Here is a 71,328-nt window from a genome sequence, read left to right as displayed (position 1 = left end):
CCAGTATTTCTTGTACACTATGAAGGGCTTTCGGACCAACATATCTGCCAGTGTATTTCACTTATAAGCACGCTCACATCCCAAATGCCTGTTTATGCGGGCGCGGAAGGAGCGTAGACGCACAGCTGGGCTTCTTGCCCTTTCCGGCAACATGCCGGTTGTGCTGGTAGGAATCTTAAATGCGGATAACTCACGGCTGAATGCGACATCGCTGCTGTCCTCCGAGGTAAAACGGTTTGAGATGGTGTGTTACACAGACCGTAAAATTCCTGCGACGCGGGAGGGAATCGGACAGCCCCATGTTTGCTCGCTAGAACAATGATGGGGTATTTTCAAGTTTCATTTAGCTAATTGATGCGACGTAAGCTCAATTGCAAATACGAAACAAGGTGCTTGTTTTGTGCATTTTTTTTTTTGGAGTGCGCCATGGGGCTTTGCTTGTCATCCTTCTTCACATTGTGGAATAGCACCGAATTTTTTTCTTCGCTTTCAGTTGGCACGGGTTGCAATAATACTGTTGAATCGAGCTGGCTACCATAGTGGTCTAATAATCCCGTGATGTCTTTTCTTCTTGGAAATTGATTGATTGCAGGGTTTGACGCGCCGACGCAACGCGGGCGATGAGGCGCGCCGTAGTGGAGGGGTCCGGATATTTTTTGACCACCTGGGGACCTTTAACATGCGCCGATATTCTCGTACACACGGGCGTTTTTGCTTTACGCCTCCATCAGAAAAGCGGCCGCCGCGGCCGCGAATCGTACCCGCGACCTCGTGCTCAGCAGCGCAATCTTCTTGAAAATTGTGTTTTTTGCTTGAAAAGGAGCTATCTTTGGTCACACGGCACCTACACGTTCCTTTCTTCGTTCTTCGTTCTTACTCCAATATTGGTTTCGCTTTGCGCAGTTCTACAGGAACCCGCCAGCCTGCTTTAGAGCGCGTAAGATTCGCAGGACTTCTGCTCCATGAGAAGAATCCCGATTGGAAATAAGAAAATCACTATTCATGTCTCGTGCTTTCTGAAAATAAGTAAGTTTCCCATAAAACTCCTCCTTCTTTTGGATTATTCCTTAGAGAAAAAGAAGATGAATTTCATAACTTTACAAAAATACACAGCTGTAGGTGGCAGAAAAGTCCCGAGCTGTCTTCCCTTATAGGCTCTGTGCCGACACACAGAGTGCACATGGTTGCATGAACTGCGTCGTGAGTTACAGCGCCATTTTGAAAACACGTCCATTGAAGAAGCAACAGCAAATGCTACAGCTGTGAAACACACCTGGGTCTACGTGATCGCTCGTGAGAGCCCCACAGGGAAATGTCTTTTTACGAAGCCTACCAAAACGAAAAAACAAGGAAAGTTCCATCAAAGTTGCTTTTGTAAACCAGGAAAAAAAAAGCATCGAGTCTGCGCACAAAATCATCACCTGGACCTGGAGCCAGGGTATTTTTCCCCTTCAAAGTGCAACGCAGCGAAAGCAAACGCAAGGTGGGCTTCTCTTTCCGTCTCTCGGTTTTCTCCCGGTAATCTACATTCTCTGATTGAGCGGTATATTGGTCTATAAGCAGGCAGTCTTTGGCAGGCGCATTCCACAGCACTGGCTTGGCCGCTAACCACTTCTGTATCTGTATCTTCTGAGCATGTTTCTAATTTACGTGATGGTCATATTCGGTTGGCATATTAGCGGCCCCATAATCTAATTGCTGAGCTACTCGTTGACTGCGTTTTGAAAGCCTGGCATCTGCTAGTTTTTTAAAGGTATGCAGGGTACCTTCACGAGACGCAAGGAACTTAGCCAGTCGAAGTGTGGTCTTTACTTTACCTTACCTCTCTCCCCAGCTCACATGCCTGCTCGATGAACGGGAAGAGAATGACTGCTGCCCGTCCGAAGCCGTACTACCAAGTCGTCGACGGGGTGCCTCGAAGCCCACTTATTGCACCGGAATTGCTAAGGGAGGGTTTTGAATTCGTTCCTGAAAAAGGTGACCTTTTACAGGTGAGCTACCCAAAGAGTGGAACTCACTGGGTTCAGTACATCACCCAGCTCATCCTCAGAAACGGCGAACCTCTGGAGAGTTACGAAGACTTCAGGAAAAACGCCGTATTTCTCGAGTATCGGCCCGGGCCCAGAAGCTACAGACCCAGCAACGTGTTACGCACATTTCTCACGCATATACCACTGCATACGGAAAATATGAACCCTGAAGCTAAGTACGTTTACGTGGCACGGAACCCTTGGGACTGCTGCGTGTCTGCCTACCACTATGTAAGATATAGGGCTGTGCACCCCTCCCCTTTACAATTTTTGCGTGTATATTGTCTACCGGGTGTGTTGAGGGAACAAAAGAAGTTCGAGGATTCTCGAAGTGGTCAGGCTTCTGGCGGCACGGCTTACTGTGTCACTATATTAAACGAAGCTGTTGGTCAAGCTGGTGCCTTATGATTGAAAAATAGAGCGCGGCTTGGACGACGGGACAAGCGCTCCCGTCGTGCTTCTTTAATGTCGTTGTCCAATCGCGCTTAATAATTTCTTAATAATTGTGTACTGCTCGTTTTAGAATGTTTTCCTTCCAGCTAGCGTACGCTAAAATGGCTGGCTGTGAATGCACGATTTCATGACTACAAAGGGCTGTGATGCAAAATAGATCTGCGTGGGTGTGGAAGTTCTGTTTCTTCTTGGCCGTTGCATGTTTCGACGTGCGATGAAAAAGCTGCAGCGCTCAACGTTAATTGGCAAGTCACGGGGTCAGAATACACCTCTTCCGCGTAATCAGTTGCTGCCTGTTCTATGTGCGCTAACTAGTGGCTGTGGAAACAGAGATATCGCAACTACCATATGCCGCGTGCAATGAACGAAAAAAACTGCATGTGCGTGGCAGTTACGGGAATAGCGCTAATGCGCGAATCCTGAGTACCACTTACCACGTGCAGATAAGTTTGTAAACGCTGAAATCAATTGAGCGGGTCTTTTCCAGTGCATGGAAACTTTTCCCCGCGTGAAAATGATATTGAAGACGTGGAAATCTATTTTTCTTTTTTGTATTATGCAATACAAAATTGATTTGGTAACATGTGGAACGTAACAATTATCGGTCGGCTTTCAGGTAATATTTTTAATTATCTTTTCGCGTAGTAATTTTTGTTAGATTTTCCACGGCAAGTTTCATTTATTCCTAGCCTAACGGCTTCACTGCGATAACCTGGCATGCATACGGCACGTTTTATTTATTCCCGGCCCAGTAGTTTAAATGCAATAATCTTGCATGCATGCCGCCGATTGTAATGCTACGTAGGATTTAATTGCTCAGAGCTAAGAGGGCGGACTTACCAAGTTAAACTGCTGAAGGGAGTAGGCAACCTTTTTGACAATCACCGGTTTTGGACGCCATATTTACCCTAGGGGTGTTGACTTTAATTAACCATGGGTCAATTGAAGCAACGAAGAAGTATCATAGAACGGCCGAGCGATATTCTCTTAACAGCAGAGCTGTTTCAACGATCAATTGGACGCACTTTGCGCGAAGGATGGATGCACTTTTGTCGGCCTGGGCGTATCCCCTTGGCTTGCTCCTCCGAGACCTCTCTAGAAATATCCTGCTGTCGCACTGCTTCTTTCCTGTGTCTCCTTGAGCTTAACTTTAGCACGTTTCTCCTGAGCTTGAATTCTACTTTCCGGCTGTCAAAGAAATCTCTAATTGGCTCACTTACCTTGCCCCCACGAATCATTGCCCTATTCTCCGCTGCCTCACGTTTGTCATTTGGGGCGCTCCGTGACATGTCCGCTTCATTGCGGCAAATTATCCTTCGTGGCTAAATTTAAATTATCCTGATTGCTTCGTCTTCCCCTGACTTATGAGCATATCCACGATTTCATCATGTTACATTCCTGATAAATCGTCGTCTTTCTTGCATTTGCCATTTGTGTCGGTTTTTATTGTGTCGTAAATAAATTGCGCAAGGCCGACACAAAGTAGCATCCTAGTATCAGTTACCCGGCTCTTGAGAATTGTTTTAATTCCTGCTTCACTATATGTGATGCTCCAGAAAGCGCCAGTGGGTATTGAACATGGTAGTGATCGGTGCATTTGTACAATGAGGCCAATGAATCGTCACTAGGCGAGTTGTTTATGGTACGATTCAATGCCTCTGCTAAACTGTTATCGCCCTGGTTTCATCATAAACAATAACATTTTTGGTTTTCCGGTGGTACATACCGGTCGCATGCGTCTTGGCTTGGCATTATTTGCACTGTTAAAAATAACCATTTTGAGAACATTTTAAAATAAACATTTCAATATTTTTAATATATTTTAAACTTTCAAAAAATACTTAGGACGCTGGAGAGCAGAACGTTGTTATGCCTGCCTATTTTTGGCGCCTAAAACATGCTTTTTTATGCCTAGAAATCCAGCCTCTACTTTTCACGCACAATACTTTGCGTACACAAAATGAAGCAACCTGAAAATAGCTTTGACGCAATCAATGCAACCTCACCTGAACCTTCAGTGAATACAAAATCCACAGGAACGTCAGAGCTTTTTCTCGCGTGAAAATGCCTGACCGTCAATTCTTATTTCATTACATTCCGGAGTAGGTATGATATGTGCTGATGTTTTCCAGACGTTAGATGTGAAACACAACAGACGAGGAACCAGCCATGCGTTCGGCTGCCAAAAACCCCACGTGGATACCAGCCAAGAAAACTGTGCTTCTTCGATCTATTGCGATAGATACGTTTTTAATGTTCAGCGACACTCTATGTGCCTTAGTTGAGCATGCACTATGTAGAAAGTCGCTATGGAATGAATCGCCCATGACGAACCTGCCCGTCAAGTGCACAGGGGTTGCGAAAGAATCGTCCATCAGCCACCCCGACAGATTCCGTCCACGTGCCGGGCTTCGGTAAAAGCAAACGGGCCTATCTTCCCTGTGTTTGTGCAGTTCTTTTATGTAGTGCACTATCGCTATGTTATAGTAGTAAATTCTACCTTCTGAACTTTTCACTTTCCATTAACGCAGGCTAAAGACGTGAGCGTCTACCTCTTTGAAGACGGCACATTCGACGACTTCTTCGAGTGCTTCCTTGAGGGAGACTTTGGCTGGGGAGACTACTTCGAGCACGTAGTGGGTGGCTATTCCCTAAAGAACGAGCCTAACGTGTTCTTCGTAACGTACGAGGAACTTAAAACAAACACACGGAACACGATAGTAAATCTGGCTCGATTTATAGGGGACCGCTACGGAAACATGCTCGAAAATGATGGAAAAGACGGTCAGAAGCTAATCGACATAATCATCGAGAGGAGTGCACCTGGAAGCATGCGCAACATTTTAGCTTCAAACCTCGGAGGGCAGGGGAACGCCGAGGCCGACGAAAGTCTAAAAAAACTGGACATCTCGTCTAAGGTTGCTCACGGCGGAAGCAAGAGCCACAGCTTCGTCAGGAGAGGCGAGGTTGGAGGCTGGAAGGAGTACTTCTCGCCCGACCAGCTAAGACGCATGGAGTCTAAAATCGCCAAAAAGACCCATGGTTCAAACGTCATGAGCTTGTGGAGTGACATACGTGAAGAAGCACTACGTATTTGTGGAGAAAGCGAGTAGCCTTCATTGGCTGCGGGGTTCTCCCGGCCGGCGGTGTGCGCAAGATTATCAGCTGGCTCGTCACGTGTCCATGGCATAAATTTGAATAAACAGTCTTCATTTGTTTAAATGGGCTTCTCCTAAAAGTGCAGGAGTGGGGCGTGTTGCCTTGTTTTCTTTATTTTTTATTCCTGAGGCGAGTACGCTTCGACGTTGAGCGGTGCAAGCAGCGCCTCCATACGTTTCACCCACTACGCCCCAATGCTTTTTCCTTTCACCTTACCAGTGCTCTTAAATCCGAGTATCTACAAGCATCCCTTTCATCTCCATGCCCTGATCTCCACCGGCACTTGCCTTCGTCTGAAAGCTAGACGACTTCCGGCACAGCGTCGCCGACTTCCCATACGGGGCATCGCGCTCGCCAGCAAGGTTCCCGACCACACGAAGCCAGTTTCTTGATAAGTAGTGTACCCTCACGGTTCATTTCGTTTATTTATAGAATAATGGGACCTTGGGTGGGACAGGGAAGTCGTAAAATGACTCGTGACCGCTTGAGGTATGCCTCTTGAAACCATGACATGTGTATCAGATTCGATTACGTTTGAGCCCTTGTTTTTGAATATGTTGCATCCTCCCACAAGGGGTTCACATCTTCTGAAGCTTATAGTGTATCCTACGCAATGACGTCGAAAGAACCGCAAGATTTGATGTCAGGACCATATAAAAAACCAGACAGCATACACCGCTCTGTTGTGTACACAGCGTACTTGTTCGTAACATGCTCAGCAACCCCTTACGTTCTACTATAAATTGTAATACAATGATTTATTTACGCGCCAGTAATTTCGCTTGAGACCTTCACACGCCGAAGGGCGCCCTCCGACTGGAACTGTGAATGACAGGGCCACAAGAAAGGAGCGGAAGTTGTAAATGAATATTTCTTAGCGGTAGTCATGAACAGATGCTAATCGAAACACTGAAAAATGAAAGACAGATTTAGTAGCATTACGTCCCATGCCGTATGGTTTTGAGCGTGCTTTTCCATGCCACATAAAACATCTTACAGATGTTCAAAACACAATTCTTCTTCGGTACTCATTGCATCACTCATTGCACCTTCGGTACTAGGAGCAAATGGTCACTGTGACAGACCGGCTCACAACAACTGGGCATGCGTCACAGCAGCACGCGACCAGAGGGAAGTAAAACTGAAAGAAAACCACAGCGCGAGGTGAATTCGCATCACTGAGAAAAAGAGGGAATGAGAGAAAAAGACATGCCGATAAAGCTACCACTTCGCCCACCCTTGAACCCGCGGCAAAGCACAGATATAAAAGAGTGGGGGTTGGTTTTGTGGCCGCTCTGCTCTGGAGGAGAGAGGCGCAAAACAAGGAGCTTAAAAAAAGTTTAAAAAGCGGCGACGGAGTCTTCCTGTTCGCGAACGTAGCAGCTCTCCTGACCAATGCCGTTCCTTAGCGGGAGCATGTGAGTTCGCGTCGCTTCGCGTCGCGAGTCCCAACGCGTCACCGCTGAGAAAGCGACGAGTTCCCCCCTCTGTTTCTGCTGCAGTGTTGCTTGAGGTAGCGGGGGTGCGCTTTCTATCGCCGCTTGGACTGGATAAAACCAGGCAGGAGCACTTGAAGATAGTCTTCTACAAGTTGCTCACTCAAATAATTGCTGTTTTTTTTTGTCTTTTTCATTCATGTAAGTCTATTTCATCCATCGTCTTGAAGCTAGTCAATTCGGTGCACCTGGGCGTGTTGAGGATTTTTTTTTTATGGGGGGGTGGGGGCGGGGGGGGGTTACTGATAAGACGAACGTCTAATAAGACGAGCAAACGATCACAATCCCCTCGAGTTTGTCTTTGCGGGAGTTCACTGCATTTTACTTTAGTTCAGTTGCGCTCTATTTATTGTACGGAAGCCTGCGGATCACCAATGAAAACATTTTACACCGTTATATCGATTACAACGATAACCACAAATAGTGATAAAATTTTGTTCATTCAATCGTCCGGTCAATACAATTTTTCAGGAGTAGCGTGTACTTTGTTTTTCAACTCTTCTGGGGTAAAATATGTCTCCTAATTAACAGCATTATACACTATAACTTCTCTCTACCCTTAGCTGGATTTTCCAATCCGGTTCGGAACACTAAGCAGGCACCTAATGGCAACTTCAACTTACCAATCAATCATAACGTGTATGGCGAAAGGCTAACCAAATTATACGGTGACAAAGTATGGCTTGATGTACTAATTCACGTAAAAACTGCGAGTAATGCCGTACTCTCTTGCAAGGTCTTTCACTTTGCTAAACTTTGATATTGTGCTTGTACGTCTTGTGGATGTTTATATTGCTGTTTAAGTTTTCAATTTTGCTTTTCTCGCTTTTTCTGTTCTTTTTTTTTCATTTTTGACCTTTGGTTGGCACCTGTGACTCACTTGTATGTGCAATGTTGTATTATACGGGAAACTAGACTTCTGCTATCGTTCCAAATAATCTGTACACATTTTTTCTGTGCTCAATAAGAAGTGTTGATTGATTGATTGATTGATTGATTGATTGATTGATTGATTGATTGATTGATTGATTGATTGATTGATTGATTGATTGATTGATTGATTGATTGATTGATTGATTGATTGATATTGATATTGACACCTTATATTTTTTCTGAATACGTGTTAATTGCTTTCGAAAGGTCTTAATTTCATCCTTTAAAAATACATTGAATACCCCAAGAATATATAATAAAACCCAGCTTAACATCCCACCCAAGAATATTGTAATGCAGCTAACAGCCAGATTTGCTCAACTCGGAATCGGAGGGAAGCCTAACATTATTTTAAGCAGCTATATTCAGCAAATTTCTGGTGCTGTAATGGAAGCAACAGATGGACTATAAAACGGCATAGTGGAACACTACGGAATAATTTCGAGCTGCCTCTCCGTAATTAATAGCCTCCGCTCAACCCACGGCATAGGACTCAGCTCTTACGATGTGACGCCTATTAGCACAATGGCGTACTACTGCATATCTGCTGCGGATCTTTTGTATTGTTCAAAGCACTGTACATTAGAAGGCTGCTAACGAAATGCTTATCAGATCTTCTTTAAGCTATTTCCGGAACGGGTAGAAAATCATGTGTCATCCTGTACCAGGGCAAAAGCTTCTGGCATGTATACATTAACTCAGCTTCGCTTACTGCGGATTTCCGCTGCAGTACTTTTAGAAAAACTGCGTGCCCGTGCGTAAGAACAGAGGGTGTACGCTCTGGTGATCGGCATTCGAGACCTCCGTAGATAACCAACTATTTCAAGTATAAATCAAGCTAAAAGTGGCTAAAACGCGAAGCTTTGTCCCATGAAACCTGGTTCAAAATCAAAGTTCAAAATCCAAGCTGCTTCGACCTAGTTGAAATGGCGCAATCCGACAGTCGTCGACTCCATGCTGCGCGGGACTGAGGTCGGATTCGTATCAGGGGACGCGTTTTTCAAGCGCTCGATGCGCCTTCGCTTATCATCATCGTCGTTTCCTGAAATCCAATGTCTGATGTAGCTTTCATGCAGTGCGTTCTGGCGCGACATCGAAAGCATTCGTTAGGCAAAGAAGGCTTCGCTTCAATAATAGCACGCAAGAATTCTTTTATTCACACTGAGCCCACATTAGCATATTCAAGATTAAACAAGGTTTGAACATTTAGGCGCATTTGCTCATTACCCGGTGTGCAGTCTAGAGCACTGCACGGGCCCGGGCCCGCCCAAAAGCCCGGGCCAACGTTGCCATCGGCCCAGGCCGGGCCTTAAAATCAGGCTCGCGCAGTGCTCTAGTACGTACTTCAGTCTAATGTCCACAAATTACAAGGCGAGAATCATAGACTGGGCCACAAAGTCCACATGCAATTTATGGTTCTTGACGGGACACTGAAGTGACTTGCAAACATTGCGGGATTACTTGCGCATATTTAAGTCTGGAATCCCTAGACCACGTTTTAATCATTCTGGGTGCCTTTACGCGACTTTGTTTAGTAAAACAGAACCATTCAAATGGTCTGTCCTCCTCTCTGCATCCTTCTTGCCGATTTCTTATGACGTTTCCTGTGACGCTTACATTTGCAGGCTTGGCTTGTCTTGGCTGCGCCCACTTCGAGGCTCACCGACCCTCCGACAGCGCTAGTCAGGCGGCCGCCGATGGGTCGTCGAAATTCGTTCGCTCAGTTAAAACAATAAGCCACGACAACATTTGTGCCTGAAAGAATGTGTCTATAGTTTGTTAGTTTGTTGACGGTGTCAAGCTTAGCAAAGTCTACGAAGTAAAATTATCTCCACACAAACGCGCAGGCGACGCTTCGCTGACTTCGCTTCCCTGGAGCTGCAAGCTGCGCATGCCTGTGTGCTAGGTACGCTTGTAGAAACTCTAGGCCCAAATGAAGGCGACAGAAGAGTCAGTGAAGTTAGTATAGGTAAGAAAAATGTAAATGAACTGAAACTTTTATTGGACAGCGTAAAACAAAGGTACGGGAAGCACTTTCTCCACAAGGTGTGCTAGCACAGCAATCAGCGCACGACCCCACATTTGCGATCAGTTTTACAGCCTAAAAAACGCATAGCCTAGTCATAAGGTATTTGAGCATTGATCAAGAAACACTCATCGTAGCTGCTGTGAATGCTGAAACAAAAACTATAAACAACTTACACAAAATACAGTAATGCCTCGTTAACTCTAAGTAATAAAAACCGGGAAATATTTCGAAATAAGCAAAGTTGCGCGAATTGCAATAAAACATTGAGTTCTTTGCAAAAAAAAGTCGCTACTGCTTACCAGCTCTTCAGCAGCTTCAAATCTTGCTTTTTGTGAAGGTTTGAAAGAGAAAAAAAAACATACAAGTGACATTCGCCGGCTGTGTTTTGGGGCACTGCACTTTTATTTAGCAGAAAAAAAGTGCGTAATGCTGGGCTGCCTTGCTGTCGCACTCGGGCCTAGTAAGGAGTCCTTATTTATTGCCGAAAATTGTCTTATTTTTTATTTTATGGCATAAACGTTTATATAACACTTCAGTTCAACTGTTGAGTTTGGTTTAGAGACCCACAGGTGGCGCTGGCTGCAACATGAGTTCTCCGGCGAATGGCTTCGCTCCACACAATTTCTTTCATAGCAAAAGGGACCCGCGCTATCCATTGGGTTTTTCTCCGCACGACACACCTCTATGCTTCTAGTACACTGTACCTCTGGGCATGTCTCTGCCGTCACATGACGTGTCACAGGGTTGCTTGAGAAAATTGATATGCCTCTATGCTCATACATTTACGTCCGGGGAAAACATCGACTTTGTGGCAGCGCGGCTAAACGAGAAAAAAAGCGAGGCACCTAGGCGCGTCAGCATCGCGCGAATCTTGTGAAACGGTCTGCGGCGGTGAAATTTTCGTCCCACTTACAGCCAAAATTTCTAGATATCCGCAGTTTGGCACAAAAATACATCGAAATAAAGGGCTACAAATACATGAGACGTATAGGAAATTGTTCCGTACCGCGGAAAGTTTCGACTTAGCCGATGTTTCGAGATATGCCATTTCGAGCTAACGAGGTATCACTGTATATTTCATATTTCGTCCCCCCGCCAACCCTGCGGTTCTGGCCGAGTGCTCTGAAACATTGGAACTAATGCGTCACAGCACATATTCAAATTTCCGATTGCGCGTGTTATTTTAAATTTCTTGCTGTTTACGTAATGTTCTCTATACTGCATTTACCGCATTGCTCTGCAGCCTTCCTTGCGCCACGAGCGAGTTCACAGAACGCGTGCAAACTTACACTGCCGAGCTGGTGACGTCTCGTTTGCGTGGGGTTGACATAAACACCGGCAGCTTGCGGGCGCTGTGGAGAAGGAGCCGACTGTCAGCCTGGCGCGAAGACGCCTCTTACGACACAGGTACGAGCCGGGCAAGATCCAACGTGGGGGCGAAATGCCTCGCAGTTCAGCGTCCCTGATAACGCGGTGGGTGTTCAGACACTGCGAACGCCTTCGCTAGTGCAGGTTACGATTCCAATCGGTTCTGGATCCTTGTGACCCATTCAACGGCCGACAACGTGGCAGAAGCGCGTTAGGCCGATTCCTGAGATGTCGAGAATGCTCAACTAACTATTACTCGGAATGCCAAGCATCTTGTTGCACGAAAGCGAAATTCAAGCTGGTTTGAACGGCAGTTTGGGACGTCGTCAAATCAATCGCAAGACGAATACGCTTACCTCCGGTTAGAATACGTTTCAGGCATGAAACTTAATAAATAATGCTCTACCGAACGGATAAACGATGAAAAGTGTGTTTATTTAAGCGAGTCTTCGCAACACCATCCCCGTCAACAAACAGTCTAGTCAGGTCCACTGCAGAACGAAGGCACCTCCAACCGCTCCTGTCCTGCGGTGTTCGAGACCATTTTTTTTCTCCCTAATTTCGCTATTTCGTCCCCCCAACAGGTTCAAGGTCTTCCCCTTCTTCTCGACCCGCCTCTGGGCGTCCACGTTGTCAACCCCGGCAGTCAAGCGATTGTAATTTTGTGTAACTACATGGCCAGCGCAAGTTCATTTCTGTGTTTTTACTTGAACTCTTACATTCTCTACGCGAGTGACTTCTCTGATCGAGGAAGCTCGTTTTCTACCCCTTAACACTACTCCTATTGTTATTCGCTTAATGGCCCATTGAGGTGACTTAAGCTTGCATTTCAGTTGTTTATTAAGTCGCCAAATTTCCGCTCCATATGCAATCACCGGCAGAATGAATTGATTGTATATTCTTCATTTAAGTGATACATGTAGCTATTTGTTTAATATTCGGGAGAGCTTGCCAAGTGCAGCCCAGCCGTTCCTATTTTTCACCGGATTTCTTTCTCGTGATTGGGTCTCCACAGAGAGAGAGAGAGAGATGAAACGTTTATTATTAGGAAAAAAGGAGGTGGCGCGACTGTCTTAGGGGTGGTGCCCTCCTTCCAGGGCCCCAGACTCTTCTGCTCCTCTCCGGGCTTGAAGAATTAAGTCCTTCTGAATCCCGAAGTCGGAGCTGGCCAGAGCTGCCTCCCATAGCGCCACCGTATTTGTGGGGTTGCTTCCTGAAGGCCAGATGATAGGGCAGGCGCATGTTGCGTGAAGTAAGTTGGAAGGGTTTCCGCATTTATTGCATGCGTCTGTGTGTGTTTGAGGGAACATTTTGGATAGCCGGGATGTGTTAGGATAAGTGTTCGTCTGGATTTGCCTCTGCGTTTGAGCTTCTGCGCCAGAGAGGTTTTTGTCCGGGTTGGGGAAAAGGGCTCGTTCACCTCTTTGGACAGTGAGGCGTTCACCAAAGCCACTTGGGAGGGGCTGCAGAAGGCTAGGACTGTTAGCCGCGCGGTTTGTAAGATCGCGCGCAGCCTGGTCGGCCCTCTCGTTTCCCTCCAGCTCCTCGTGTCCTGGAGTCCAGACAATGCGGTGGAATTGATTCGACATTTTTGGCTCTAATTTTTTAAGTCGCTTGTGAATTCTTCTGTCGCGACGGCGACAGAGAGATGAGAAGACACACGTCTGCACGCTACAGCGCCGTGGGCCCAAACTGGAGGACCCGCTTTATTCCACGCTCGTGCCCAGCGCGCACCGCAAGCCCGTGGTCAGCACTCGCCACTCGTGGCTCAGCCCCAGCGTCATCGTTCCTGGAGCGTGCCCGTTTGCGGCAGCAGACGACGCAAGCTGCTGGGGCGCCGCCACATAGCCCCCCCCCCCCCCCCTCTTCAGACGGAGTGTCGGCAAAACGGACAGTCTTTGCGCTGGGATATTCGCGGGTGGGGCTGCGAACGGAAGGGAGAGTGGTGGTGTTCAGGGTGGAGTGGTGGATGATGGTGTCGAAGGCAGGCGGTTCAGCCTCGGTGAAAGCGGGCTTGAGGCGATCGATGGAAACGACAGTGTCGCGGCCGTTAACGCGAACTGTAAACGTCTTTTCGCCGCGTAAAACGACGAGATGAGGGCCGGTGTAGGGCGGTTGAAGTGGCCGGCGGGCACTGTCGACACGGATGAAAACGTATTGGCTGACAGAAAGACTTGGGTGAATAAAAGTGGGTTTTGTGGAACACGGCCGTGGCGGTTGGGGACGGATATAGCTGAAAAACCGGGTTAAATCCTTTACGTAGGATGGGCCAGGAGAGGAAGGGTTATCTTGAGGCTGTGGAGGGACCATGAAGTCTGCCCGTAATCGCAAAGACGTGCCGTAGACCTTTTGGGATGCGGCACAACCAAGATCATCTTTGATGACAGTGCGCAATCCTAGCAGCACAAGAGGAAGGTGAACTGCCCACTGTTCAGGTGATTCGTGAGCCATCAGCGAGGCCTTGAGCTGATGATGAAACCTCTCGACCATGCCGTTGGCTTGGAGATGATAGGCCGTTGTTTTTAGGTGAGTAACACCGAGTAGGCATGTCAAGCGGCGAAAGAGTGTGGACTCAAATTGGCGGCCACGGTCTGTGATAATCTCCGACGGCACGCCAAAACGGGCGATCCACGTCGACATAAGCGTGGAAACAACAGTCTCAGCCGTAATATCGTCGATTGGAGAAGCCTCCGGCCAGCGGGTAAAACGGTAGATCACTGTCAAGATGTAGCGGCAGCCCTTAGATGGTGGTAGTGGGCCAACAAGGTCCACGTGAATTGTGGAGAACCTTGAGTCCGGTAGTGGGAAAGTAGCCACAGGCGATGTGGTATGCCGAGAGACCTTGCATTGTTGGCAGGCGAGGCAGGAACGGGCCCAGGCGCGTACGTCAGTATTCATGCCCGGCCAGACGTATCTCTCGGCAATCAAACGCCGTGAGGCACGAACTCCAGGATGAGAGAGACGGTGAATAGAGTTGAAGGCAATGCGCCTGAGAGACGCAGGAAGGTACGGCCGTCTGCGGCCTGAGACCGGGTCAATGTCGCAAACGATGCTGATTCCCGAATCAGGGCATAGAATGTCCTCGAGTTGCAGAGAGGAGCTGTTTGAAGAACGTAGAGTTCGGAGCTCCTCGTCATGGCTTTGGGCTTGGGCCAACTCCTGAGAACTGAAACCGGAGCGCTGTATGGCGGAAATACGGCTAAGGGCGTCGGCTGGAATGTTGTTAACTCCCTTGACATGCCGAATGTCCGTCGTAAACTCTGCAAGATAAGCCAAATGTCGCGTCTCTCGGGGAGAATATGTAGTCTTCGATGACTTGAAGGCGTTCGTAAGAGGCTTGTGATCGGTGAAGATCACGAAGCTGCGGCCCTCGAGGAAAAAGCGGAAATGCTTCACAGCGAGGTATGCCGCCAGGAGTTCCCGTCCGAAAGTGCTGTACCGTTGCTCAGTGGGAGAAAGCTTCTTCGAAAAGAAACCGAGCGGGTGCCAGCTGCCGCGGATGTGCTGCTGAAGTACACCTCCAATCGCACAGGGGGAAGCATCTACCATCAGGCTTGTGGGAGTGTTGTGGCGCGGGTGCACGAGGAGGGTAGAAAAGGCCAGGCGCTCCTTGATGGTAGTGAAAGCGCGATCAGCGGCTTCAGACCATTCAAGACTGCACTCGGGAGACTTGGAAGTTTGAAGGAAAGTTTCGAGAGGTTTAACAATGTCCGCACATTCCGGGATGAACCGTCGGTAATAATTCACCAGCCCTAGGAAACGGCGCAGTTGGCGCAAGGACTCAGGTCGGGGAAAGTCGATTATGGCCTTCACTTTGTTTGGCAGAGGGCGAATTCCATTGCAGTCAACGAAATGACCGAGAAACTCCAACGACGGCAACCCGAACGCACACTTGTCGCTATTAAGGATGAGGCCATGCTCTGCTAGGCGTTCGAAAACTATCCGCAGATGGTGCAGGTGCTCAGATAGCGATGAACTGGCGACAAGAACGCCATCTATGTAGGCGAAAACAAAAGGTAGACCACGGAGGACGACGTCTATGAAGCGCTGAAAAGTCTGAGCTGCGTTGCGTAACCCGAAAGGCATCCGAGTGAATTCGAAGAGGCCAAACGGTGTAATGATGGCAGTTTTCTTGACGTCATCCGGGGCTACGGGGATTTGGTGGTAGGCTTTTTGGAGGTCAAGCTTTGAAAAGATGGTACATCCACTGAGGTTATTGGTGAAGTCCTGTATATTAGGTAGGGGGTACCTGTCGGGTACAGTGGCCACGTTCAAGGAGCGGTAATCACCACAGGGTCGCCAGTCCCCTAATTTCTTCGGGACCATGTGTAACGACGAGGACCAGTTGCTTGATGACGGGCGAGCAATGCCGATTTCAACCATGGGATGAAATTCCTGTTCCGCGATTTTATGTTTCTCTGGAGCCAGTCGACGCGCCACGGCGTGCGTAGGTGGACCGGTGGTGATGATCTGATGAACGACGTCATGCTTCACTGGCTTTGTCCAGTCTGGAGGGGCAGTCAGGGAAGGAAACTCGTTCAGCAATTCCCGGTACGGAGAAGGTAGGTCGCAAAGAAGCGTGAATGCGAACGGATGGACTGGAGACGATTTGCCGATGACAGAAAGGCCGGTTGTGGCGTCCAGGATTCTTTTTCGGGCCATGTCAACCAGGAGGCCGAAGTGCGAAAGGAAATCGGCTCCTAGAATGGCGTGACTCACATTGGCCACGACGAAAATCCAGCGGAACGCACGGCGTAGGCCGATGTTTACCATCAGGGATTTTTTTCGGTACACGGGAATGCTGGACTTGTTAATAGCTTGGAGATGGCACAGTGGTGCTTGAGTGCGGTCACAGGAATTAGCGGGGAGCACACTCACTTCAGCACCAGTGTCAACTAGGAAACGTTGACCACTGGTTGCATCTGTGATGTAGAAGAGGCGACTGTCGCTGGCTTGGGAATCGGTCGCCGCCGCTAACGATCCCTCGTCCCGTTTCCCGGCCAGCCGCAAGGACGGGTGCAACGTTGCGCCGCTGCACCGAAGCGGCGATGGTACCAGCAGAATGAATCAGGGTGTTGAGGTGGCTGGCGCGTTGTGCCTTCCTGGCGAAATACTTGCGGAGACGGGGTACGGCGAGAAGGGCAAAACCGGCGAGCTCGAGGGTTGCGAGGCGGCGGCGAGCTGTAACCAGCCGAGGCGACAAGCTCCTCCAAGTTTTGCATGCGCTCTCGGATAGCGGCGAGGTCGTCGGATAGCGGTGAGGGCAAAGGAGTAGCAGGCACCGCCACGGTGGTATGGTCGGAAGATTGAGCGGATGCCACCGTGGACAAAAGCGGATGCAACGTGGCGACTTCCATTATCTTGTCAGCATGCGCGGCCAACGCGGATAAGGGAAGGTCAGAAGCAGTCGCGAGGATCATCTGCACAGAAGAGGGGAGACGTCGCAGGAAAAGTTCCTTCAACAAACGGGAGTCCGTGGCAGAAGGTGCGTCGCCGAGCAGGGTTTGCAGTTCGTGAAGGAGCTGCGAAGGTCGACGGTCACCCAACTCCTCTGCAGAAAGCAGCCCCTGGAAACGCTGCCGTTCCGAAGGGCTCGTGCGGCTCAAGATGGCAGCCTTCAACGTGTCGTAAGGGTTCGTAGTAGACGGGTTGGCAAGGATGTCACGAACCTCAACCGCGATCTCAATAGGCAGTGACTGCTGTAGATGGTTGAAGCGGGTCTCTTGCGACGTGATGTGACTCACTCGGAAGCTTGCCTCGGCCTGAAGGAACCACACGTCGGGGTGCTTAGCGCTGAAGGGGGGCAAACGGCAAGCGACGGCGGAGATGCCAGGTGAAGAGGCAGCGGAGGACACAGAAGGACCGCTGGCGTCGCGGGGAGGGTCCATTCTGAGTACGTGGCTCCGCTGCAACGTCCGGGTCACCAATGTCGCGACGGCGACAAAGAGATGAGAAGACACACGTCGGCACGCTACAGCGCCGTGGGCCCAAACTGGAGGCCCCGCTTTATTCCTCGCTCGTGCCCAGCGCGCACCGCAAGCCCGTGGTCAGCACTCGCCACTCGTGGCTCAGCCCCAGCGTCATCGTTCCTGGAGCGTGCCCGTTGGCAGCAGCAGACGACGCAAGCTGCTGGGGCGCCGCCACACTTCCATTCATAAGGTTTTGCATATCCTTTTTGGAATCTGTGACTATTTGGAGGCTTTGGTTCTTATGCTGCCCATACCTTATTGCCAAGAGGAGAGCACCAGTTTCGGCTTCGTCAGCAGTGGTATCTTTTAGCGTGAGGCAATCCTTGATGGCTCCTTCGTGATCGATTATAACTATAGAGGCATTTTTCCCGCTGTAGAAAGCAGCGTCGGTGTAGATGACATTTTTTTTGTTTGTTTGTTTTCAAGTTGTTTCCGTAGGAAGGTCTCCACAGGCAACCAGGCCAACGTGGTTATATTCTTCTAGTTCTAGGTTTCGTTACATATTCTGAACAGTGCACTTTCGGCATGTCTATTGATCATGCGTTTAGATTTGTTGATATTTATTCTTACCCCCACGGCCACGCTTTCTGATTCTAGGTCCTCGAGTATTTTTGCAGGTGTTTTGCACACTCGTTTAATTAAGAAGACAATGTCGACTGCAACACTCAAATAGCTCAAGTATTCCCCGTTTATCTGCCATCGTGTGTTTTCACGGTCAAGCTTACAGAATGCTCCCTCCAGACAACCTCTGAATAGTTTTTGGCGAGATGCTACCTCCCTGTCGTACGCTTTTTTTTTTTTTTGGAGTGGGAACTTGTCGCTTTGTCTGTGAAGAGTTATCCAGCCTATCCATTTTTTATATATGTCGTCTGGAAATTTTATGTCGGTGTCCTCTATTCCCTGTTCTTTTAATGATTCCTGAACTGCGGCAGTGTGTACTGAATCAAATTATTTTCGTAGTCTATAAATGCAATGCAAAGAGGTTTAGTTTACTCCGCGGATATTTCTATTACTTGATTACGACATGGATGCGGTACATTGTGAGTATCCTTTCCTAAACTCAGCCTGCTTTCTGAGTTGTTAAGAAACTAGGCGTTCACTTATGCGGTTAACAATTGCTTTGGTAAACTGCTTGTATAAAACTGACAGTAGGCTAAAGGGTCTGAAATTCCAAAGGTCCTTGTTATCTTCCTTCTTGTAAATGGGAATTATGTGGGTGTTTTTCTAGGCTGTGGGCACTTTTAGAGTCACAAAGAATTCTGCAGCAAGCTGTTCAAGTACAATACCTTCTCCCTCTTTTTGCAGATTCACGTTTATGCCGTCGTAACCTGCAGCTTTTCATAATTTCACACCCTAACGAACCTTTTCTACTTCCTCTTTAGTTACTGGTTGGATATCGCAAGCTAAACTTTTACACTCAGTAGTTTCCCATGGTCTCATGTCACCGACGTATAGCCTCGGGTAGAATCGTTTTGCTATTTTAGATGCAAAGCATCTCTTGATCGACCCTCCGTCGTCCGGCGTCTGGCTCCGCACCTCTCCTCCTCTCCACACCACCTGTGATAACACCACTCTCTCCCCTCCTCCTCTCCACACCACCTGTGCGCTAGCACGCTCTGCTCCTCCTCTCCACACCACCTGTGCGCTACGCGCGCTGCTCCTCCTCTCCACTCCCTCTGCTCTGCAAATAAACCCGGTCCGCGCTCCGCTCACTTGCTTCTTCGGTACTACGCTGTCCGATGACTGGAAATGGACGCCAACGATTCCGTCAGCGAACTGACTGGCACACCATCAACTAGCGCCAGCCAGCCCACTGTCAGAACCGCGAGCACCTCCGAAGGCAAGGCTGCACGGAGGAAAGCTCGCGACGCCGAACGTAAACGGCGGCGTCGAGCAGCGGATTCCTCGCTTCGAGAACGAGAAGCCTCTTTGAAACGCCAGCGGCGAGTAGCTGATCCAGATTGCACGGCTTTGCATCCCCTCAGGGTTCCCACGTGGGACGATGGTGTAATTTTTATTATCACTTCCATTTTGTTCGTAATGTCACCCTGCTCGTCTCTGAGGGCATACAATCTGTTTTTGTTGATGGTGAGCTTCCTCTTAGGTTTCTCCTATTTCCAGCGTTCCCTCGATCACTGCCTTGTTGTAAGCACGACTTTCGTTGGTTTTACATCTCTTAATTGATATCGACAGCTCTGCTAATTCAGTTTGATCTGCCGTACTCGACACAATCGTGATCCTCCATTTCCCAATTAGTTCCTTCGTTTTCCGAGTTAGTTTTCCACTTTGTTTCCTACATGTTTCTAATCCCACAGCTGCTGCTCTTTCTGTGATTGCCGTTGTGAGGTTATCATTTAGCGCGTCAACGCTACCCTCGTTCTCCTCGTTAGAAGCTCAAATTTGTCTTCAAACGTTATTTTATATTCCATGGTCCTGTCTCTCGCTTACCTGATGCTGAGTTTCATACTTTTCACGAGTTTCCTCCTTTCTCTTTCGAGGTGCAGCCCTACTTTGCATGTACCCTCCTACGATCGCTGCTACGAATCTTGCCTAGCGCCTCTACGTCCGGCGCAGTCCCTGGGTTTCACTTGAAATGAAGTAAATTTTGTTTTTTGTTGAACCATCGGGTATTTTGCGTGTCCATTTCCCTTTTTTTAATTTTGCAGAAGAATGCGTTTATTATCATCAGGTTATTCCTCTCCGCATATGCCACCAGTGCATCTTCTCGACTGTTCCGACGGCCTATACTAAAGTTTCCCACTGACGTTTCTCCTATTCACTTCTTACCTACTTTTGCGTTAAAGTCTCCAGTCACAATCGTGAACTGTGTTCCTCCCTTCTTCATGGCGAATTCGACGATTCCGTAGAAATTGTCTACGGTTCATCATTGTAGCTAGCTGCTGGCGCATAGACTTGTACTATCTCCAACCTGTATCTCTTTTGTAGCGCGATCACAATGACTGCTATTCTTCCGTTAACGCTCAAGAAATCCTTCATCGTTCCCAGCCATTCCTATGTGGATTAAAAATCTCACCTCGTGCTTTTTTTTTCTTGTCGTGAATTCGCCGGTAGCACATAATATGCCTGCAACTCAACTCTATGAAGCCTTCCCCTGTTCGTTTGACCTCACGTAACCGTATACTATCCCGGTTTACGTACGAGCTCCTAATAGTACGGATAAATTTTGTTTCTAAGGCGGGGTTCCCTCGTTGTACGTTGCCGGGTTCTAGTTCCAAAGGCGGCCTGTGCGGACCCAGAGATGCGTAGCAGCCTCTACTGTATCCGTAGCCTGACCGCCACCGTAATCGGGTGATGTACTCCTGCTGAGGACAGAGGGCCGATAATTGCATTCGTAAGTCATAGGAGGTGGGCGCCAACTACTACACCAGGGTGACCACATCCTTCTCTGTCGAGGGAGGACTGCTTGTGTACCAAAGAGCCTTCCTGGAGTGGTTGCACATATCTAATTTAACCTTCCAGGTATCTGGGGTGATGGTTATTCCGGTTTTGCGCGGCTGGGAAACACCTGTTCTGCTGCCGTGATATCGTGGTCGGGTGCACGCGCTACGTATTAGTCTACGAATTTTACATTTCAGATTCCTATTTTGGGGAATTTTAGGTATTGGGAACATTTTTCCTCAACGTTCCAGATTCTTGGCCGATCCTCCGAGTGTGTGTACGTGCCACGGAGAAGGGAACAACAAGAAAAGCGAGACCAACTCTCCTTCTTCGCTGGAAACAGGCGGAATAGGGCAGTCAGTAGAACATTGAGCTGCTTCCTGTGCTAAAACGGGCTGAAAGCCCATCGGATTACATGCGTGTTTTGTTATTTATTCACTCTTTACTACGTTCGCCATTCTCTTGAGAGGACAATAACCACAGTAACAGCAAACACAACAGCGGTGGTTTTTCGCAACATGGATCACTTAAGGCCTTCATCTTAAAATTTAACTGCCCAAGCTGTCTCCCTATAGCAACACACCGTTAGGGCTCAGCCAATCTTTTTTATCCGCCGAAAAAGGACTTACGTAAGCAAGCTTTGAAGCCTAGTTACCTCACTTGCTTACCGGCTTGTCTACAGACAAAGGACTGTTTTGAACCATGTAAACGGCTTCCTCACTAGAGAAGCGTCACTATCAACTTTTAAAAATAGATTCGCTTAGGCTACCTGAGCGAAAGCGTTTGGTCTGTGCATGGCTCTCCCGCTCGATTCCACCGCCCGGCAAAAAAAAAACAGCTGTAGAAGTGCTTCACCAAAAAGTATGTATATTCAAGATAGTTCCCAATTGCAGTCGCCGACCGATTTTTCGCACCCCCTATTTTCCGGTTTTGCCTGAATATTCGGTCTCTGCCGTCCCGCGTTCCATAGAGGGAATGTATTACACCGACCAAAGCTTCCGACGTCTGATACCGTTATCGTTCACTTTTGCGGATTTTCATAGCGACGCTGTAAGCGTCTCGTTGGTCGGAAAATTTCGTGTCGTAAACAAAAAGCCGAGGCAGGACCCAGTAATTTTCGCCCAAGACGCCGAGCGCAGGCGTCAGGCTGATCAGGCGTGCAGCATAGAGCTCAGTATTCGTGTAAAGAAAAAACCACACAACAAGCACTGAAGCCATATGACGGATTATAAGACCCCAGTGAACAGTGGGACCCCCTTCCTCCGTGTGTTCCAGAAAAGATTACGTTTGCAGCTGCTCTTAAAAGGGGAGGGTGGTTGACGACATCCGAGGGCTTGCGCATGCGTCAGGCTAGGCAGAACCCAGAAGTTCCCGCCCAAGACGCCCAGCGCATGCGTCAGCACCCAGCATATGCCGTCAGGGAAGCCGAGTGCGAGCGACAAAGCCCGCTGGGATAACGACGAGCACTTCATACCCTCCCCCATCATGATGTGTAGTGGTTTACAACAGCTGCGCTAGACATCCACTTTCGCAGGGCGGGGTGGAGTCCGTTTTTTTAAGTGCGAATGCACTTTATAAGCGACCCTAAACCTTCCACCGCTGGCGGCGGCGGCGGCGGCGGCGTCCGCAGTCCTCCTCTCCCTAGCAACGGCGTGGAGCGGAGAGGAGCGTCGGTAGCAACGGCGCGGTGACGTCACTTCACCACGTGACCGTGCTCGCTCCGCCTCCTCGCCGTGGCTGCGCGGGTGCGCGCCGCTCCCCGCACCGCTCCTCGCGCCGTGACGTCATGGTATGACGTCACAGCGCGCCTCCTCTCCTTAGCATCTGCCGCGCGCCTCTCTCTCCCCCTTGACGTCACACTCTCTCCTCTCCCCCTCGCTCGGCTGCAGCTGCCGTGCGCCGCTGTCCCTCTCCCCTTGCGCTCGCCTCCTCTCTCAGCCACCTGGCTCGGCGCGCTCGGCGCGGCGTACCCCCCTATATATGCAGCGATAAACTGCCAGACCTCCGTGGGTCGGCTCGCGCGCGCTCACGGGCGAATGCCAACGGATTTTAACTTTACTCCCCCTCATAGCATCACCCCGTGCATTCGCACTTAACCATGTTCACCCTCGGGGAAATGCTTGGGAGTTTTTTTTTTTCTTCTGGTCGCGAGTCAAATGCTATCGAAAACACAGACAACATCGCTGCCATTTTGTTTTTCTGCAGACTCGAACTCGCATTGTCTGCGTGTCGCCAGGTGATCTCACATACACTGCAGCCTTGCTACCAGGCGCTGCTTGCTGCACCGTCTCGTGATCCGCATGGAGGAAGAACGTCGGTTGTCAGTCGCAACGGTGGCCGCTCAGTCTCGTATGGTCGCATGAGCTGTTTGCACCGCCGCTTCAGCATCCAATCGTGATTTCATCGCCGGTTGTTACCGATGGTGCCGACACCTCTTGATATGGCAACGTAGCTCCCCAAGGAAACAGATTTACAAATTTTTCTAGCTGCTGCTAAAATAAAAATTCGTTTTTTCTTTTTTTAAGACTGCCCGATGTCCCGGTCAATATCACGGCCCCTTGAAGGCGTAAAAAATTCATGGAAGCTTACACTCACGCGCAAGACTTCAATGCCGAAACGGTTGTAGGTGAGAATTGCCGGACATATAGCTAAGTTTTAGTATCATTGTTTATTTTCATAGTTACGGAGCTAGTCATCGTCTTCATGCGCATCGAACAATTCTTTGTTCTCCGCAGCGCGTGGTGGACACAAAGTCATCCTCAGCATTTTAGACTTCCACCAGCTCTTCGTCATCGACTCGAGGCAGCGCTGGTGGACTCTGTAAGACATCTAGGGATGGATTGGCAGGCTCGTAGCAAGGTCTCCAATTATCCATAATGGCTTCTAGAGAATTCGGTGACCGCGGTGACCTCTCCCAAGTGGGGTGTATTTTCAACTTTAGCATTAGCGCTGTAGTTTTGTAGCGAGAGCTACAATGGCCGTGTTCTCGCCGTTTCGTTGAGGCCTGTGGCCGCACCGTGAGCTGAGCGGTTGCCTAGCAACCACCGCAGCTGGCAGCGTCGCTCGCCGCGCCCTCTGGCATGACGTCAGAGGAGGAGCCGGTGAAACCGCGTTGCAACAACCGTGGAGGAGCCGGCGGTGCATCGTACATGTAGAAGGGGCGGCTCGGTGGGATGCGTCGTCAGATATGGAAAGTGAGTGGGAAAGACTGAAAGAAGCCAGGCTTCGTCGTCAGAACGAAATCAAGAGAAGGCAGCGAGCCTAGGAAACAGAGGAAAAACGATCCGCACGCCTCGAGAAGCGTCGTAACCGTACAGAAAATCAAGCTACACAATAACATTAGCCGTACCTCTTGCTACGCACACCCAGGCATAACTGAGTTAAGCCACAGCCATTTTTTTTTTACATGCGCGTTAGCCCTTGATGACAGTGCTGGAGTTTTTTTAGTTGCTAAAGCCACTGCGTGAGCCAGGAACTCGGCGTTCGCCGTGAGGCACGCGCTCACGAGCACTCGGCATTTTCTTGGTATTTTTTTCCTGCAACAGCGAACTACGGAGAAAACCGGTATAAAAATTCGATTAAAAAATACCGCCGCCATGGCTCACAAATGTCCGCATCACACCACCCAAAAGTGCCCTCGGACATATTCGAGGCAAGATATGAGTGCATAACTGAAAATGCCAGCCTTCTTTTAGGATACCCGTTGGATTGGTTTTACGATAGTGAAAGGAACAAATCAGCCTTCTAAAAACGCTGTTGAAGAGAGGTTCGATAAAGCACGCACCAAATTCACGCATCTTCACGAAGTGAATCATCACGAGTGTCGTTCTTACCATAAATCACCCGTGAGAGTGCTTACTGCTGCTAAAACGATTTCCAATCCAATACAATACAATTCAATTTAATTCATTCCAATCCAATCCAATTCATTTCAATCCAATCCAGTCGAAATTCAATTCCATACAATTCAATCCAATGCTCCTCGCGCATGCGCAAGACGGCTCTCTCTCTCTCTCTTTCTCTCTTTCTCTCTCTCTCTCTTCTCTCTCTCTCTCTCTCTCTCTCTCTCTCTCTCTCTCTCTCTCTCTCTCTCTAACTTTTTGTGAACCTTCTATTTAGTTCTTGTTAACCTTTTGTGAACCTTCTGTTCACAGATATTTCGATTTACACGGTGCTGTGCGTCTCTCTCTCCCTCCCTCTCTCTCTCTCTCTCTTTCTAACCTTTTGTGAACCTTTTATTTTGTTCTTGTTAACCTTTTGTGAACCTTTTGTTCACAGATGTTTCGATTTACACAGTGCTGTGCCGTGAGAACGGACGCCGGACGCCGCACAAGCCTCAGCCTTAAGGGGCTTCGCCCCTAAAAAACAGAAGATATCGGCTCGAGCTCCTTGAGCAATGAGCTTATCTCAGCTGCAGCCATCAAGGGAAAAGCGAGTAGGAAGAAAAGAGAGTACGTTGTCAAGGCAGGCGGAGACTATGGGGTGTTTTCACGAGAGACGCTACAGGCGTGTCCCGTCGGCATCTTTTATTTTGACAATTTTATATATCACTCCTTGTGCACAACAGAAAACATCTGAAGTTATTTCGTGCAATTTTTTTTTCTTTACTCAAAAAGAGTACCAAAATCGGCTCGGGTCACTGCCGTGCTGAGCGAGGCGCGGAAAATTTGAAACCTCTGCGAATATCAAACAAATACTACTGCAGCTATCGCCTAGTTCTTTTTATGTGAAGAGTGTGCATACTCTCGAATGAAGTAACGTATTAGTGTTCGGCGTGCAGAGCGAACTTTTTATAGGAACTCCCGAATTGGAATTTCTTTTAATTGGCCGAATGTGGGGCGTTTTTTCTTCTGCATCTTATCAAGCTAGGTAGTTCAAATTTCTTAGTGCTATTCTTCTGTTCCTGTTCAACCTTCGTGCCGATTTTAGTTCATGTGGTCAAGACAGTTCAATTTCAAAAAGCACTCTACTAAAGCTAGGACACGCCTTTCGGTGTATTTTGAAAGCCGATCAAAAAAAAGATCATCTTTAATTCTTTTGTCAAACTTTCAGGAAATAAAGCCAAGTTTCCTCTGTATCTCCCACAACCAAAACGTGTTGGACTATTTTTGTTGTTTTGCAGTTAAAAGCGCCAAATATGGCCTTGTTAGCAGTATTGCGATTACACACTTAAGTTGTTTGTAAGAAGCTTATGACCGCAATGAGGGAGAGATATGGTAGTTACAAAAAGAAACTCATTATAGAAACATTGCGCTGAGCATGCTTCGCAGAAATGGGGTGTGTATCGAGTCCATTGCACGTAAAGCTCATGTTGAAGCTCCGGCTTCCGAGCCTATGTTTGCTCGTGTATATAATCATCGACTGGTCGCGTATGAACCGCACTATTTGAGACCTCGCCTTTTTAAGACCACTCGGCTTGAAATGATTGCGGTAATATTTTGAATGAAACACAACGGGACCATGGAGTTATACAAAAATGTCTCGATGAACCAAGACTGCACATTTTCCTTATGACCGAACTACATGCATTTCAGTTGTTTGATCTAGTACTCGCACTTCAAGCTTCGTGAACAGCACCTGTGTGCAATTTTCGGTTTACTGAAAATTTGAGTTTGTATGAACTGGTTTCCGGAGACCTCTGTGGCGTCATATGCTACTGCAGAGCACTAAGCACCGAAAACGCCGTACGTCTTCCCTGTCGTTCGTTTGAGCATGAAGCACGAGTTCAGTGAGGGCGATCCAAGTGGCCAATAGCGGCTCAGTGAACGGTAACTAAACAGTTTTAGATGCCAACAGTCCGAGGGTTGCAGCCGTCTAGTGATCGTAAATACAGGACACGATGCACATGTGTTCCCTACGGAATCAAACAGCTGCATAATCGTCACTTTGAACGCAGCTGCTGAATTGTTAAGAGCTGCCGGGTGCTTCATTCGGAACGCGGTCTATGCTCTTACCTCTTGCCGCAGCTGGCAAGTCTGCTCTCATTTGCAGAGGAACGAGAAGGCCGTGCCGGGACCGGTCACCGGTGGGCAGAGAATCCTCCACAGCTTCGGGCAGCAGCATCAACAGCCGGCGGGTGTTGAGGTCGAGATCGAAGTCCCGGAACCCAACACCAGTGAGGAGCAGCCCCAAACAGGTGGGCTGAGCAGATCGATCTCCCATCGCATACCCGAGCGAGTTTCCCCCGTTAGGGCAGGAAATGCCGAAGTAGCGTTTTCTACAAAGTTCCTCTGTCGTATAGCGGACACTATATCGGACAGACCGGCAGATGCTTAAACGTTCGCTTACAAGAGCACAAGAACAAGGTCAGGAGCGTTGCCACCGACGGCCAGCTGGCTCCTCATTGTAAAAAATGTGTCTCGCGAAACCCGCGTCATCCTCTGTACGACCAATTCACCGCTCGGGCCTGACAAGAGAAATTGTGGAAGCGGCAGAGATTGCAAGCACTGGTGATCAATGCGTCAGAAGGCCGTTTGTAGCTTTTTGAAAAATTGAGCTGGATTTTTTTTTCTTAGGCGGTACGCCACTGTTTTTCTTGTTTCGCCCATCGTTTTGATGTTTCCCTTCCCTTACTCCTCTCTTCATGCTAGCCAGACGTGTTTATATGCGCTGGTTCTTCAATAAACTAGAAGTTTATTGAAGAACGTGTTTATATGCGCTGGTTCTTCAATAAACTAGAAGTTTATTGAAGAACCAGCGCATATAAACACGTCTGGCTAGCATGAAGAGAGGAGTAAGGGAAGGGAAACATCAAAACGATGGGCGAAACAATAAAAACACTGGCGTACCGCCTACGAAATCTGGACGGCAAGCGCAAACTGGAAATGCCCGAGCTTCCAAGAAACGAAAAAATGCAGGTAATAGACCCCAATGCAGAAGACGCTGACTTCAGCTCCACTGACGATGAATAATAGAGCACCCACTGCCAACACAAAACTAGAAATCTGGCAATGGAATTGCCGAAGCCTACAGCGCAAGCAACACAGTTTAGAAAAATACATTGAAGCAGCCCCCATCCAACCAGACATAATCTGTCTCCAGGAAGTTGGCAATAACCCTAGGTTACCGGGATACTACACAATAAAGGAAAATGAAGCGACGCGTATAGCCACCTTGGTCAAGAAAGACGTGACAACTATAGAACACAAGCTCGATACGACCGCGTCACATGCCCTTCTTGTAGAGCTAATCCCGACAAAAAGAGGGAGAAAAAGCACCTTCGTCCTTAACATCTACAGTCCGCCATCCAGTCGGGACGACAATTTCGAGAAGCTCTTCCGAGAAACCATTACAAAATCCAAGGGCAATCAAGTCATCATTGCAGGCGATTTCAATGCCCCCCATAGAGAATGGGGCTATAAGCGCAACACGAAAAAGGGAGAGAGCATTATCTCTGCAGCCGAAGCCTGCAATTTAACCTTCATCACTGATCCCAATCAGCCTACCAGAGCAGGCGGTGAACGAGCCAGTGACACATGCCCAGACTTAACTTTAGTAAAGACGGACGAGGACGTCACATGGACGAACTTAGGAGAAAATTTGGGCAGTGACCACGCCATTATCAGCATTTCAGTCTCAACAGCCAAACTCAGGAGAAATTTGGGGGTAGTCAAGATCACCGATTGGAAGAAATTCAGAGAACAACTAACCAACGATACCGACAGCTCACAGAAAATCACATCTATTAAGGATATCAAGGGTTGGTGCGTTCAGCTCAAGAATAAATACCTCAGCGTTACCCAAACACTACAAAGAACGACACAAACTCCAAACATCGACTCCCATCTAGCCCATCTGTGGGAGGCAAGAAACGGCCTAACAAGGCGGTGGAAAAGGCAGAAGAAAAACAGAAAACTTAAAAAACGAATAGCAGAAATCACCAAAAAGGCGACAGAATACGCAGACGTTTTAGCGAGACAAAATTGGAATAATTCCTGCGAGTATCTGCAAGGCACCTTGAGCACCTCCAAAACCTGGGCACTGCTTCGAAGTATGCTCGACCCTCTCGCAACAAAAAACGCAAGCAATCACCTACTGAAACGAATTGCTTATACCTTTCAGGGCAGCAATGATGCCCTTCTCGAAGAACTTAAAAACAAACTAACTGGAACACAGCTCCCAATGCCTTTCATCTGAGCGTACAAAGGTAGACCAAATGAGCTCCTAGATAAGGAAATCTCAAAGGAAGAGGTCTTCAGTGCAATGTTAGCAGCGAAGAAGAACACGACACTAGGTTTTGATGGCATAACAAACTCAGTGATCCGAAATCTCGGCGATCGCCAGGTGGAGGAGCTGACTGAGTACCTCAACGAGCAATTATGGACAAAGGGCGAAGTCCCGCCGGAATGGAAACATTCGGACGTAGTCACAATTCCTAAACAAGGAAAACCACCAGGAATTGATGCTCTCAGGCCCATATCCCTTACGTCCTGCTTGGGGAAGGTGTTTGAAAGGATCGTCGCGAACAGACTAGTCAACTATCTAGAGGATAACGACATGATACCACCTAGCATGCTGGGCTTTAGGACTGGACTTTCCACACAAGACGCCTTCCTAATACTCCGAGAGGAAGTGCTGCAAAACATCCCCAAGGGTGGCGAACACCTCGTTCTAGCCTTAGATCTGAAAGGTGCCTTCGATCATGTCTCACACCAGGCCATCTTGGAGGCACTGAATGAACTGCACTGTGGGGATCGAGCATACAATTATGTAAAAGCCTTCCTATCGGATCGCACCGCGTCCATAGGAATAGGAGACATTCGATCCAATCCCTTTCCTATGCCCAACAAAGGGACGCCGCAGGGCTCCGTAATCTGCCGCCTGCTTTTTAACATTACCATGATCAAAATCGCAAAAAAACTGCAAACCATTCCCGACATAGGCTTTACCCTTTACGCCGACGATATAAAAATCTGGGCTACTAAAGGATCACTGGCTGCAAAACAAGAGGTACTTCAAGAGGCTACAAATTTGGTGGAAAACCTGGCTGCACAAAATGGGTTACAATGCGCACCAGAAAAATCCGAAGTTATCCGAATCCACGGCACCCGCTATGTAAGCCCAGGGCCAATAAACATTAAGCTTGGAGATTACACAATACCCGAAAAAGATCAAATACGAGTCCTAGGGATGTTTATACAAAGTAATGGCAAGGCAAACTTCACCATAGAAAGGATAAAGAAGTCAACTGTGCAAATTGCAAGAATAGTGAGAAGAATAACTAAAAACAGAGCCGGCCTCAAGGAAGAAGAAACTCTGCGCATTATGCAGGCCTTGGTAGTCAGCCGCCTGGCATATAGCTTGCCTTTCCACTGCCTTAACAGACAAGAGACTGATGAATCCAATGTCATACTCCGCACGGCTTACAAAGCAGCCCTCAGTCTCCCAAACTATACATCAAATGAAAAGCTGATGAGCTTGGGTGTATCCAACACCTTTGAAGAAATCAGAGAGGCACTCCTCATCTCGCAAAAACAACGCCTGGAAACAACAAAAGCTGGCAGGGCTATCCTGCAAAGAGTGGGGTCCCCCGCGGACGTACACTCGATTATTGACAAAGTGGACATGAGCAGAGAAGTACCAACACGACTGAAAGTGCTCCCCCTACCTCGAAACATGGACCCCTGCCTGCACAAAGAGAGAAGAATAGCACGAGTAGCCTTCCTACGGAAACAACTTGAAAACAAAAAAAATGTCATCTACACCGACGCTGCTTTCTACAGCGGGAAAAATGCCTCCATAGTTATAATTGATCACGAAGGAGCCATCAAGGATTGCCTCACGCTAAAAGATACCACTGTTGACGAAGCCGAAACTGGTGCTCTCCTCCTGGCAATAAGGTATGGGCAGCATAAGAACCAAAGCCTCCAAATAGTCACAGATTCCAAAAAGGCTACGCAAAACCTTATGAATGGAAGAATTCATAAGCAACTTAAAAAATTAGAGCCGAAAATGTGGAATCAATTCCACCGCATTGTCTGGACTCCGGCACACGAGGAGCTGGAGGGAAACGAGAGGGCCGACCAGGCTGCGTGCGATCTTACAAACCGCGCGGCTACCAGTCCTAGCATTCTGCAGCCCCTCCCAAGTGGCTTTGGCGAACGCCTCACTGTCCAAAGAGGTGAACGAGCCCTTCTCCCCAACCCGGACAAGAACCTCTCTGGCGCAGAAGCTCAAACGCTGAGGCAAATCCAGACGAACACTTATCCTAACAAATCCCGGCTGTCCAAAATGTTCCCTCAAACACACACAGACGCATGCAATAAATGCGGAAACCCTTCCAACTTATTTCACGCAACATGGGCCTGCCCTATCATCTGGCCTTCAAGAAACAACCCCACAAATACGGTCGCGCTATGGGAGGCAGCTCTGGCCAGCTCCGACTTCGGGAATCAGAAGGACTCAATTCTTCGTCCCGGAGAGGAGCAGAAGAGTCTGGGGCCCTGGAAGGAGGGTACCACCCCTAAGACAATCGCGCCACCTGCTTTTTTTCCTAATAATAAACGTTTCATCTCTCTCTCTCTCTCTCTCTCTCAATAAACTTTTTGTTGAAAGTTAGCGCTTGTCCTGTCCACGCCTCGTCGTGTATGCGTTTTTTTACAGCGCTTGTTTTCTGTGTGACTATGAACCAGCACGCCCAAACCTTTTCCCTTCTAGAGAGAATGACATCACGTAGACTAACACACAAGAAACACTCGGAAGTGATCACAACATCATAAGTATTGCGGTCACCGCGACCAAATTTCGGAAACCATTTGGTGTGGCAAAACTAACCGAATGGAAAAAATACAGAGACTCCATGCAAATGGAAGAAAACAAAATGAAAATTAAGTAAATTAGCAGCTAGTGTGACAACCTTAAAAATAAACACAAGAACTCCACAAAGATTATAGAGAGAACTGAACAGACCCCAAAAATAAACAACCATTTAGCTGACCTGTGGGATGCAAGGAGAAGCCTCAAGAAAAGCTGATAGAATCAAAAGAGAAACAAGAAACTCAAACAAAGAATCAAAGAAATCACGAGGCAAGCAGAGGAATACCCAGACCAACTAGCCAGACAAAACTGGAATAATTTCTGCGAGTCGCTCAAAGGAACCAGGAGCACATCTAGAACATGGGCTATACTCAAAAGCATGCTAGACCCCGCTTCCACAAGAGAAGAAAACAACCACAACTTGAGAAGAGTGGTGCACACCTTCCCAGGGAGTGACGAAGGCCTGATCGAGGCCCTTAAAAATAAGCACTGTACAGCACAAAAGAGGGAGACCGACCCAAACACATACAAGGGAAGTAAGAACGAGTATATGGAGAGAGAAATATCAAGAGAGAAAGTCCTCAATGGAATGATGTCGGCAAAGAAAAACAGTGCCCCAGGAAAAGATGGAGTCACAAACGCCATGCTAAGAAACATGGGAGATCAGCAGGTGGAAGAAATCACAGAATACATAAATGAAAAACTTTGGATACCGGGCATTGTACCAGCAGAATGGCGATATTCGGATGTTGTATCTATTCCCAAACCAGGCAAGCCGCCTACAATTAAAAAACCTTAGACCTATTTATCTTACGTCACGCGTAGGGAAACTCAATGAGAGAATTATCAGCGATCGGCTAACCAACTACATAGAAGGTTGTGGCATCTTCCCAAAGAGCATGATAGGCTTTCGTGAAGGACTGTCAATACAGGACGCCTTCCTACTCATAAAGAAAGAAGTTATAAAAAAGGTTGCTCAGGGAGAAAACTTTATCTTAGCCCTGGACTTGAAGGGAGCATTTTATAACGTCTCCCACAAAGCAATTTTAGAAACCCTCGGCGAAATGAACTGCTTCGAAAGAACTTTCAAGTTCGTCACAGCGTTTCTATCCAACAGAACAGCAATGGTAGGAATCGGCGACCTCAGATCGGAACCCTTTCAGATGTCCAATGCAGGCACGCCACAGGGATCCATCATATCCCCTCTCCTCTTTAACATTTCGGTGATAAGGATCGCGAACAAGCTGAGATAACTCCCAAACATTGGACCCGTCATCTATACAGACGATATAATGATATGGGCGACGCAAGTGTGGGCGACGCATATGGGCGACGCAACTGGGCCTACGATTGTACACGTCCTCGGAAACATTCTTTCAATTGGGAGTGTACAACAACTTCGAAGAGATCAAGGAGGCATTACTAATTGCCCAAGAGGAAAGACTTGCCACCACTAAAACTGGGAGATCCATCCTTTGGAAGATAGGTGGCCCCCCATAAAGAACGCAACTGGATGCCATAACGGACTTAAAACCTGAACAGCGTAGTCACATCCAAACCCTTCCTCTACCGGAAAACGTGTACCCCACAGTACACAAAGACAGAAGGCAAGCGAAAGTCAAAAACCTCAGTAAAAAATTCAAGGATCATGAAAACAGTCCATATGGATGCTGGATCATGTTAGAAAACCGACGCCACACTAGCGGTCAGAAAATTTAAGGAAGCTTAGCAAGATTGTTGGACAAGTAGACCGTCAAACACAGCAGAAGCGGAGACTGGCGCCATCCTCATGGCAATTCGACTCGGCGAAAACAAGCAGAAGTCTGAACATAATAACAGACTCCAGGAGATCAGTATTGAATCTTGCCACAGGAAGAATACCAAAAGCCCCAAAAACCTTGTTCCACCCGAACTGAAGAAAAAATACAATATCACATGGTGTCCCGGACACGAAGGACTGGAGGGTAACGAAGCAGCGGACATGGCAGTGCGTGAACTCACACACCGCACACCTGACGATCACGCTTATCACACCCCCCTTCCCGAAAAATATGGAGAAAGACTCTGGCTTACTAGGCAGAAAAGAAGTATTTTTCCTACACCACACAAGGAACTAAATACTATAGGAGCCCAAATCCTGAGGCAAATGCAAACAAACACGTACCCACACAAATCGCGACTGGCAAAAATGTTACCCGATTCCTTCCAAGAAACGTGCACACAATGCGTAGAGATAGCCACGCTATTTCACGCAACCTGGGCGTGCCCTCGCATCTGGCCCCAGGAAAGCAATAGTACCCAGATTAATCCTATCCGGACATGGGAGGCAGCCCTCACCAGCTCATCTCTCGAAGATCAGCTACGTCTGATCCAGAGAGCCAAGATGAGAGCCGTTGCATCTGGAGCCCTGGACGTCGGGCCCTATCCATGAACTCCCTCTGAACTTTTCACCCCTATCCCCTTCCCCCTTCTTCTCACAATAAAAGTTCTACTACTACTACTACAAGCGCAAGTGATCTACGAACGCCCCTTATATCTTTCCCACTACTTTTTTCATTCAGATGCCGTCTAGGAGATGCTGCCGTCTAGGAGAAGTGAAGCGAAGTAGTTCATCGTGACACTAATGACCGCCGACAGTTGGCGTCTCGATGCCAGCGTCTTCGTGTGCGCGGGACACTGGTGGATTGAGGCACCTTCCGCCACCTACTGCTTTCGGTTTCGGTTTCAATTCCGTTTCGGTCTCACTGTTTTCAAGGGGCTGTGGTTTCAGTCGGATTTACGCAACGTACCGGCGCGTGCAATCTAGTGTCTGACGTTGATGCGTCTAACGGTGCCATACCGACGTAATATAAATAGCGATGTGCAAGTTCATATCGATGCACAACAAATGCTTCTGGGAAGGCACATTGCACTTTCGTGTTTTGACGATTCCTATGAAAGAGGCATCAACCAGATTTTTTTTGTTGATATCATTGTTTCGTGTAGAAATAGAAATGTATAAAATTTTCGAAACAAGAAAAAAGGGGAATCACAACATATGACTAGAATGGTGACCGAACCCATCGCGTTCACCCCCTCCCCACTTGTCTGAGCGGCCCTAACTACTAACCCCAAGCGTAAAGTACAATTTCAATTACATAAGTACATCTACAAAGCGTTGGAGAAGACCGCCGCTCAGGTAGGCCAATCGGTAAGGCATTGGACGCGCACTCGGAAGGTCGTAGGTTCGGCCACACTGTGGGCGCATGCTTTTTTCTGCCTCCTTTCTCTTTTTTCAAGCATATCAAAAATTTCTTCCTCTACATGAAAAATTAAACCACTAATTACTTCCCCTGTCTTACAGTTGGTCTTGAGGAGTGCGTGTGCGTGCGTGTTCATAATTCGCGCTTGAAGGTACAGGTTCCGTCAACAGTAATTGGAACGCAGTCTCACGATGTTGCAGGAATTTCTTCTTCCGTAAATTGCCTGGCTGCCTTGGTGTGCGTTTAAAGGAGTCCTGCCTAATAGAAAAGGCTTCCTGTGAACCGGTAATAGCTGTCATAAAGCCACTAAGACAAATGTTTTATGATATTCACGAATCCTTGTTACAATTACTTATGACAGCACCTGTACGTTCCCTGAACAGCTTCGAGTTGAGTAAAAAAAAACTAACCAACCCCTACCCGAAATGGAACAGGGGTGCGCGCGAAGCTTTTCACCACTGAGTGTACGCCAAAATAAAACTCAGAACTCCAAACCAACGCTATAGTTATTGGCCACTTTCAAATCAGCCGCTCATCTTCCGGCATGCGGCGCGGCCAATCAACGGGTCCGTTCCAACGGCGCTTTCAATAAACAGGTACATCAGTCTGCAGCGCGCCCATTTCAAATTAGCCGCTCATCTCCCGGTGCGCAGTGCCGCCTAGCAATGGCGGTGCGCGTGGTAACGACGCGTCGTAAGGATAAACTCCAACGTTTTGCATAGGGATATCATGTCCTAATGGCGCATAACGAGAGGAACTGAGGTTGCGTACCGACCACGGGAAGCGTTTTTTTTTTAGTTGCTTGGCTTTTCTTTCTTTCTTCCTTTTCTTTTTTTTTTTTTTTTTTTTTGAACACCATCCTGAGCTTTCATCACACAAGTGAGTCAATGCAAGCTTCGCTTGAAAGCACGTCCAGACATATGTTTTCTGGACAAAGAAAACGCTGCACCCAGCTTTGCGGCTTTGCGGTCCCAAGCCAGCGATAACGGGCCAGTTATCGACAGAGCCTGGGATCGCTGCCAAAGCACACATGTATGCCCACGCCAACGCCAAACAACACGAACGGACGTACAATTCCGCTCTTTTATCGATCACAAAAGCTGTTAAGAGGAGGTTTATCGTGCGGGCATGCATGCCACTCTGGGAGCGCTCGGCCAAACGCGACCGTTTCCTATGCCAGATCAGAAGTGCAGTCGCCTCTCTTGAGAACTCTTCTCGTTCCGTTGTGGCTTTATATAGGTGAGTGCATGACCTGCAAAATATGGTTCGCTCTGCGTCATGGCTGTAAAACTCATACGTCAGCTTGGATTACTTTAGCGGTTCCTCCCCTCCCCAATCGGGTATAGAGTGCATTTTCTAATGGCACATGCTATTTTTCAGAAAAGAGCGGTATCTTGAATTTCGAAGCAGCACACCGTGAAACCTCCAAAAGGACATGTACCCCTATTCTGGGGGCACTATCATCGTAATATTGTTGTTGCTGTAAAATTATCTGTTGTAAACATTTTACGATTGACGACAGAAGCAGCAGGCATTGAGATAGCCGTAAAAATAGGCGTTTATTGTTCATGGCCCCCGTAAAGGTGTGCTAATATTTTCACGGCTGGTTTGTTAGCCGTTCTTTATGCACATACGTTTGGTTGCAGCATCTGAAACTATGGAGTGGAGCAGGATCCAGGTCAAGCGGCAAATGTCTTAACTGGCATTTTCGTTTTTTTTTTATTCTTGGTAAAGCCTCATAGTGAGGTGTTCCCAAACAAGGAACTCTTGAATATTTATAGTAGGGCGAATCGCAGCTATGGTGTATCTGCTATGTTCATTGTGCGACTGGCAGCAAGGCTACGCCCTACTGTTTCTCAGAGGGTACCGTCGATTTCGTCCCGGTTTTTGCTTTAAGTGTTTTTTTTTCGTTCCGATTGTTGCTCGATAGTTACGTTGTACGTTCTCACAGAAGTAGCCCGGCAAAGTAAACTGCGAGACCGGCTACGTGCATCCTAGAGCTCAAGCGTTCGCCGAGTGGCAGAACGAAGAGCACCTGAAGCTCGGCTCCTGAAAAGCGCGTGTGACTACCTCTTGTTTTTTTTCTGTTTTGCGCAGTTACTAGACTTAATTGTAGCTGTGCGCTTTTCTAAACCATGGTCTGGTGTGGAACGTGTTCTTTATTACATGTGCTAATAGTATCTCGATGAACCCTGCGCATCTCGCGTGTTTTTTTAAGCGACAGGTTTACTAGGTTGGTGAGGCGCGCACACAGCTGGAGTCAGCTAAAGCCATCGTCAGGAAAAACGCAAACAAATTACATCATCTAACAAAAAAAACCATGGCAGAAAAAGAATCTAACTCACGGGTGGTGAGCACGAGGTCGCGGATTCGATTCCCGGCCGCGGCGGCCGCTTTTCTGATGGAGGCGAAAAGCAAAAACGCCCGTGTGTACGAGATTTCGGCGCACGTTAAAGAACCCCAGGTGGTCGAAATTAATCCGGAGCTCTCCACTACGGTGCGCCTCATCGCCTGCGTTGCGTCGGCACGTTAAACCCTACAATCAATCAACTCACGGGTGGTGACAGGCAAAGAGCCTTACTGCTACTCTACACTGACACAACGCAGACGACGGCACTCGAAATACATTAAGGGACTCTAAAACACTTCCGATAAACGCTTTCGCTTTTTCCCTCGCGTCTGGAAGCACTGCGAAAGCTATACCGTCTTTGCACGATTCTAAAGCGCCTCCGATTGTAACACGCTGGTACAGTTACTAAGGGAAATTCGAAAAAAAAACATTTTACGTCGATTTCAAACTCAAAGATTTTGTTACTCAAAGATTCTGTGCACATGTAAAAGACATGACACCACGTGCCGGGCAGAGGGCATTTTATTGACGCGCGCAAATGTGGCAGCGAAAATCCCTTGCACTTCATAAGCTTGCTTGTGCAGCTCCTGCTGGAATTAAATCTGGATCAAGGAACATTGTAGATGTTTGAGATATTGAGTGGCTTGAACTTAATGAGTTTAGACGGAAAGGGACGTTGGTTTTTCTATGCTAATTTATAAATTTTACCTAGGAGTCTTCAAGTTCTCAAAGACGTTTGGGCTCAGGGACAGCGTAAGCCTTGCATAAAAAACTTAAAGCCGTTCCACTCAATGGGAAAGGTGTCGGAAGTGCAGAGCAGTGATTGGCCATAATGGGCTGTAGCGCCGTTATCCGCTCACTGGTACCATCCAATGCAATTGAAATATCCGGCCTTTGCAGTGCTCGCGCGCCCCCTGCCTGAAACTGCGCCCGCGGGAGTTCTGTTATTTTGGTGCTTGCACTGCCACTTTTTTTCGCTTACTATCGTATATTACGTATATTCTGCCTCAAATGTGCCTGCAGTTTTCTTTTCGCTAAACAACGGGGAGATTTATGACAAGCGCCAGGGGTTCACGAGTTTCGAAAGCTTATGACTACATAAATCGCTTGGATTTCGAAGCCTCTGGTGGACGCCGCGACGACGGAACACCGTGTGGCTCTACTTGGGTCCAGCCAGCGAGCTACGACGGCAAGGCGAGCCCCTGAAGTGCTCTGCACTTAAAATATGGCGCTGCTTTGTTTTTCGTCAGTCGCCCACTCTGTCTTCGAGACGTTGAGTTTGCATGATGCGGCTCGCTTCTCCTCGCTGTCGTAAAGTAAAATCCCCTTGCGCTTAATACACGCTGCATACTGGTACCTCTTCAGTGCCATAATAGCTGAAACGACGTGCTCATTGCAACAGCAGAAACCTCTGCAACAGCTGGCTGAGGTAAGCCCATTGACAATGGGTGTACCAAAGTTCACTCACGCAATGTTGACGAATTGTTGGATTAGGTTAAGTGGTAGCTTGGCAGAGTTCGTGTCCATCGCAATGCGTTTGCCCGCTTTAAAGCCGATTTCTGTTCTCAGCGAGTTTGTAATGCGCCCACAAATTTGGAGGTCACTTTTAGCAACAAAAAAAAAGATAAAAGGTGCGCGTTACAATCCTGCAAATACGGCAGTTATTGCCATCACGGAGTGTAACTGCGTGATTTGCTCGTCTCAGAAGATACCCCTTCCATTTCTGCTTTGATTTCGTGGCTTCTGTTTCTAAAATGGCTATCGAATGCTTTCACTGCTGCAACTGAAGGAAAGCCGGGTAATAGCCGCTACGTTGCTGTAATAGCGCAATTCAAGCATTCGAAGAGCGCGAATAAGGAGAAAAAGAGAAAAATATATAGAGCAAGTTTCAAAGTTATCTGACGGGCATAGAAGTGCACTTTTTGGCTGAGGCACGTTGCGACCCCCTAATCTAAGTAGTGAATGTGTTGGTTGACTACGTTCTGCAAGCATATACAATTTTGCAAAAGGTTGAAGGAACTGTTGCATGGTCCCTTCAATGTGAACGAAAAGGAGCTGAAGGAAGAATACGGCAAAAAGGAGATGCGTGCGCCCGCCCCTACTTTCGACCGGAGGAATGGAAACAAGATGCGTTGTTTGACCCAGCTTCGCCTTCGATTCACTAGAAGGAGCCAGCTCGCTTAAGGCGCGTAGATTCAATTCCAAGTATTGAGATCTATCGTATGGTAGCAGTGGCGCCGCTGTTGACGCATTAAAAGTCTTCATCATCTGAAATTCAATTGTTCGTATGCTTCCGCGTTCTCATTCGATGATAATATGCTAGGGGATTACCTGCAACTTTTCTGCGTCACTTCGTAGCATTCATTTTTGGAGCTGTTTTCATCGCGCAGTGGTCCTACCTTCGCCGAAATCATGCCATTCTGTTCGGGGGAAACCTAAGTGTGCAAATGCAAACAGCTTTCCCAACGACCAGCGCTGGCGTACAGTTTGTTCGTGTGAATATGAATTAGCTCAAAGAATACTTGGGGCGCGCTTTACGCACAACCCAAGTGCATAACCTATTCATAATATCAGTTTCGAACATTTTGAAAAGAAAAGGTCTGCTTAAACTGAGACTGGCTTCTAGAAAACTATCCAGGTCTACAGAGCACAAGAAGAGGGTCTTCGACTCTCTTCTCTACTATATTTGAGAAGGCGGTACAGAGGACCACAATTATTCCAATACCCCCCCCCCCTCTATCCTCCCCTTCCCTTATATCTCCTTCCCGCCATAGTCAGAGTCAAGGGACGAATTTTCACTAAGTAAACAAATATACATTACCACGACAACAAAAGTGACGTCAAAAGATGAAACCGTGAAATTCCCCGTGGTCCAATCATATATGCACTCGCATGAAAACTGCGTCCTTATATACAGCAACGCTCAAGCACGAGCAGAGATAATGAAAATTGCGTCAAGCACTAGAGCGCGGTAATTAGGCACACAGAGACAAAGAGAGAAAAAACTTCTTTATTTGGCAGAGCCTTGTGGGAGTGGAGCCATCTTACAGGTAGCCATGGGCCGCCCTTGATGCTACTGCACTCTCAACCAGAAGGAGCTGATCGCCAACGAGAGAGCTGGACAGCAGCGCCTCGCACTGCTCGGAGGTATGGGAAGGGGGTGGAGATGGCAAATCATGGTTCTGGGTGCATTCAAGGAAAATGTGCCTAAGTGTTTCCGGTTGCGTACAGAATTTTTAATTGGGCTTCGGGTTGATTTGGGAACATCAGGTGCATCCGTGTTGGGTGAGGATACGCGCTTGTTTGCACAAGTCTGAGCGTAATTTCTTGTGCCTTTGTTAGTTGTAGGGGGGGGGGGACGGAAGTGTTCTTCGGCCGAGTCTGTAGTGCTCTGTAATTTCCTGGTACGTCGTGAGTGGCATAGGTTCATGTGAGTTATCCGCGGCCTGGTCGACGAAACCTCCGTCCCTGAGGTGGGCCTTGATCACTGCCCTCCATGGAGGAGTCGGCCGGCGCCCACACCACTTCGACTACCCTGTCTGTTGGCTTGCTTGACAGTATGCGGTATGTCATTGGGTCCACCCAGCCAGACGTGAGACTCCTGAGACCAGACGTGGTACTTGCCTTCACCTGTGAGAGAGCTAAGACTACGGATACTTCTTCCGCTTTTTGTGTTGAGGCTCGTGGAAGGGTTGCACCGACAACGAGGTCTTTCTTGTCACCATCTCTACTTTGGCTTGTCTTTTCGGGTATGCGGTTGCATCTGTATAGACCACTTAGACCACTGTGGGCAGAGATCCATATTTCTTGTCCGGAGCTTTGGCTCTTTCTTCTCCCCTACCCTGATGGTGAACACGATGCATATTCTTTGGCAGGGGACGGATTGTGGTGTGCTTCCGCCATTTCTTCGGCATTTACTATGTTCAGACAACTACCCCCACTGGCGTCAATTTTAGTTGGGCAAGGACCTTCCTGCCCGTTTGGGTTTGTGCGAGCCGAGCTTTTTGGTTGGGCAGGTGACCTTCAATCAGCTCGTCGACCGTGTTGTGTAGCCCAGCGCTTAATAGCCTGTCTATGGACACACTCAGTGGAAGACCCCACGCTTCTTTTTTTGCTTTCCAGATTGCGGTGTTAAGTTGGTCGCTTTCTCTCTTGTTTAGTACTGCATATGGAATTGAGTTAGTTATTCTGGAGAGGATGAAAGCCTGGACGAGGCGAAGTATGTCTTCCTCTTTCATGCTTCTGTGTCGTTTGGCGACTCTTCTGAGCATGTGTAGCACCTGCTCGGATGTTTTTGTTAGCTCGGTATCATTTGGTCGTTCTTTGCGTCCGATTGTATCAGGAGGCGGTGGCGTTGAACCACAAGATGTTCTGACTTTCGGGGTGGGCAAGCCAATCCACATTCCTTCGCATAGTGGCTGACCGTATCGGCGGCGATTTGCAGAGTGTCCTGCAACCCCCCCCCCTATGAATCGGTCCCCGTTAACAGGGTTACATCGTCTGCATAGAGGGCGTGTCTTAAGTTTGGTATACTCTCTAGCCGCCCAGGGAGGCCCAAGAGCGTGGTGTTGAACAGTAACGGAGACAGGGCTGAGCCTTGAGGGGTCCCCCGACAGCCAAGGGTGACGGGATCCGAGGTGACGGCCCAGATCTTGACTATGGCTTTTCGGTTGGACAGGAGGTCGATAATATAGTCGTATGTCTTCTTTCCGCAGCCTGTGTTGTCCAGGTCCCGGAGGATTGCCTCGTGTGCCGTGTTGTCGAAGTCCCCTCAGATCAAGTGCGAGGATGGCCAGCAGGAAGTGACGAGTGGCGGGGACGATGATCTCCTCCTTCAGTTGAATTAGCACATCCTGGGTCCCGAGGTTCCTTCTGAATCCGAACATTGTGTCGGGCATCTGCTTGGTCTCTTCTAGGTGTTTCTGGAGGCGCTTTACGTGGTGCGCAATCAGCGGCAACGTACGCTTTATCCGTACCGCAAAGGCATGGCATTTTTTTTCCTCCATGGCTTCGGAGCGTGACTTAACAGCACGAAGAAAAATAGGGTGTAATTCTTGCCACCTACCGGCAAAACAGGAAAGGAAGTCGGTTGGTGGTAAACGATCAATATTTCCTCGAAAGCAAACTCTGCTAAACACAACCTGAACACTGCATCCCGCTTAGAAACAGACAAATCAATATTCGCGTGACTGCACTCGCTTAGTCTTCGACACGCAAAAAGGTCATTCCGCTTATAGAACAAAAGACGGGGATCTCCTTTTTGCGTCGCTTTATCAAGGATGATTCACAAACACTTCCTCCACTACAAGCGGGAGCCCTTGCAGACACGTTTTATAACACCCGCCTCTCCATTGTATAAAGTTTTACATCCCTGTCATCCAAGGCAGCTTGAGCTCTGCCACACCTTTCGAGCACAGCTCCCCGTGAATAATCCAGTTTAGCGAACCGCAGCCGCAATTTCGTACTAAGGTTGCCGTGGACAGGCGCACCTTGGGGACGCAAGGCTTGAGGTGAGCAGCGTTCACGTGCACGAATTTCATTCGTGATTTCTGTAGACATAATTTTTGTTTTTAAATCGTCTAGTGGGCTGAGTAATCTCCAACTGAAGTCAGTTTTGTAAGCAAGAATATAGTCACGCCTGTTTTATTTAGACTGCACTCTGAGAGAGCAAGCCGCCGACTGGTATTGCACGACTGGTACCTAATGGTTAGCGAAACTTACCTCCTGGACGTGAAAGCTAGTTCCACGAAAGAACTTGAGCGGCTGCCCAAAACAGGCGTACTCAATTTCATTTTCAGTATCTGCCAGTTGGTGCAATGTTGGTTTTTCACCACTTAAAATGGATTCTTCTTACGTCCTGTGAAACATTTGGTTGACGGAGAGACCTGGCGTTAGGTTTTGTTCCATCTTGGTCCTGTTGCTTAATATTTTCGACACTTCCAGAAGGAATAGCTATTGGAAGATGTCAAAAATTACGAAAGCTAGAAATTAGAATATTTCTTCAAACGTGCACGGCTACCTACCGTACCAAACTGGAGTATACTTCGGCAGGTAGGAGTAAACGTACAAAGTGACTGCATTGAAATATATATATTTTTCCTACCCTTCATCATTACTGGGAACTACGCCAAGTGGACCCACAATATTGTCTTCGCTCCGAAGAAAACGAAAAACAGTCGACCTCCTTCTCGTATACACCCATTCAACATTGAAGCCTCCCGCCAGTACAACGAACATGTCATCAGTGAGCGCATGAAACCACCAACCAGTTGTGTGCCAAAAAAAGTGAAAATGAAAGACATCGCCAAAGTGAAAGTGAAAGTGAAGACATCACCAAAATTGTCGCTCTGAAAGCCCTTCAAGCTCAACCAGAAATATTGGCTCATGTCAAAGTTGCTGTTCATTCGTGAGAGATTCCCAACTACTAAATGAGGTGGAGCCATTGCTGTGGAAAAGGGGTTCGGCAGCTGCTTTTTGTTGTTTTCGCACCCATTCCCGCTTTTGTCTTGGCAGACACTCCTTCGATTCCCGCCGTTCTACCTCCCAGCGAACGACACGCGTCAGTCCATAGGTAGTTAAAACCTGGAAGGACTGGAGCTTTATTCTAGTGGACAAACATGTGACTGTCCGTTTCCGTCCCGGGTCGTAGGCATCTCACTGTCTGTTTAACACGCCAACCAAAACCCGAAACGCTCGACCATTCAGGAAAGCTGACAGGTCGCATTGATGTCATCGGTAGCGGCATGGAGACTAGCTCATGCATGTACGCCCTTCTGCCACTACCCCCAAGCCAGTGCACGCTAAAACCAGCAACCAGTGATGGGCGCACGCTTAGGCGTGAAATACACGGGCGAAAATGTCGCGCGGGAAGTCTTTCATGCTGAAAAAGAAATATGGGCTTACGTCATCGTTCAAGGCGGGCAAGTTGCTCTGGTAGCGCCTGATAAGGGTGCTACCACCGCTATCAGCCGATATCGCAGCTTGTGGAAGAGGCCTCGGTTGTGGCGAAGGGAATAGTATTTGTGAAAGCGGTGTCGGCGGTGGCGAGGAGGAGCGCCGCAGCGGGGCCGAGTAAATCGGCTTCAGCGACTAAAAAAAGGGGGTTAGACATATACTGCGTCGCAGTAAGGTAGTGCAGCGAACTTTTCCAGTACAGTATATCCTCCCTCCTTTAAAAGATCCTATTTCCTATTTCTAGCATTTCCCCGATCACTGCAATGTTATTTGCACCAATGTCGCTTATTTTACTTCTGTTGACAAATTTCTACAGGTCTGCTGATTCAATTCGATCCGTCGTATTCGGCACTTTCTTGTTCTTTCGTATCGCAATTATTTGTGCTCAAATATAGCTAGAAAACAATAAATGCCGAAGTAGTTCAGCGAATCAACATGGAAAGTCGTAGTTGCGGCTTCGCTAAAGGGTAATCAGAAGTGTATTCGATCCAAATTGTGCTGAGATATTGCTACAAACAGACGGTGAAGAAGAGCTAGAAATCAACATCAGAAGTCAAAATTGAAAAAAATCGCGCCAATCCACCCCGTGAATGTGGTTGGAAAGCAAAGCTGTAAACGGCACCGATAACGATTACCCATGTGACGTCACTTCAATTCACTCACATCGCTCTACAAATAGCAAAACCAGAGAGAAGTGAAATGCACTTAACCACACCATTTAATACTTCAAAGAGATATCCTTGTTAACGTTAAATCAATGCATGAAGCATGAACGTATTGGTGTAGCACAAGAGTGGAAACTTTTTTTATAAAATCTAAGTAACCTCCAACCCGGTGTTAGGCGATCTGACTTCTCCGTCTCTGCGCCGCGGACGGAGGCGACGAGATTTGCGGTAGAGAAGGAGGAGGAAGAAATACTTCTGTTCAGATTTCTGAACGGCCCAGAGTGCAGCCCTGGGAAGTGATTCCTTTTTTTTTTTGGGGCCCATATGCATTCCGCGCGGCCTGTGTTCTGTCCACCCTCTGAAGCTGGGTAGGTAGAGAGGGCCTGGGCAGCAGCATCTCCCATTGCCCTTGTTGGGTAGTTGACGGAAAGAGAGGAGGGTGCTCAGGGCTAAACTCGCACACCCCCATTACGGGCGGAGCATTCCTACTTCTGAGCAAAATTTACATTCAGCGGAGTAGCGATTCGGATGTATTAAAGGGACACTGAAGTGACATGTAAACATTGCGGGATTACTTGCGCAAATTGTAGTCCGGAGTCCCCAGGCCATGTTACGACCACTCTGGGTGCGTTTACGCGATTTTATTTAGTAGAAAAATTAATTCGAAAATGCTGTCCTCCTCTCTTTACGCTCGCCCATTTTCTGCGGCGTTTTCGTGTGACGTCGAGAGGAGCCGAGCTCGCAATTGACTGCGCTACTGCACGGCTCCCCGGCCTTCAGACAGTCAGTCGGCCCAGCGTTTCGTCCGCCGGCCGCCGACGGGTCGTCGCAATTTGTTCGCTCAGTTGAAACGAAGCCAGGACACGTTTGTGAATGGAAAAATGGGCCTTTCTTTACTTGGTTAGTTTGTACACTGTATCTAGCTCCAAGTCAAGGTCGCTTCTCACAAGCGCTGCACAAGCGCACATGCGACGCTTCGCTGACTGGTACGCCAGTAGGAAAATATAAGGCCTCTTGAAGGTGGGAGAAGAGTCAGCGAAGTCAATATAGGTACTAAGGAAATAAAATCAACTGATATTTGTACCGTACAGCGTAAAAATAGGGTGTGGGAAGCACTTTTTTGCGCTGGGCGAACAAGCACAGCGGTCAGCAGCACGACTACGCATCTGCGAACGCTTTTCCGTCTACGAAATGCAATTGCTAGACCTGAGCTATTGTGGAAACTCGGGGGACGCTTACTGCACGAGCGCAATACAACAAATAGTCACCTAAGCTGCTTGAAATGCCAAAACTAAATAAAAGTGTAAACTTGTTGTACAATATATACCTTATATTACCAAGGTCAGAAGAGCCCGTTCCGTGGCCGAGTGCTCTGAGGCGCTAGGTATGTTGCCGCAAGTGTTTTGCAAATCACGAGTTCGAGTCCCCGCTGGTACGTGCTTTTTTTTTGTAAGTTAACTTTTTCGTTTTCTGCCGATGTTTTCTACATTGAGTTCACCTTTTTTTGGGCCGCAACGTTCATGGTTTCACGAACTAGTTCAATGAACGCGCGCAGGCTGGCACTGGCGCGCTAGCGAGTTTTCGTTGGCGTGCTGTTGCCATAAGCACCGACTGCTTGCGGGCAGTGGGCACAGGCCAGAATGAACAGACCCTTGGCCTGGTGCGAACACGCTTTTTACGGTACAGGCATGAGTGAGGCAAGCTCCAAATATGGGGGAAAAGCGCATGACATTTGGGCGTCTGCGGGTACGCGAAGGGCGTCCATGCACTGCGCAGGCCTCGGCTAGTGAATGTATACGATTCCAAGCCGTCCTGGGAGGCTTATCTTTATGCATTTTCACAGCTCACAACATGGCAGAAGCGCGGTACGATGATTACTGAGTTATTGAAAATGCCCATCCGACAATGCCACCAGTTGTGTTTTACAGAACCGAAACCAAAAACCGAAACTTGTTTGGTTGCTCACCTTGGGCATCGTCCAATCACGGTGCGGCTCCTCCTAACGTCACAGCTTTAGTTGGTGCGGCCGCCGCAAACCGCGCATGGTAGTTTTTCTTCTTTCGCGCTTTGTAAAATAATTACCGATTTGTCAACCGTATAAACGATGAAAGGTGTGCTAATTTGAGCCAGTCTACGCAGTGCAAGCAAAAACGGGAGCTTGACAAATACACTTCAGTGTCCCTTTAAGTGAAGACACGTAGGCTGTGGGAAGGAGCCCGGATTGTATGAGCCGTAGGGTAGTTTGTTGTCCTCTGGAAAGGTCAGGGTAAGGCGAAGATACGGTCTATGTCAGAAGGCGATAATGCTGGGTTATCTCCCTGAACGTGACAAGCGGGTGACTGTCCTCTTGCCGCTCCATAGCACGGGAGGTAAAAACGCAGGCTTGTTGGGTGGGCTTATTTGTTGCCATCCATTGAAGCGTGAGGGAGTGTCCAGAAGAGGTGAATGGAACCGTTTGGAGAGTGGTTTTTTAGCACGCGCAGTGCAGGTCAGGACACCCAATCCTACAGTTAATTCCAGTAGGCTTGCTGGGAATTGATGACTACCCTCCGAACCCCTGGTTCAGTGAGAGCCAAGGTGATAGCTTCCTCTTCTGCTGGCGTCATTTCTTGGGTCCTGAGCGAGGTACACGCAAGGAGGTTGGTTCTGGAGGTAGCCACGATGATGGCGTATTGCTGCCCTCGATGTTTGCAGGCGTCTGTGTAGATAACTATATGATCCCCACCGAGGGTGGTGTTTAGCGCTTGAGCCCGTGCTTTTCGGTGACCCTCGTTATGTGAGGGGTTCATATTCCTAAGCAAAGGGAGCATCTTTAGTTATAGTCGCCAAGAGTCTGGGAGTACGTCAAGCGGAGTGACATTCTGGGCTGTCCAGCCAATCTGGTGAGGCATGCGGTTACCCATCGCAGTTCTGAGTCAGACCTTCTGGTTAGAAAGATGGCCTTCTATCAGCTCTTCCACCGTGTTGTGGAGCCCCGTGCTAAGCAGCCTCTGGGTGGACGCACTCATGAGAAGACCAGTGGCCTGCTCGACCGCTTTTCTGATCATTATATAAAGCATCTCTATGTCTTCCTTGTCGAGACGAAGACATGGGGTTGACGTAAGTAACTCTCGTGAGGACAAAAGCTTCAATTAATCGAAAGGTACCGGATTCCTTTAGGCCGCGCTTCTTGGTCGAAACTCGCCTGATCATGTGTATGATTTGATTAATGCTGTTTTTGAGGCGCTGGAAGGAGACGTCACTCTTGGTGTTAGCCTCGAGATGTAGGCCCGGGATCTTGATGCTGGGGCTTGGAGTGATGGCCTGGCCATCAAGGAGTATTTGAATGTATTCCTTCATTTGGCGTGAGGGCGGACGACAAGGAGCTGTGATTGTTTGCGTGAACACTGGAGGCTACATGCTTTAGCACATTGGCGTACTAGAAGTGAGATGCCATGCATTGGTGTGAGCTTCCTTTAATTTTTGTAACTCTTAGCACATGAGCAAGGTGCGCACAGGGCCACTAGACGGGCGTGAGTGGTCGCGTGACGCTTTCACGTGGCATTCAGTGAGAACGCAGGGGGTAAACCCGTAGATGTGCTTGGTGAGTGCACCACCTGTCTTTCCAGTCTCCGCGTGGGCTCGTAGCTAAATCGGTAAGACAACGAGCTCTCGCTTTGTTAGTCTACTGGTTCCAGGTTCGATTCCCGGTGGTGCCAGTAAATTCTTTTATTTGTTAGCTGGAGTTTTCTGGTGACACCAACGGTCGCGAAAGAACCCTTGGGGGTAGAGGTAAAAAGCTTTGCTTTAAAATGGAATGCCACTTAGCCAGGCGGTAAACATGTCGCTTTGCAACTACCTTTCGAACCTGTCGAACTCGTCGGTACCTCGAGCAGTTCGGCGCCAAGCGTCCCACTTCGCTATTCGTGATGGCTTGCTCTACAGGCGGAACTACCACTCTAATGGGCGCAAATGGCTGCTCGTCATTCCCCGCCATCTGCGCTCTGAAGTGTGCGACCAGTTTCACACAGCCTCAGTGTGCTCACTCCGGCGTGCTAAAGACCTACGAACGCCTTAGACTGCAATATTACTGGCGTGGTATGTATGGCTTCGTTCGTCGTTATGTTCGCTCTTGCACGGACTGTCAACGGCGTAAGCCACCACCCCCTCATGCGTCTGGCCCGATGCAGCCTTTGGCGTGCCCGATTCGACCTTTTGACCGGGTAGGAATCGATCTCTACGGACCCCTCTCCTGTACTGCGGCTGGCAATAGGTGGGTCATCGTAGCCGTCGACCACCTGACACGGTACGCCGAAACCGCTGCGCTGCGTGCCGGTACTGCCGACGCCGTTGGAACATTTCTGCTCAACCGCATCATCCTTCGTCACGGCGCTCCTCGGGAACTTCTCAGCGACAAGGGGCGTGTCTTTCTTTCTGACGTCATTGAAGCGCTCCTAAAAGCCTGCCGCATCGTCCACCGCACGACTACTGCATATCACCCGCAGACGAATGGCTTAACCGAACGTTTTAACTGCACCCTGGGGGACATGCTGGCAATGTATGTGTCATCCGACCATTCCAACTGGGATGTGATTCTTCCATTCGTAACCTACGCCTACAACACTGCCAAGCAAGCCACCACGGGTTTCTCTCCCTTCTTCCTTGTGTATGGACGCGAGCCGTCGTGCCTGCTTGACACGATCCTCCCCTACAGTCCCGACATGTCTGAAGCCTTGTCAATCTCTGACGTCACCCGACGTGCGGAGGAGTGTCGCCAACTGGCTCGCTCGTTCACGTCAGACGAGCAAGGACGCCAAAAGTTCCGCCATGATGCGTCGACGCCTACCCCAGAATTTTATCCGGATGATCTCGTTTGGCTCTGGATTCCGGCCACGACTCCTGGGCTGCCGAGCAAGCTCATTTCAAAGTATCACGGACCGTATCGTGTACTCGAACGCACGTCGCCTGTCAATTATGTGGTCGAGCCTCTGAATCCTTCCTCTGACAATCGCTGCCATGGCCGAGAGACCGTTCACGTAGCACGCCTGAAGCGATACTTCGAACCCGCCATGGTCTTGTGCCCCTAAGTCGCCAGGATGGCTCCTATTCGTCCTGGGAAAATTGTAAAGGAGATTTTTTTTTTGCGATAGAATGCCCGTTGGCATAAAAATAACTTATTTACAAATATACATGGGCCCCCGTCTCTCGAAGGAATTCAAGAAGGGCGCGGTGGTGGGGTCCCCAGAGCCACCGCTGAATGTCGGGGGGTCTTCCAGGATGGAGGCCTGTGCCTCTCAGGTGTCGCTTTCTGGCTGAGGCCAGTGAAGGACACGTCCATATGAGATGGTCCGCGTCAGCTTGTGCGGCCGGAGCTGTGCAGAAGGGGCAGGTGTCGTCGAACGGGGCATGGTAGCGTGGTGGCCACGCCCGGGTCAGAGCAGGTGAAAGCGCCACTCTAACGCGAAGTCTGCGCAGCAAAACCTCTTCCCAGCGAGCAAGTCTACTGGGGAGGTTCGTTAAAGGAGATGAATGGTACAGGCGCTAGTGAACGAAACGCGATAGTGCGCCAGCCGCGAAAGCAGCATCGACAGTGACAACAAAACAAAAACCACCGACGACGAAGACGACAGGCGCGCGTCTGTGAACCCGCTCCATCTTGGATAACGGTCATTAAAGGCCTTTCGTCAGCTACCTTGCGTTGAGCAATACATCCCCTTAGAAGACATTTATTGTTTCTTAAACGCCCACGAAATATAAATCACAAACATGGATAAGATGTATGTCTGCATTCCGTCATAGTAGCCGTGGCGAGAAGAATGCCGCCTGCTGGTTTCAATAAAGTGATAAAGGTGCGTAGCCTGTCGCCGACAAAATGAATGAATGAATGAATGAATGAATGAAGCCGGTGGTGGTGGTTGGGGTTTGCGAGACAGGAAAAGGAAAGGAAATGCACTGGGGATATTTTGAGCTCGGCGAGGAGCTCACCTGTATACAACCCAGTGCAGGGGAAGGGAAGTAGAGGGGGAGTGATAGGATAAAGTAGAGGGAGAGAGAAAGGTATAAAGAGAGCTCTCAGTCCCAGAAAGCTGTCAGTCCGGGCACAACAGTCAATCACTGCACTCCGGGCTACAGCCTCTGCGTGAGGCTGATCGTCTCCAGGTAATGCAGCAGATGGGCGAAGACTTCACGTTAGGTTGCCGCAGGCCCCTTCGGGAACAGAAGGTCCTCCATGCCGGTGCTGGGAAGGCCTCGACGATGGAGCGCTCGGTGGAGCTCTGCTCTCGGCCCCGCGTGGTTGGGGTGTGGGCAGAGGATGGATAAGGGGACTGGAAAAGACGTCTCTAGTCAGTTATAGTACAAGGGACAATGTAATGTTCCAGTTTCATAGTCAAAGTAGCCGTCTCTTGAGCTCCCATTGGAGCAAAATACACATTGGCCTCCCCCTGAGGGCAGGGGGGTCCGGCATAGTTCTTGAAGGCACATTATGGCTGGTGTGGCAAGATGGAAGTGGACCGGTGTTGAGTTGTGCCTGGTTAACTTAAAGGGTAGTCGCTCAGGCATTAAGCCATTTCATGGCGACCATTTTTTAGGGCAAAGTCTGTGATTTTCTCCAATATTTCGGGGTTGTCCCTAACATACTCGACATGCTCTAACGCCAACATTGGAACCGTGGCGCTTGCGAGTTACTCTGCACGGCCGCCTGAGAAGGCTGCACATGACCAAAAAAGTTGGTGGAACAAGTTGGGTGTCTCGTTGCTGCCACAATGAGGGCACCTGAGAAAGAAGGAACGCCTTGGGTTCGTCCACTTCGAAATCACGTCGGGAGTATAGGCTGAGGTGGCGTAAACTTTCTTGCCGGAGAGCTCTCCTGTTCTGGGATAGGTCTTTAAGAAGGCAAGGAAAGCAGCGGGTGAGGCCTCAGCTAGCCGGTGTTGGCTGAGGGCTCTAGCTGCACGAAGTATTTGTTGCCAATGTGGTTCAGATGGGTTCGGTAGGTAACATTATGCTGAAGCGGTGTCGAAAACCGTAGTAGGATTTAGTAGGCACTCCCGGGCAGCGTTGTGCGCCATTTGATTGCCGTCTGCTCCAGAGGTGTGCGCAGGTGTCCAGAGCATGCGTATCGTGAGTCCTTCATGAGCGAGGTCCCGTACTGTGTAGATGAGGTCGGTGGCAGTGAAGTTAAACGTGAAGGTCCTATTCATTGAACAAAGCTGTTGGGCAAGTGCGTGCATTATGATCGAAAAATAGAGCGATGCAACCACACAAGGAAGAACGATGGGACAAGCGCTTGTCCTTGTCCCGTCGTTCTTCTTTGTGTCGTTTTCTATGTCGAGCTATATTTTTCTATCATAAGTTGCTATTCAGTCCCAGAGGGCAACGTGCCAGTCAGTGATGATGCGGAAATTATTTGTGCGGATGGTTGAACAATGGGTCTGGATGCTTTGAACTTCGCTCAGAACTCCAGAGTTTCACTTCATCTGACAGGTCGTGGGTGTTCGTGATAAGAATGGGGTGGAGTGCATACGGCAGACATTCTCAGATAATGAATGACAGCCTACCATTGTCCCTGAAGAAGAAAGTGTATGACAGCTGCATCTTACCGGTACTCACCTACAGGGCAGAAACTTGGAGGCTCACTAAGAGGGTTCAACTTAAATTGAGAACGACTCAGCGGAAAATGATAGGTGTAACATTAAGGGACAGGAAGAGAGCTGAGTGCGTCAGGGAACGAACGCGTGTTAAGGACATATTAGTAGAAATTAAGAAGAAGAAACGGACGTGGGCAGGGCATGTAATGCGAAGGCAAGATAACCGTTGGTCATTAAGGGTAACAGAGTGAATCTCTAGAGAAGGCAAGCGTTGCAGGGGGTGGCAGGAAAAGTTAGATGGGCAGATGAGATCAAGAAGTTTGCGGAGATAAATTGGTCGCAGTTAGCACAGGACCGGGGTAATTGAAGATTAATGGGAGAGGCCTTTGTCCTGCAGTGGGCGTAGATAGGCTGGTGATGATGATGATGATGATTATGAGGTGTTCGTAATGAGTGGTGGAAGCTCGGGACAAGTCCTAGCAACTGGGGCTGATGTGTCGTGGAAAGCTGAATTGGTGAAGACAAAATTCATTGATCTTCCCAGCGCAAAAAATAACGGGACAAAGGAGAGGAACACACTGGACAAGCGCTGAACGAAAACTAATTTTTTTTATTGAAGAGACACAAATGTAAAGCCATCGAAGGTATAAAACAAAGATAAAAACGTGATACATGAACCTACCAAACGCCACTGCATAGGCACATGTTCTCATGCACCACTCTCATCAAAATACGCCAATTCAGCTTCTGAAAGCGACAAAGGCGGAGCGCTAACGCGCGAGTCAGGCCAGGTTAAGACTATTGCCGCAACTGTTGTAATAACTTTAAAAAATGTCGTCATTTCATGACTCAATCAACCGAACTGCGTGACACGCAGTTTTTTTTTTTTACGTCTATAGCTCACGATATGACTGTTAATAGTCTGAACATAGCCTCAGACATTTTTCGAATTTTATACGCTTCCACTACTTCTCTCGCATTGTGGCCACCGTGCAAGAACAGTACCGTTGTGTCATAAAGGAAAGGCGCACAACCACAATCTTTGCAATGGGTGGAAAGATGGCCTGAAGGCACTTCCTTGAGTGAACTGTCATGCTCCCGCAAACGAACATTTAAGCAGCGGCCTGTTTGCCCCACATAAAAATGGCCACATTTGTGAAGAATGCAATAGACCACATTTGATCTACAAATGTGTAGATCAAATGCACTCAAGAGGCGAAGGAGATAACTACACTCAAGAGGAGAAGGAAGAGAAAACTTTATCGGGCTGGTTAGTGAGCGGAGTCCTCAATCCAGGGCAAGAGAGTAAGAGTTTTTTTTTTTCAGTTGATGGAACGGCATCCCAAGTAGGCCAGGATTTCTTCTTTACGCCTGAAAGGGTGGGAAAACAATAAGGAGCTGCTTGGACATATTCATCGGTTTCGATTCTTGTTTTACTGGATACCGGAGCGTATACTATTTATTGCGTTCGTTAGCGAGTATCAAGCCTTCAACACTGTAATCATGTCATAACTGTACGGGTTCAGTGGCTCTCAACCCTTCGTTATGATAACGTTATGATAACGATGGTTATGGTAATTCGGAACACTGAAGCCGCCTTCGAGTACTCTAGACAACATTGTCTGCGCCGTTGCGCGGTGGCGTAGCACAAACCTGCTCATTGCATCTGCATGTGAATAAACAACTCATGCTGCGGATATGCACCTTCTTGCACGCAGCCGTAACGAAAGCCGATTTGTGAAGAAGGCACTGTATGCCTTGCAGTCTCAAGAAAATATCCACACGAACTTTGTGATTCTTCCAGACACCCCAAACCTCCTAATGAGATGTTTGTGACATTGCAGAAAAATTAACACGTCGGGTACAGAAAAAAACATTCATCTCATACAAGTCGACAACAACGAAAGAAACTGAAGACAGCCGTTTTACCTCCTGCGGTTCGATGCGCGTGTAAAGGCTCACTGCTTGGCGCGTAGCATTAGACGGTTGTGTCTTCATAAGAGCAACTCGAAAATACTTAATGGAAGACTACGCATTTTGAATACTTATCGAGGAGCTCTGAACACTGAACCTGGAAAATAAGCTAGAAAGCACGAGTTATACACGATCATCCGACCGATGCTCTGGTGAAAGTTGTTCTCTCGCTCCTCGTGTATTGTAAACTTGTGCGGGATACAGCTTGAAATTATTCAGGGTTGTCAGAAGCGGGCAAAATAACTGAATTACTCCAAATATGCTTTTTAATGCTTCAAAGCATCAAAGCGGGCGATTTGTAGCACAGGCACTGCTGTCTCTCAAAAGGCGAGTGTAGCAGACAACAGTGGCGCGAGTCCCTAAGCTGACGTCAGAGCCAGGGACCGCCACTGAAACATCTCACCGCCAATAGACAAATAGGCCGAAAGTTGCTGGGGAAACTCCACTGCTTCGTATGATTTCCTTAATACTTCGATTATATATTTAAAGTTCGCGATAAAATTGGCGTCATTGTTATCAAGACACTGGAGTCTTTTTAATGAACTAAGCCTGATTTGTCTCCACGGCCAATTTAAAAACAGATTGGATGATTTCATAACGGCCCCGACATATAATTTATAGGTATCTCTAATGGGCAAGTACTTGGGTGCTTTTCTTGTGAGCGTCAGCGACGATAAGAGCCCTGTGTTCTCGCTGCGCTGAAACGATAATGGGCATGGCCTGTTAGTGGTACAAACTAAACAGATACAGGCTTTCGCGGGAGTATTATCCCTCTCCGTTATTCTTTGAAGCGCCCTTCTGCAGAGTGTTCTGTGAACGTCTCTGCATTATTTATTTCATCCGTTATTCCTTTGTGTTTTCGCATTCCAAGGTTGCTCAATTTAAAGTTATTCGCCATTTCTGCTCCAATTTTCATTGAATTTTGTAGTAGGGAAGGCAACTACCTGTTTCTTCTTTGTCAATGCATCTTCTCCGAGAGGCATTAGTGCAGCTTTATGGTATGTTTACCTTCTGTCTACATTCAATAAAGCGGCTTCTGGTGTTCCCAGCAACATCAAAAGCTCATTACAACTGCACGGTCGCCACTTTCAAAGCATCTGCTGAACTGTGAAGAGCTACAAGGCTTCCTACCTACCACTTGAAATGCCATTTTTGTTTTTCCACTTGCCGCACAGCTCGTGCGCCTGCTGCCAAGCGCCCTGAAAGGAGAAAACGATGCCTTCGGATCGTCCAAAGCCGTACTACCAAGTCATCGACGGTGTGCCCCGCTGTCCGTTTATGACGCCGGAGTCGCTGCGAGATGGCCTTGACTTCGTTCCTGCAAGTGGTGACGTCTTCCAGGTGAGCTACCCGAAGAGCGGCACCCACTGGGTCCAGTACATCATCCAGCTCATCCTCAGGAACGGCGAGCCTCTCATGAGTTACGAAGACTTTATGAAAAACGCCGCATTCGTCGAGTACGTGCCCGGGCCCAGGAACTACAAACCGAGCAACCCTGTTCGAACACTGCTCACGCATCTGCCACTACGCCAGGAAAATATGAACCCTGAAGCCAAGTACGTCTACGTGGCACGGAATCCGTGGGACTGCTGCGTGTCCCTCTACCACCAGGTAAGAGCAAAGGGTTTGCATTCGGCTGGCATTGCACACGGAAATGATGTGCGAAGCCCTCTTTCTATACCTCCCTCTCTCTCTCTCTCTCTCTTTGTATATATATTGATACAAGGTAAAGCTGTATTTACAATAGTGTATTTACGATACTCATTCAGAGGCTAGTTACAAACCACTAGTTACAAACCACTGCTGCGTGTCCCTCTACCAGCAGGTAACAATAGGGGATTTGCATCCTGTAGGCATTGCCCACGAAAATGTTGTGCGAAGCTCTGTCTCTATGTCTATACCTCTTTTCTCTCTCTCTCTCTCTCTCCCTCTATATATATATATATATATATATATATATATATATATATATATATATATATATATATTGTGAGGCCGTAGATAGCAGGCGACCAGACCGTGGCTTCGTAGCTCCTTTATTCGGAGGCGAGTCGACTAGAACGCAAGATGGCGATCAAGCCCCAGCACTGATAATGATCTCCGAAGAAGCGGGCTCGTCGATGATGATGAGTTTGTACAGGAAATGAAGAAGTGATCACCTCAAGCCGGTGGTGATGATAGTGGGCAATTGCTACCTATGGTGGCATACAGGCTGTAGCCTCAAACAAAGCTCACACTAATGCCCCCTCTTGGGAAAAGCGGCCGCCTGGCCGCGGATTAGGCAGGATCACGGCGAGTGAAGGCCTTAAGCCGGGACACGTGTACAATCTCTGTACCGCGACGACGACGGTCCGAAGTTCCACAAACTGGGGTGACGCGATAATTGACGGGTGAGGTCGCCTCGAGAATCTTGTAAGGACCAAGGAAGCGGTGTAAAAATTTCTCGCAGAGGCCGGGAACGCGGACCGGTGTCCAGATCAAGACTTCGTCACCAGGGGAGAAGTAAACAGATCGATGAGCAGTGTCATAGCGTTGTTTGCGGTCCTGTTGACTAGCTTCAGTGCGCGTGCGAGCAAGCTGGCGGCAATGTGCGATGCGAGAAACGAATTGTTCGGGGGACGATGCAGAAGGGGAAACCGGAGCGGTAAAGAAGCAGGTATCCAAAGTGTGTGAAGGGTGCCGACCGTACACAAGGTAGAATGGGGTGTATCCTGTGGTGCGTTGAACTGCGGTGTTGAAGGCAAAAGTAACAAAAGGTAGGATAGTGTCCCAATTTCTGTGATCAGGCTGTATGTACATCGAGAGCATGTCGGAAAGAGTGCGGTGAAAGCGTTCCGTAAGTCCGTTAGTTTGAGGATGGTAACTCGATGTCATCCTGTGAGAGGTGTTAGCAGCTTGAAGTACATCGGAGAGGACCTGCGACAGGAAGCTCTTGCCCCTATCACTTAGGAGGACGCGAGGTGCGCCATGGCGAAGTAAGATATTGTGCAAGAAAAAGTGAGCGACGTCAGCAGCGCTGGCCGAACGAAGTGGAGCCGTCTCCGCGTAGCGAGTTAGATGGTCAACGGCCGTGACGATCCAGCGGTGACCAGTGGCCGTCATAGGCAATGGACCGTAAAGGTCAATACCGACCACTTCAAACGGTGTAGCTGGGCATGGAACCGGCTGCAATAGACCGGCAGGTGGAGACGTAGATCTCTTGCGATGTTGACATGGCGGGCAGGAGGCGACGTATTTGGCGACACTGGTAGACAGTCCCGGCCAAAAGAAGCGACCTCGAATGCGCTCGTATGTCTTGTGAAATCCAAGGTGGCCAGCGGTTGCGTCATCATGGAAAGCTTGCAAGATGCTTGAACGAAGGGAACGAGGCACAACTGGAACCCATCCGGCACCATCGGTGTGGTGGTTGATACGGTGAAGCGCGCCATCAACCAACCGGAAATTTCGTAGTTGCCGACGTAGGCGGCTATTAGGTGGTTGCGTCGAACCGGTGAGCCGATCGATTATGTTTCGGCAGTAGCTGTCGGCGCGTTGACGGGCAACCAAGTCGCGGAGATCAGCAGACGTGACATCTATGGGTGCAATGGGCAGGTGGAGCTCATGGGTGGGTGTCACCAAGTCGTCCGACGACTGCGTGAGCGGGCACCGTGAAAGCGCGTCTGCGTCGAGGTGCTTGACTCCGGACTTGTACGTAACCGTAAAGTCGTATTCTTGCAAGCGCAGCACTCACCGACCAAGTCGCCCAGACAGGTTCTTCAATGAAGACAGCCAGCACAATGCGTGATGGTCTGTAACGACCGTGAAATGTCGGCCGTAGAGATATGGCCGGAATTTTTGTACAGCCCATACAACCGCCAGACACTCTTGCTCAGTGATTGTATAGTTCTGTTCCGATTGTGTCAGAGAGCGGCTCGCATAAGCTACGACTCGTTCACGCAACTGGGCATCTCGCTGTAGCAAAACGGCGCCGATGCCTTGCCTACAAGCATCGGTATGGAGTATGGCGGGTTTTGTGTCATCGAAATGACATAGTACTGGTCCGGAAGTAAGTGCCTGCTTGAGGTCTTCAAAAGCTTTTTCGCAGTCATCAGTCCAGACGAAGGAGGTTCCGGAATGCAGTAGCTGGTTGAGGGGCGAAGCCAGAGTGGAGAAATTACGGACGAAACGACGAAAATATGATGCTAGACCGAGGAAACTGCGAAGGGCTTTTTGGTGTTGGGGGCGAGGAAAATTAGCGACTGCGGAAATTTTGTCTGGGTCGGGCCGGATACCATCCTTGCTGACGACGTGACCGAGAACCTTGATAGATTTTTGGGCGAAGTGACATTTTTTGGTGTTCAAAGTCAGGTTGGCGTTAGCCAGACTAGTCAATACTTCATCAAGTCGTAGGAGATGTTCAGAAAAACTCGACGAAAAAATTACGATGTCGTCAAGGTAACATAGGCATGTCTTCCATTTAAGGCCGCGAAGGACTGTGTCTATCATGCGCTCAAATGTAGCAGGGGCATTGCACAACCCAAAAGGCATTACGTTAAATTCGTATAAGCCATCTGGAGTTGCAAACGCTGTCTTCTGTTTGTCAGACTCGTGCATGGGGATCTGCCAATAGCCAGATCGCAAATCCAAGCTCGAAAAATATTGAGCGCCTTGCAAACAGTCCAGCGCATCATCTATGCGCGGCATCGGGTAGACATCCTTTCTTGTGATCTTATTCAAAGCCCGATAATCGACACAAAAACGTACTGAACCATCCTTCTTCCTCACCAGGACGACGGGGGAAGACCACGGGCTGGAGGACGGACGAATAATGTTGCGTTGAAGCATGTCCCCAACGTTTTCTTCAATCACTTTTCGTTCCGACGAAGACACGCGGTACGGGCGACGACGAACGATTTGTGTCCCTTCCGTCTCAATACGATGTGCTGCCACGGATGTTTGTCCTTGTTTGCTGGAAAAGCAGTCAAAGGAGTCCTTGTGTTTTTCCAGGAGCTGAAGAAGGAGTTGTGTTTCCCTTTCTGTGAGGTCTGTGCTTATAGTGGCCGCCAGTGGTGAAAGTGATTGTCCAGAATTTGAAGGCCGTGAAACAGGGAATACCGAGCAGAGGGGAAGAAGGGACACGGCTTCTCCATTCACAACAGAAGCAACGTTGGTGCCTTCGGGGAGCCTAATCGGCTCGGAAGTGGCATTGGTAGCTAACAGCGTCGCCGAGCCTTCCGTGAATCGTACGAGACACGTTGCGATGACGACTCCTTTGGACATAAAACGCGGAGATGGAACTATCATCACGTCACCGTCCCTGATCTGCGCCGAACGAACACAAAGTAATGTTTCCTGGTCTGGATATAAAACGCAGTCGGCACTGGCTGTTAGGTGCATAGTAGGTTGCACCTCCGAAATGCTGGGATGCTCAGTATCTGTCATTGCAATTTGGGGTTGGTGACAAGAAGTACGAGAGGTACGGGGATCGATACCCCGCACCTCCACCACTTGTGAGGCCGTAGACAGCAGGCGACCAGACCGTGGCTTCGTAGCTCCTTTATTCGGAGGCGAGTCGACTAGAACGCAAGATGGCGATCAAGCCCCAGCACTGATGATGATCTCCGAAGAAGCGGGCTCGTCGATGATGATGAGTTTGTACAGGAAATGAAGAAGTGATCACCTCAAGCCGGTGGTGATGATAGTGGGCAATTGCTACCTATGGTGGCATACAGGCTGTAGCCTCAAACAAAGCTCACACTAAATATATATGCACAAAGTAAAAGTACGCTCTTCGGAGACTTTATTTCCAACGTTTCGACCTAAGACAGGTCTTCATCAGGAATGAAAGCTTTGGGAAAAAATCGTACGAGTCGTATATATAAGCCGTTTTTTTTTTCGAAATGAGCCAGACACAGACACCGAAACTGAGTCGGACAAAGCTGCATTGGCAAGAAAAACTCGGCAACTTTCACGTAAAAAAGGGGGGGGCTAGCAAATAGTTGAGATAACGCCATGAAAACGTGTACACAAGTCGTAGTTCGTATCAAAAATGAGCAAGGCCCGGCTGTTTCACGGATCAAAGTGAGCCAAATGCATTTTCCAAGTGGGAGTTTGCGTTTTGGCTTGAGTGTTCGGATTGTTTCGAGGATATATATATATATCTATATATATATATAGACTGAAAAGATAAAAACTCACACAGAGCGCGAAAAAAATAAGGTAAAAAAAACGAGAAAGACTAGAAAATAAAAAAGAGTTTACTGACGTTTCAGGGAGAGGACTCCCTTTCTTCAGAGTACAAAATAAGTTCGTTTCAGAGCTATATATACAGAAAATGTAGCAAGCGCGAGGGCAAGGTAAGAGGAGGGAGAGTTTGTACAAATGGATTCATGGTTGGTGGGTAGCAAAAGAATGAAGGGAGAGCGGGAAAATTAATTACAACAAGGATAATAAGAACACACAGTCACGCGGTACGAACTTGGAAAAAAAGAGAGAGAGAAGAACCAAACACAGAGAAAAAAAAATAATACATAATTAAAAATAAAAATAATAATAAATAACACGGTAATTTTCTCCCCCGTGGCAACGGGGGTGAAAGAGGGGTCAAAACAAGATAGGCCCATGCCCGTGTTTGACATGGGCAAAAAGATTAGTCACGCGGAAGACGTTCCAAAGAAGATATGCACACAAAGGGCGAACATCTGCCCATTCACACCCGTTCTAGGAATCCAAGTAAGGTCATTGAAACAAGAGACACGTGGCTTCTGTTGGTGGGAGGCGGGGGTCGCGCCCAAAAGCAGTAGGACAGGCAGTTTCGACAGGAAAGAGTGTACATTGGTATACAAAGAGCGAAAAAAATAAATAAATAAAAAATAACCAGGTAATTTTCCCCTCCCTTGTGGCAACGGGGGTGAAAGAGGGGTCAAAACAAGATATGCCCATGCACGTGTTTGACATGGGCAAAAAGATTAGTCACGCGGAACAAGGAAACGAAGATATGAAAATGCACACAAAGGATGAACATCTGCCCATACACACCCGTTCTAAGAATCCTGGTAAGGTAATTGAAACGTGAGACACGTGGCTTCTGTTGGTGGGAGGCGGGGGTGGTATTCATATAGATGAATACCACTTGCTGCCGCGTCATACGCGTGCACCTGCCTGTTTTTTTTTTTTCATGACTTGTTTGACCTTGTCTTTTTTCCCCTATCAATGTAAACTCATGTCGAGTCGAAACTACCTATCCTACTGCTTTTGGGCGCGACCCCCGCCTCCCACCAACAGAAGCCACGTGTCTCACGTTTCAATTACCTTACCAGGATTCTTAGAACGGGTGTGTATGGGCAGATGTTCATCCTTTGTGTGCATTTTCATATTTTCGTTTCCTTGTTCCGCGTGACTAATCTTTTTGCCCATGTCAAACACGTGCATGGGCATATCTTGTTTTGACCCCTCTTTCACCCCCGTTGCCACAAGGGAGGGGAAAATTACCTGGTTATTTTTTATTTATTTATTTTTTTCGCTCTTTGTATACCAATGTACACTCTTTCCTGTCGAAACTGCCTGTCCTACTGCTTTTGGGCGCGACCCCCGCCTCCCACCAACAGAAGCCACGTGTCTCTTGTTTCAATGACCTTACTTGGATTCCTAGAACGGGTGTGAATGGGCAGATGTTCGCCCTTTGTGTGCATATCTTCTTTGGAACGTCTTCCGCGTGACTAATCTTTTTGCCCATGTCAAACACGGGCATGGGCTTATCTTGTTTTGACCCCTCTTTCACCCCCGTTGCCACGGGGGAGAAAATTACCGTGTTATTTATTATTATTTTTATTTTTTAATTATGTATTATTATTTTTTTCTCTGTGTTTGGTTCTTCTCTCTCTCTTTTTTTCCAAGTTCGTACCGCGTGACTGTGTGTTCTTATTATCCTTGTTGTAATTAATTTTCCCGCTCTCCCTTCATTCTTTTGCTACCCACCAACCATGAATCCATTTGTACAAACTCTCCCTCCTCTTACCTTGCCCTCGCGCTTGCTACATTTTCTGTATATATAGCTCTGAAACGGACTTATTTTGTACTCTGAAGAAAGGGAGTCCTCTCCCTGAAACGTCAGTAAACTCTTTTTTATTTTCTAAGTCTTTCTCGTTTGTCTCTGTCTCTACTAACCTTATATATATATATATATATATATATATATATATATATATATATATATATATATATACATATATATATATATATATATATATATATATATATATATATATATATATATATATATATATATATATATATATATATATATATATATATATATATATATATATATATATATATATAGACAGATTAAGGGTCGGCAGTCAAGAAAACCTCGGAAAGCAAATGGAGAATGCGATATGTCATAGAAACAGTTGAAGAATTCTTTCTTACTCAAAAAAGTCTTCATCTATGTCTATAACCTATGACCTACCCTTTGCTTTCCGAGGTTTTCTTGACTGCCAGCCTTTATTCCGTCTTAATTCACCGAGCCCCTCATTTCCAATTTCTGATTCGCTATATATATATATATATATATATATATATATATATATATATATATATATATATATATATATATATATATATATATATATATATATATATATGTATGTATAGAGAGAGAGAGAGAGAGAAAGCGAGAGAGAAAGATAAAACTCATAAAGCGCGCATAAATAGTATAAAAGTCGGATACACAGCAAAAACAATAACAAAGAAGGTTTACTCACGTAGCGGCGTAGCGGCAACGAGACTTGACTTCATCAGAGTACAGTTTCATAATTTTCTGTGTATCCGACTCTTTACTTATACTATATATATATATATATATATATATATATATATATATATATATATATCAGTGGGTCGAGCCACAAAAAATACCGGTTCTGCTACGGTGCGGGTTCAGGTGAATTTATTTCGTTCCGGTTCCGGTTCTCCTACATCACAACCCGAACCGGTTCGATGAGTTAATTATTTAGCGAAGTGCGAAAAACTTTTTTGTAGTTTAAAGCGACCATTAAACCTAAATGCAATTCTGGTGCACTCAAAATACTGCTTTTTTCTCAATAAATGTTCTGAATATCAAAAACAACCGTAGATAAGTAGGCCGTATATCAAGGAAAACCCACGAAATAGTGACGATTTACCAGCTACTACTCGGCAGAGGCCTTATGTTTTATAAGGTATACTTGAAGCAACCACGAAGGGTCATGGCTGTCCGTGGGATTTACTATTCTCCCTCTTCTTTTTTTGTTGTCGTTCAAATCTCAAATCTCATCGCGCATCACCCGCAACGTTAAACCCCTAGATTTAGGCCTGCGTACCGGCGAGTCACGTCCGCACGTGACTCGCCGGTCTTGAGCGTGTTTAAATACCAGCTGTGTACATCGTTTCATCAGCTGTAGCATAAGAGAAAATTATGTAGCAGCCACGTAAAAGTCCCAGCAGAGGTTCCACTCTCAGAATCTGCGCATGATCTCGCGTGAAATTATCGATTTCAGAAAGCGTTTTTGTCACTGCAGATTGGTCGCGTAGCAACAAATTTACCCGGAGTAGCTATGTGTGTTTATTTCAACGCTACCCTGGTTGAAAAAAAAATAACGAGATAAACCTGCTTTTTTCCTAATGCTTTTTTGTTCTGTTTTTTCAACCTCTCACGTCTCTATCTCTACCCCATACTTGGGCAGATGGGGCATGCAAATTGCTTAAATCTGGTTCAGCGCAAGAGATGGCGCCACCGCCTCAGCAAGCGCGCGATTGCTCCTTCCGCCGGCACTTCTCCCGCGCCCAATCAGCACGCGCCCTGTGGCAATAGAGAGGCAATCTTTGAATACACTTATACCCTGCATGTTTGACTCCTGCTCAGGTTTCACGTTAGTGGAGATGGCCAGCAATTTTTTACCGGGCTAGTAGCTTCGCGCTCGGACTACCAGAGTTGTTTATGGGTCCATGTGTAAACCCGTATTAAAAGGATTAGACCCAGTCCTGAACCTTGGGCTCCGTCTTGCATGTGGAGCTTTCGGGACGAAGTCATTACAAACCCTTTATGTTGAGTGGGACAAATGGAGCCCAGAACACTGCCGAACGAACATGAACTTGGTTTATGCCTTTCAAATCTCATCAATGACCCATCACCCGCTTAAATCTGTCATTTTCGATGCATCAACGTCCCAGGTTTTCTTAGATCGTCCGTCCATTTCTGCTCCATTGTCACACAGAGTGAAAGGTAATGGAGTGCATTTGTTGTCTCCTTTCTGTAGGAACTTTTAAAACGTCTTTTACTGAACTTTTTCTACGATGGCAGCTCCGCCCTGCGTCATGCGACTTGTCGTTCGTGAAAACTGATAAAAACCGATTGCAAAGGAGTGCGATTTTTCCAGCATTTCTTGTTTCTACAGGAAAAATATTCCTGTGCATAATTTTGCAGTGACGCGTCGAAAACAGCCTCCGCTGTGTCCTGTGCGGCACATGGACCCAAGTATGACACGTGTAGAACTATGAACGAAAATGCTAGCGTTTTTAATAAAGTTACTCCTATCCTATCCTATCCTATCCTATCCTATACGCCGGAGGCATACGGCGTTTCTCTTGTTGTGAATCATAATCTCGAACATTATCCTAAATCTATAACATAATATTTCTCTGAGTGCGGTACCCACTTTATGAACCAAAAATTCTTCCAAAAACCACATCGGCAAAGTGGAAAACAAATAAATAAACCTAACAACGAATTAAGGCGCTCGTAGCGTGCAAAACCACTTTATATCGCCTTCCCGGGCCACCTCATTAGAAGAAGGTAAGGCGAACGCACACATGGGTTTGGGTGGTTGGAAATAGATAATAAAAGAAATAAAATCGATAACCTAACCCCCCAAATTAAGCAGAACAGACACTAAAAATCAACTACCCTTCTGTAAAGTGACAATGATGGGAAAACGCGAAGCTTTATTCGTTGAGTTTGGCGTTTGATCATTGAGTTTGATCGTTTGCTTGGCTCCTATTTAGCACAGGTTCGGTGGGTTCGACGCGGGTAGACGCACTAAAGCTTCGCGTTTTCCCGTCGCTGTCGCTACACAGAGGCGTGGTTGATCTGTTTGAAGTTAGGTGAAAGAATGAGAGCTGAGGGTGGTGCTCGCGAATCTCGTCTAGCGCCTTGGTGCGCTGATCGTTCGAAAGTGCCTGATAGTAGCGACGCTTGGCTGTCGTACCACAGTCTATCACACTCATGGCATGGTGCTCGAAAGTCTTGTTCGAGAAACTCGCGCCTGAACGGACTTGTGGCTCCTGCAAAGGTCTCCTTCGGGTCCCTCTTCGTCGACGATGACAACGATGACTATGCTGTATTTGAGCTGGTGCTGGGCGTCGCATCAACCGATGGTGCACCGTTGTGTCTCTTATGGCGCAGCTGCCGAAGCTCCTTATCCCGTCTGCGAACGTCGGGATTTTCTCGACGTCGCTTGGCCTCTATATTTTCGGCGAGATGAAGCCGCGGATCCTCCCGACGAGCATGGGCGTGCTCGCGTGCCCGCTAACGTTGCTGACGTTGCTGAAAGGCAGCCCGCGCTGACGTTGCTCCTCCTCTTAAAGAACCGCACGCGGTCTACCCAACGGTAGCCAATCCCACACTGCAAGCATGTGTTACTCTGGAGTTAATTTGGCTGGTAATGGCTAACCAAAGACTCCATCAGGAGAAACCTTCGCGTTCAACGATCGTCGCAATTAAAATACGATCAAACGGCAAACTCAACGACTAGAGCTTCGCGTTCTCCCATCGTTGTCGTTAAACAGCGGGGTAGTTGATTTTTTTCTTTCACTTTACCCACGATCATTCATCGTCATTGTCATCAGAGAAAATGGCTTTCCTGCAGGGCGTTTTGGCGTACAATGGCATCAGTGAGAGCAATAAAGCTCCGCTTCAATAAAAGGCCGCCGCCGCATGATACAAAAAGAGACGAACCAAAAAAAAAAATCACTTCCCGTTGTCGGAATATGGGCACCTAGCGTTATTAAAACTGGCTTCCATGCGATTGCGTTCATGGTGTGATCTCTCGCATGCTGTTCTCTTCGCGAGTTCACGTGCGTTCGTGGCTGAAGTGGGGAGCACAGAGGCCGAGTTCTCGCTACAGACGCCAAGTTTGCGAAGCCGGTTGCCGCGGGTTCTACTGCATGCTAACGCGGTCCACTTCCACAGATATATGAAGCACTGCGGACGAAACGATCCATGCCTTCCAGTCATGGAGAATTTTCAGCGGGCTAGGTCGGAAATCCGTCTGAGCTGCAACAGCCGGGTTTCCGACAAAGGGAGCAAGGCAACCAGCTCTGTTTTTTTTCTCCAGCCTGTCACCACTTGCACGAGTTCCGCCAGTTTTTCTTACTGAAAGGCTTAGTATTTCCTTTCACACCACTTTGATCAAATAGCTATTCTAGGGTGCCGCCCTTTTGCGCCCGGTACCTTGGTTTCGCGGCGGCAGCGGCGGCGTACGCGTCCGCCGCCGTCGGCGTTACCGAGTGACCGAACGAAGCAATGACGCAGAAAGAAAACGGAGAGGAGCGTCTAGGCGAAGTGTGAGGGCAGGGCGCCAGGCGCAGCTATGGCGTCATCTCTCTCACTCCCTCCCCCGCGAGCTTTCCCCAGACCCTGCTCCCTTCGCCAGTCATCCGAACCGCGTGACGTTTACGCGGGAGGTTCAAACAATTTGCAATAACATGCTCGCGGTTTCTCCGTGCGTGGCTCACCCGAACTACTTGAAATTTGCGCATAAGGTTGAAACACGATTTTCAACACATGGGTTTGGGTGGTTGGAAATAGATAATAAAAGAACACAAAAGCGATAACCTAACCCCCCCCCCCCATTAAGCAGAGCAGAAACCAAAAATTAACTACCCTTCTGTTAAATGGCAATGATGGGAAAACGCGAAGCTTTATTCGCAGCGCGTCGCCGACGGCGGCGACGCACTGCGAGATACAGGCAGAGTAGTGCGCACCTCCGTTCATCAGATGATCACGCGACCACTTCCTGGGACACAGCAGATATGCGCTGTGACAAATATATTCTTACGCCATGGCCGCGACCGAGAAGACTGCAGTTCGCGCTGCGCACAAATTTCGCATTACGGAGTGTTAGTAATCGTTAGTGCCTGTGTTGGCGCTCTTCTCCCGTAGTCATCCGTGAGGCATAAAAACCTAATCATAATCCTCAACACACGCAGAAAAGGTAATTCAAACCCTGTCAGTGATGGTAAAATCATCGTTGGTATTAATGCGTAGCATTCTTGCCGAGTATACCCTCACAGCCCGGATGGTGTAACGCCCTGCATTTCCACAAAAAATGCAGATATCGCAGAAGTTCCACCTGTAATCCTTATAATATCTTAAATGGAGATAGTTGGTCGAACACAATTTTAAAAAACAAAACATATATGTAAAATAACGACGAAGAATGGGGAACCGTATATCTCCCTGCATTTCCACAATAATACAGATTTCGGGAAAGTTCGAAATGTCATCGTTGTAATAACGTAAATGGAGATAATTTGGCGAAAAAAATTTTGAAAAACTGGTAAATCAGAAAAATATTAAAAATTACGGAAAATGTCAAAACGTATATCGCATGGCATTTCCACAAAAGTGGAGATATCGCGAAAGTTCAACCTGTAATCGTTATAAAAGCGTAAATGGAGGTAATTGGTCGGACAGGATTTAGAAAAGCCAAAATCTTTGACTGTAAAAACTCACACTCAGGACAAGTGGCATAAGAATGCTATGCATTAGTAGATAATTGTCTGAATTTGTGCAGAATTTTTTTCCCCTATGGCAACCATAGCCACTCAAGAAACCAATGGGTGAAATGGTATCGGCACAAAATCAGTGTGCGCGTTTATTTGGCAGTGCACTGGGTACAATGCTAACGCAAAGCAACGGGTAAAAGTGTTATCGTATGAGGAGCGCCATACGGAAATCTACTTCACCCTTGTTAGGGGAATGAAGCTGTCCTTGCAATATATTACGCACTTTGGGAGTGCCGATGTAGACCAAAATCGCAATAACTTTAAGCCCTCCTTACAGGCAGAGTGAGTGAGTGAGTGAGTGAGTGAGTGAGTGAGTGAGTGAGTGAGTGAGTGAGTGAGTGAGTGAGTGAGTGAGTGAGTGAGTGAGTGAGTGAGTGAGTGAGTGAGTGAGTGAGTGAGTGAGTGAGTGAGTGAGTGAGTAAGTGAGTGAGTGAGTGAGTGAGTTGTTAGGAAACGGGCGAACCTGACCTTGCGAGGCATGCCAGCACTTGCTCCGTGCCAGTGGCGCCTTTTAAAGTTAATCCCGGCCAATCCCCAAAAGTCGCAAATGGTTGTGCGCTTCAAAAAGAGAGCCCCAAGCACATAATATTGCTTCACACAACTAACTTACAAAGCCTGCTGGAGTGGTTTATAAAGTTTCGATTGGGTTATCCCCTCCCAGCGCTCACTTACCCGCTCCGGCGATTCCTGTTTATATATCCGTGCAGGATAGGGCCAGTGTTCCGGGTGTCCTTGCTCCGTCTTTTTGGAAACTTCGTCATTGAACAAAACATTATTTTCCTCATATATCTGCTCTCTCATTCGCTCTCCCATTTCAGGTGCGAATTAAGATAAATTATTGACGAGAAAATCTTTTATAATCGCCAAAAGATTACACCAGTGTCTGAAAACCTTTGTGCGATTTCCGTTAACTTTTAAATGTGCGATTTGGTCCCCTTAAGACAAGTAAGGTGTTCTGCACTGTGTCACGTCGTCTTTTTTTAACGCACTAAGAATTTCTGTACTCTTCAATAGTGAGTTAAGACTTCTCAGTTTTCACAACTTTTACTCCCGCAGGTTAAAGACATGAGCATCTTTCGTTTCGAAGACGGCACGTTCGACGATTTCCTGGAGGCCTTCCTTGAGGGAGGCCTTTGTTACGGAGACTACTTCAAGCACGTCGTGGGCGGCTACTCCCTGAAAAACGAGCCCAACCTGTTCTTTGTAACGTACGAGGAACTGAAAAAGGACACCCGGGGGACAATTCTGCGACTGGCTCGGTTCATCGGGGAACGCTACGGGGACATGCTGGAAACCGATGGCGCAGAAGGCAAGAGGCTACTCGACATCATCATAGAGAGGAGTGGACCCGAGAACATGCGGAAGATCATGGCTTTAAATCTGGCAGAGCACAAAGACGCCAAGGTGAACGAAAGGCTGAAGGAGCTGGACGTCTCGTCTAAAGTGGCTCACGGAGGAAACAGCAAGTGCCATAACTTCGTCAGGAAGGCAAAAGTTGGAGGCTGGAAGGAGTGCTTCTCACCGGACCAGCTTAGACGCATGGAGGCTACGATCGCCAAAAAGACCCACGGTTCGGACGTCATGAGCTTGTGGCATGACATACGTCAAGAAGCTATGCGTATTTGTGAGCGAATTTAGTAGTCCGCGCCATCCGCGGCACTTCACCTTGCACTTAAGATGTCTTCTAGCCTGCATAACAATGCACCATAGTTATAACTGTGTGCGGAAAACTGTCATGTGTTTGTTCTGATTTTGGTTAGGTCCGGTCGTAGGCAGTCACGGTGTCCAGGTGCTATTTACGTTCGCGTAGTCACGTACAGTGAGGAATGAGGCTGTACTAGATAGGTTCCACCATGCTAGGAGTGGATCCCTGGGACACAAAACAGCATTTCCTCACCAGACAAGGATTTAGCAACCCTGGTTGAGTACATTTGCTAAAAACCTCCCAATAATTATTCAATCATCCTATCGGCCTTCAGGCACTCGATGGGCGTGGCTGCAGATCTTTGGGGGAGGCCTTTCTCCCGCAGTGGACATAACCAGTCTTAAAAGGTAAAGTTAAAAGGTAAAGATAAAGTCACGTAGAGTAGATTAAAGAAGGTGATAGAAAATTCCCGACCACAGGAAGCCAGTTCGTGTCAGCCAATGTTAACGATGAATTTGGTGTGGCACAAGATATCGTACACTTGTACAGGATCGCGGAGGTGTTCATCAATTGTTAATACAAGTTTTCTCTAGGTACGCCGAATAAAAATCACGGTATTAGACATACATACACGTCCCCTGCCTGTTCATCATCTTTTTTTGTTGATGAGTGATCTTTACGATGTACAGAAACAAGTATATAATGCGCTAGCTGCTGTATTTTCAGTCCGAAGAAAGCCGGTGGCGTAGGAGACGTTGCCGGATTGAAGCCTCGATGAAGGTCAAGGACAGAGTGCCGGGAGGCTGAATAAAGTCGAGGTAAGGCAGGAGGGAGTAGAAGGAAGCGAGGGAAGTGGAAATAAAGGTAATAGAGAGGTAGGTGTGAAACGAATACACTTCGTCAGCACATACTGCCAAAGAATCGGAATCGCATTGTTGACACAGCATGATTAACAATGGTCGCACGATTCCTTAAATTCACTCGCTCAGCACAATGAAAAGTTGGTCGAGTTGGCATTGATACATCGTGGAAAATGTCGCGGAAAAAGGCAGCGACGCTGAAAAGAGAAACACGAAATTAAACTTTGAATTTAATTTCTCTGTCACCCAATTTTACCGCCTTTTTTTCATGGCGCATGCACTCGTTCGTTGCAGTCCTACAGCTAACATATGGTTGTTATGTATTCGAGGTAAGCAAACAGGTAAAGTGCCGACAACAATATCCAGGCATTGGATCAAGAAAATTGTGGCGAGACCACCGATATCGCTGCGTCATGAGTATGTTTTTTGCAAATTGTTGTCAATGCTTTTGATAAATCACATTCTAAATGCAAACTTGGCTAGATCAGCTAAGGACTTCTTACGATGGCCTCATCAACTTGTGATGCAGCACTACTTATAATGTAGAGAATGCGAAGGAATTGGCTCCGAACATCGGAACATGGCCTCTTAACATCATCGTAATAATAATAATCATCATCATTTTCTCTTTGCGTCAGTATTTATTTTTTACAAGGCGTTGTTCCGTACACCA

General features: G+C 47.8%; 2 protein-coding genes across 6 annotated transcripts; both read left to right on the top strand.

Annotated features, from left to right (window-relative positions):
- Positions 1-1,240: 1,240 nt before the first annotated feature.
- On the top strand, positions 1,241-5,666 carry LOC144146954 (sulfotransferase ssu-1-like). Of its 4 annotated transcripts, XM_077678933.1 has the most exons (4): positions 1,318-1,483; positions 1,835-1,991; positions 2,051-2,261; positions 5,015-5,666. In XM_077678933.1, the coding sequence occupies exons 3-4, from the start codon at positions 2,190-2,192 to the stop codon at positions 5,594-5,596; spliced, it is 654 nt and encodes a 217-aa protein (XP_077535059.1). In that variant the 5' UTR covers positions 1,318-1,483; positions 1,835-1,991; positions 2,051-2,189; the 3' UTR covers positions 5,597-5,666. The 4 variants fall into 4 exon arrangements, with proteins under 4 accessions (XP_077535058.1, XP_077535059.1, XP_077535055.1 ...); XM_077678932.1 differs by lacking the exon at positions 2,051-2,261 and having other exon boundaries at positions 1,241-1,483; XM_077678929.1 differs by having other exon boundaries at positions 1,835-2,261.
- A 30,256-nt stretch (positions 5,667-35,922) lies between these two features.
- LOC144146952 (3-alpha-hydroxysteroid sulfotransferase-like) lies at positions 35,923-70,419 on the top strand. 2 transcript variants are annotated; one of them, XM_077678927.1, is made up of 4 exons: positions 35,925-36,072; positions 40,234-40,330; positions 55,520-55,955; positions 69,207-70,419. In XM_077678927.1, the coding sequence occupies exons 3-4, from the start codon at positions 55,560-55,562 to the stop codon at positions 69,786-69,788; spliced, it is 978 nt and encodes a 325-aa protein (XP_077535053.1). In that variant the 5' UTR covers positions 35,925-36,072; positions 40,234-40,330; positions 55,520-55,559; the 3' UTR covers positions 69,789-70,419. The 2 variants fall into 2 exon arrangements, with proteins under 2 accessions (XP_077535052.1, XP_077535053.1); XM_077678926.1 differs by lacking the exon at positions 40,234-40,330 and having other exon boundaries at positions 35,923-36,072.
- Positions 70,420-71,328: the final 909 nt, after the last annotated feature.

The sequence above is a fragment of the Haemaphysalis longicornis genome, unplaced genomic scaffold (assembly GCF_048455015.1).
Source record: "Haemaphysalis longicornis isolate Haplotype H1 unplaced genomic scaffold, Haemaphysalis longicornis Haplotype H1 scaffold_7, whole genome shotgun sequence".
Lineage (NCBI taxonomy): Eukaryota > Metazoa > Arthropoda > Arachnida > Ixodida > Ixodidae > Haemaphysalis > Haemaphysalis longicornis.
This window is presented reverse-complemented; position numbering and strand designations above follow the sequence as displayed.

Bases quoted from the DNA above. Each gene is read 5' to 3' on its own strand.
- LOC144146954 (XM_077678929.1), top strand. From the start codon at position 1,851: ATGAACGGGAAGAGAATGACTGCTGCCCGTCCGAAGCCGTACTACCAA. The intron at 2,262-5,014 runs GTAAGATATAGG...CCATTAACGCAG, and splicing joins GCGTGTCTGCCTACCACTAT to GCTAAAGACGTGAGCGTCTA.
- LOC144146952 (XM_077678926.1), top strand. From the start codon at position 55,560: ATGCCTTCGGATCGTCCAAAGCCGTACTACCAAGTCATCGACGGTGTG. The intron at 55,956-69,206 runs GTAAGAGCAAAG...TTACTCCCGCAG, and splicing joins GCGTGTCCCTCTACCACCAG to GTTAAAGACATGAGCATCTT.